Source organism: Mixophyes fleayi, chromosome 9 (genome assembly GCF_038048845.1).
Source record: "Mixophyes fleayi isolate aMixFle1 chromosome 9, aMixFle1.hap1, whole genome shotgun sequence".
Lineage (NCBI taxonomy): Eukaryota > Metazoa > Chordata > Amphibia > Anura > Limnodynastidae > Mixophyes > Mixophyes fleayi.
The window spans coordinates 109,228,065-109,300,153 of NC_134410.1; the positions used below are offsets into that span (position 1 = coordinate 109,228,065).

At 39.6% G+C, this 72,089-nt stretch overlaps 1 protein-coding gene across 1 annotated transcript; it reads right to left on the reverse strand.

Annotated features, from left to right (window-relative positions):
- Nucleotides 1–2,944: 2,944 nt before the first annotated feature.
- Nucleotides 2,945–37,363, reverse strand: MECP2 (methyl-CpG binding protein 2). Its single transcript, XM_075184855.1, has 3 exons — nucleotides 37,288–37,363; nucleotides 7,880–8,218; nucleotides 2,945–5,658 (listed from the first exon to the last, which is right to left on the reverse strand). The coding sequence occupies exons 1-3, from the start codon at nucleotides 37,317–37,319 to the stop codon at nucleotides 4,641–4,643; spliced, it is 1,389 nt and encodes a 462-aa protein (XP_075040956.1). The 5' UTR covers nucleotides 37,320–37,363; the 3' UTR covers nucleotides 2,945–4,640.
- Between the last annotated feature and the right edge of the window lie 34,726 nt (nucleotides 37,364–72,089).

Here is a 72,089-nt window from a genome sequence, read left to right on the forward strand (position 1 = left end):
TAGCTAGGAATTTTTTATTTTTTATTTCTGTATGTCATAGGGAACACACAAGGCAAGAAATTAAAGTCATCTGAATGCAACTCCCTCCCCCTTAAATATACAGTAGTGTACAAAATTATTTTTGAACATGGGATAATGTCCTGTAATCAATGTAAACGAATACAATAACAAGGAAATGATTCTCTCTCTCTCTCTCTCTCTCTCTCTCTGTGTTTAAAGCATTTAGAACTGTGTGTGTGCAGGTCCTGTGTGTTTCTAAAAGAGCCTTGCACAGCAGCTAGGTCTCACTATTAGATCTCAGGCGTCCTAGGCTGTAGCCAACATAATGCAACTATTGTCACCACCACAGCAACAAGTAACAACGCCACCGAGACCAATGGCTACTGTGATGACAGCTATAACAATAACAACAACAAAAAAAAGTTAAGCAAATTTGTATCCAATAGACAGATAACACTGGTGCCCTTCTTAGACCTGTAGTTAAACCAAATTTACTTTGTTAAATTGTGATGATTATGTCCCTTTAACACTGTATTGAGGGAGTTATACGGTTTTAATACTTGTGTTCTGACTCATTATGAAGGAATAGGTTATTGTCTACTTATTGGTGCATGTGGACAATTAATTATAAATTTAGCATGATGACAGCTTGATTTCCCTTAAATCTCCACATAAAACGGAGTTTTGAAAACATTAAATATTTAGCTACTTGACTGCGTTAACAAAACAATGGACATTTAAATTTACTTTTCATTTTCCTACCCAAGGTTACAATGGAAAAGGCCATACCTAAAAGGAAATTATGATCAAGACACATGTTAAATATAACAATAACATTTAAGAGGATTTCTGCCCTCAGATCAATTTAATTGAATGGTCTGTACAAGCCCTCTTGAAACATCATCTTATGGCAACAAACACTGCCTAGATAATATAAGGGGCTTTGTAGAACAGCAGAGAAGGAAGCCTGAAAGGAAAAGCAATGTATTTAGTAAATGCTGAAAGAAGGCATGTTCAACCCAATCATTTAAAGCCATCCAATAGGTGAAAATCCCTTTAAATATGGTTAAACTTTGCAATTGATTCTATCTGGAAAAACACAACGTTTGGAATATATTTAAGCTGCCTCTCCTTAATATGCTTTGTAAATGACAGCCTTTAGTCATAGACTGAACCGACGTAAGTTAACAGTTACAGCTGCAAACTAGAAGCATATACTAAACTACACAGAGGAATAATATTCAAACAAAATAATACATGTATTCTAAATTACTTTTTCAAGTCAAATAAAATGCAAAGTACAATCCTATTTCAGTTCACACAACATATGAAATATTTTGATGACAAGAGCAGAATCCCTGTTGAATCTTCTCTATTGCCTTTCCTGTAGATACAATACTACTGACATTATGCAAGCAGAAAGAGAGAAGGAAAATTAATATTTCCGAAGCAAAGGTTTAGCAGGTCATTACCGGTAGTTCTACTAGTGCTTAAGAATCAGAAAATGTTCATTCACTGTTTCAGGTCCACTTTAAGAGAAAGAAATGTAGTATTTAATGAAACATTTCTCTGAAAAATAAAAACACAAACATTTCCAGTACATTTCTTTTTGTAATGTAATTCGTAGTCATTCATGAGCCACATGGCTATATATTTAGAAAAGAATACTACATCTTTGCAAGGGGGACTAGTCAGACAACAGATGGGCGGGCGATATGCGACTCTCGATCTGCTATAGTGGAACTACAAAGCCAGGCTGGCAAGTCATGCTGGGAACTGTAGTTCAACCACAGCTAGAAAGACACAGGCTGTCTAAGCCCGAGTTATATTATCTCTGCCTTCGAACCATTTAAAATATCATTTAAGTAGGACAAACAATGAATGATTGATCAAAGCAGTTTGCTTTTGTGTATTTCAGTATACAGACATTTACACACGTTATTTCCTAATGAATGGATGCAAAGTCTTTCCTATGTCTCACACAGAATAATCAAACACTTGATTTACACATAACTAAAGTGCTCTCTATGAAAAAGGCATTTGAGAATGGCACTTGATTTTTTACAAAGTGCACATCTCTCGTTAAAGGAAAAACAATAAAAAAAACCAATACAAATGTGACAGTGTGGTGAAAATCCTGTTTACAGAGCAGTTGTCGGTGTCATTTCAGTCTGACAGTCTATGGAAGTGAAAAAAATATGACACTGGCAGGCTAATTCCACAGCTAGAAAAAAAAAAGCCTGTGACTGTTGCTCTGAACTGTCAAATAGGTGTTGTTAAACACAAAATACGGAAGCAGTTTTTGTAGTTCACCGATTCCTGCATGACAAGAACAAAATAGTGAGAGTGTTGAAATAAAACAACAGACGTTTCACCTGATGGTAAACAATGATCCTATGTGAATAAATTCCAAACATGAGAAGTTATTTGAAAACCTGCACAGGTTTGACAGTTCCTTGTAGTAGTAGTACAAGATGATGTGAACACGACTGACATTACACTGCTTCCCTTTGCCACAGGAACACCATTCATGCTGAGAGATTGCAAGGTGCCTTTCATTTAACACATATATAAGCATGGATTTCTCTGTAAACAAAGATTTTCTTCACTTTTGTTTTTAAAACAAAAGTAAGGTGCAGGTTAATAAGGACTTCCAGAGTATGCCATGCCATCATCATGAATACATAAGAATATATAAGAAAATTCTCATTTTTACAGTTTTTTTTTTTTTTCAATTACATTACACAAGTCATTTTGTTTCTTTTTCTTTTTTATGGTATACTGAAAAATGCTTTGGAATGAGCATGAAGAAAACATGGTCTGTCTGTTTACATAGAAATGTTGTCCTACACGTAATTTCTGAATAAACAAAATGTGAGTGTGCGGATATATATATATATATATATATATATATATATATATATATATATATATATATATATATATATATATATATGTATACATATGAATGCAACTAGTTACTAGGAGTTATGCACGTCTTTGAAGTGTAAAACCCATTGCATTCTCACAGCGTCCACACAAATATGTATCTGATACAAATCATTACAAAGGCCTTCACATTACATTTTGAAAAAGCACACACAGTAAACTCTCACATTCACTCAGTTAACAGGGGCTGAGGCTCTTACATATATTGCTAAAAACAACTTACACAAACGTCTAGGTGTCACCTAAGCAAGTGCTACTGTTGGGGATTTCTATTGTTGCAGGAGGGAGATGTGGCGCTTCAGTATACATCATTATACTAAAACAACCCCAAAGTTAGTTTCTAACAGGAAGTCCTTATGAAACTGCAAAATGAAATAACCAAAAAAACCTCACCAAACTAGAACACTTAGAGTTTCGCAGCTTCATTTGACTGTCTGCATTTAAGAAAACAAACAGAAGTCCAAATAAATGTATTTGTTTCTACAAAACCATTCCTCTGAAATAGGACATAAAAAACATAATGAGGAATACATTCACCCAGCTTCCTGGCATTTAATCTTCATCTAAATCTGTTTTAGTTTCTATGGGTGAGATAAACAGTGCAACATTGATTATTACTAGAGAAAAGCTACTTATGTTTAAATTAACTGGAAGAACATTTCAGATAATTTTCCCCTTATAACTGAACATACAGATAGATGTGTGTTTGTCTGAATAAGCACTGTCACTATAGTAAGTATGCCTGACCTGAATCGCATACTTTGCGCTTTTTGCCCCAATGAAACAATTTATTGCAGAAATCCCACCGTTGTATAAATTACAATGAAAATGTATTTGATTACGATGAGAATGTATTTTTTGTATGTAGGGGGAAAAAAATAACATAGATGGGTGCAGGCAGTATATACTCCATAAATAACTCTGAGGATTCACACTAATTGGTTTTAAATGCCATCTTTAGTTCAATATGACTAATCATGTACCCAAAGTCACACAAATAAAAAACAAAACAAAAACAAAAATAAACTATGTACATGAGACTTTGAAGGAATACATAAACTGTCATAGTCAACTAAAAAGGAAAGTGAGTGAGTGGGGGCAATGCCTATTGTGTTAGTGATTAGGTAAGGTACCCTATTAAGTCTAAAATATTTCTGTATACCCTGGCTCAGTCCATGGGACACAATCATTTGGCAATACTGTGGTCTGGATTAAGTTCAGTCCCATGATTTTATTTACCACAGGTAAAGTAACTATGCAATATGTTTGATGCTGATCTGCAACAATGTGAACCCAACTAGAGATGGCACAGGGATTTAAATGTGCTAAAGAGGAGCAAAGCTTAAGTTGGCATACCTAAAAAGTTAAAGAGACAGCCCACATTGGTCAGTAGTATGATGCAGACTAAGCCATATTCAAAGGAGCCTATTTAGTATAAAAAAAGTGCAAAGCTGCTTTTGGCTCTGTTAGAAGTCTTCACCCCTGACTGACTGTGCTCGTCGGTATTAAAAAGATCCATATTACACATTCACTCCCACCCTGAAGCTACGAAACTCCAAGCTACAGGAGGAAAAATAGACTTTTCTTTACTTCATTTATAGGGAAGCTTTGTCAGAGCCCTACCCACAAGGAAAAAAGACAACAGCTGCCTTTATTTTATTTTTTAACTGTTTTTGTTAATCTTCTTAAAGTCAGCTAACTCTCTCGGTCACCGGTGTTCTGGTATCAACAGGTTCCTCCCTGGTCGGCCTTTGTACAGATGAAGAAATAATGTCTTTTCGTTCACCTTCCCCTCTGTTTCTACACTTCTCTGCAATCTTAGGTGGCTCCTGAGCACAGCCATCACTTTCTGGTATTTTCTCATCTTTACAAATTTTGACACTTAAGTCCTGTGGTTCTTGGGCACTTATGCTGTCCTTTGAAGTCTCTGGTTCTGGGTTGGTTGTTGATGCCTTGGACTCAGAGTGGTGGTGGTGATGGTGGTGATGATGGTGGTGATGCTGTTGTTCCTTTTTCGGCAAAATGATCCTGCTTTTAGGGCTACTCTCTTTACTTTTGCTTTCTGGGCTTTTTGCAGGCTTCTGTACTTTAACGCTTTTTTCTATGATCGCGGAAGGATACTCCGGGGTCTCCGTAACGTCTAAACTCACAGTTTCCCGTGTCTTGCGTTTCTTTATTGGTAATACGGTCTCTAGGAGTGGTTTGATGGAAGACTCTTTGATTATTTTCTTCTTTGCCGCTTCTGCTGCTGCAGCGGCAGCAGCAGCAGCAGCGCTGGCACTGCCTGGCTTGCGACCCCGTTTTTTCGGTGCTGCCGGAGGATCCGTTTCAGATTTTCTTTTACGGCCTGGACGTTTGATGACAAGGACCTGTTCTGATGTTGTTGCATCAGGTTCTTCCTTATTTCCCGAAAAAGGCATTTTGACCAGAAGCTTTCCTGGAGTCTTTTCTATGACTCTTTTAACCTGAACACCCTCTAACTTGACTGCTGGCTTTGCTTTCACACTTCCTTTGGGCCGTCCTCTTCCTCTACCTGTGCCAGCAGGTTTTGGAGCTTTGGGTTTTTTCGGCTGTTTCTGCTCCCTCCGAGATGGACTTCCTCTCCCAGTTACAGTGAAATCAAAATCATTTGGATCAAGGGATGTGTCTCCTACCTTTTGGAAGTGTGCTACAAGCTCAACTTTGGACCGGAAAGCTTTACCATTTGGGCTATAAAATAAAATAAACATATATAAACATGGATATAGTTTGTAAGTGTCAGCACAGGCACAGAATACTAGTATTTAAAACTAAAAGCATTAAGCATAAATGTTAGATCTCTAATTGGAAGACAATGTTATGCTATCCTATTCATGTATCTGCTCCCCTTAGCTTTGTCCCCCCCGCTTGATTTATTTTCTCTTTCTGTACCCCACAAGCTTTTCTCAAATTTACTAAAAACTTAAAATGTTGTTTAAAAAAAAAAAGTTAGATCTAATAGGTATCGTCTGTAAAAATATATATGGAAGGAGACTGAAGGGAAAATTTCCATTTAAGAGCAACAGGCTTTATGTGGTGATCACTGCTTTGCTATGAAATGCACAGCTTTGTGGCCAAACACCTCTCCATGAATCAAAGAAACTGTAAGTCATGTACAAAATACAGTACTATATCCAATATACTCAGTAAGTGCTATGTTGTACCTACCAGGGGCGGTTCTAGATTTTTTTATTTATTTTGTTTTAGGGGCGGGGGCGGGTGGGGTTATTTAGACCTCGCCTCCTTTTTGTACTTTTATCAGTGGATTTCCTGCGGCTGAACACTATGTTCTGCAGGTCCGTGTCGGTAGGCAGAGTGTGCTGCCCGACTGCTCTGATTGTGTTTGAGCGGGAAGGAATGTCTGTTTGCTGACGCGGACCTGCAGCACATAGTGTTCAGCCGCTGGAAGAACGTCCCCTGGATCCGCTGCTGGCACCCACATATTGTTTGCTTGAATTTCCATACATAAATACAAATTGGGCTATGATATCCTTCCCCCACACTGGGATATCAGTTTCCTTTACGCTGTGACCCCACCATTTGCTCCAGAGACTTGTGGTTACGGTCCGCTGGAAAGCTTCTATAGATCTGTTTATAGTAGAGTCCTTCTACTCTTATCTGGAGCGCCTTGACGTGGCGGATGGCTTATTATAAACATGTAAATGGGTGTAACGGAGACAAGACTCCTGCATGCTGGGGGAATTTTCTGTGTCTCATTTTAATATAACCCCTTCCCTTTTCTAGTATTTGCTGTGAACTTGACAAATCGATTGAACAACTTCCATTTCTGTGTTGCAGCTTCTGTATTACAGTTCAATGAGCCAATAAATTGCTCCCGATAATATGGCTATGGCATTAGTCAATAAGTAGTAGGCTGTAATTGATAAATGTTTATTGTTTCCGTTCCATTTGCGGCTGTCAGATACACTTACACACACTGTCCAGTAGAGGTTCTAAGACGCAGTATAGAGCACCTCCCTTAGGACCACACCCCAATGTACTAATGTGTAGTAACTTGTGTGTGTAAAGGGGGGAGGGGGGGGAATTTGGTGGTGGAGAGAATGTGACTTACAAAGTTGTAAACTTACCTCAATAGAATTTAAAAGTAGGCAAATGTAACCATCATTGATTCAGGCTTTTTTTTAGAGAAGTTTTGCATCTTTTTAACCCCTACATATCACTGGCCTGTGTGGAATCATATCAATAATCCCTGCAACAATTGTGGAGCAGTGCAGGAATTAGACTTCATTTTGAGAGGCGAGATTATTAAAATGAGAAAAAGGAGTGGAGATGGTGCTTTTTTTGTGGACGTTTCTTGTTTTGCAGAGAGGCACACATCCATTTCCACTAAACTAAAAGACTTTTTGAATTTTGCACCAGCTTAGAGGTGGCAGTCTTTGTGTCTGATCCTATACCTTTAATGAGACCCTTTTTACACACTCCAAGTTTCAGACACATACAATTGCCAAGTGTAATAAAGGGCAGTCACCATCTCCCTTCAGTCCCATAATTAATTAAACCCATAAATGAGGCTAAACATAGTTTTATTTTAGGAGAAAAATTAAAGTTTATTTTGTTGAAAAGGTATGTAGTGCTAGGAGCCTGGATGTGGAAGCTTTTACCGAGATTGGAGGGAATGCCTGCACCTTAAAGTGTGCTGATCACACAGGCACAGGGACACAAACCAATTGTGTGTTGGGCTTCTTAAATGACCTACTATGTGTGATTGTTATTGTAGTTCCTAGGAATATTTTTCTATCTTCTGATTTTTAAAATATTTACACATTATAATACAAATTGATGTAACTGGCACATTTGTTAACATGGTTTCTGTTTCTTTAAAAACATTATTAATAATAATAATAATAATAATAATAAAAACACTTTATAAATCATTTTTATAGCTGCTTACTTGATCAAATATACATCATATTTTCCAGCTGAACGTCCTGACTTCCTCTGTTTGAGTTTCCTTGTCCAGCCTTCAGGAAGAGTAGGGTCATCATACATAGGTCCCCTGTCTCTTATAACAGAGCGCCTTTGTTTAGAAGAGGCAGAGGATTCAGGGACAGCAGGTGAAGTCTCTGGACTTTCAGAGGTCTCCGCTTTCCCTGCTTCTGCAGGTTCTTCAGACTGCTGCACTGACGGATGAGCTTGCTCTGGTTTTTCTTCGTCATTCTTTTTAACCTTTTTAACTTTCCTGAGTTTTGGAGGTTTGTCTTTCTGATCTAAATCTTCTGTCTTTTCCTCCCTTGGGAAAACAAAACAGAACAAGAATTATTATTAAATGCATTTTTACAGAATTATCTTTACTCCCTACTGACCAGAGGTACATGTTGCCTGATTACAGTAGGACTAATGAAATCACTATTGTCACTAGTTCCTAGTGACTTGTTATGCTAAATATTGGTTCAGCCCACACAATGGCTGCCTCCAAACTGTCCTGTGGGTGGGAACATAGAGGAAGGGGGTGGGGGGAATCTATTGGGCAGCCAGCACTGAATGCCTTCAGGGGACTGACATGTTGCGAGGTATGCTATGTGTAGGGGACAGGAAGTCCCTCATGATGCTAGGTATGATATGTGTAGGGGACAGGAAGTCCCTCATGTTGCGAGCTATGCTATGTGCAGGGGACAGGAAGTCCCTCATGTTACGAGGTATGCTATGTGCAGGGGACAGGAAGTCCCTCATGTTGCGAGGTATGCTATGTGTAGGGGACAGGAAGTCCCTCATGTTGAGAGGTATGCTATGTGTAGGGGACAGGAAGTCCCTCATGTTGAGAGGTATGCTACGTGTAGGGGACAGGAAGTCCCTCATGTTGCGAGGTATGCTACGTGTAGGGGACAGGAAGTCCCTCATGTTGAGAGGTATGCTACGTGTAGGGGACAGGAAGTCCCTCATGTTGAGAGGTATGCTACGTGTAGGGGACAGGAAGTCCCTCATGTTGAGAGGTATGCTATGTGTAGGGGACAGGAAGTCCCTCATGTTGAGAGGTATGCTATGTGTAGGGGACAGGAAGTCCCTCATGTTGAGAGGTATGCTATATGTAAGGGACAGAAAGTCCCTCATGTTGAGAGGTATGCTATGTATAGGGGACAGGAAGTCCCTCATGTTGAGAGGTATGCTATGTGTAGGGGACAGGAAGTCCCTCATGTTGAGAGGTATGCTATGTGTAGGGGACAGGAAGTCCCTCATGTTGAGAGGTATGCTATGTGCAGGGGACAGGAAGTCCCTCATGTTGAGAGGTATGCTATGTGTAGGGGACAGGAAGTCCCTCATGTTGAGAGGTATGCTATGTGTAGGGGACAGGAAGTCCCTCATGTTGAGAGGTATGCTACGTGTACGGGACAGGAAGTCTCTAAGAAAACATTGCAGGACAGAAACAAGTAAAAAGGCAAATACAGCCTGGTGCACAAGTGCAAACAGTGCCATGTTGTATTAAATTACAGCATAGGGCCTTCAACAACAATATTTAATATAATATTTGTATGACTATAATAATGCCTTTTCTAAAGCAGCAGCTAATCTAAATAGAGGTTTTTAATTACAGTAAATACATTCATACAATACACAGTATTCATGTTTGCTATAAAAAAGCATAGCCTCACACAACCAAAAAGAAAAGTGGATTTAAATCTTCACCTAAGGAATTGTGGACAGAAACAGCAATAAAACAATGTGGGGGGTTCACTGCACCCACATTCTCCCAGGGCGCAATTTCTGCTATAACAAAGCCGCTTGGAAAAATAGTGCATTTACGTCCACATGCTGAGTCACGCATTGCTTGATGCGAGAAACTCTGCACCATATGTGCTAGGTTTAGGTCCGACATACATATACCCACATACCTATACACACAACCATGTCATAAGCACAAGAAAATGTATAAATATTATATTTTGATAGCGAAAAACAGCAGATATATTATTCTTTCTTGCACGCGAATAAATGTAGCCAGAAAAAATAAAAATTATTTCAAATACGACCACACAAACTTAAAACACATGCACGATCAATGAAGAAAGCACCTATCAGCTTTAAGGTAATCAGCCGATCAGAAGTGACTAGCTAATGGTGCCGGTCATAATCATGTAGCGTGTTTCAGGAAGCGTGTTCAATACTTTTTCTCTGTGTCCTTTCACATTGTTGCACAAAACTTAATTTATAGACATCTATGGTTTGATTTCTTTGCATGTGTGGATTGCAAGGGTTGTTGCTGACATATGGTGTAAATTTCATTAAATTAGCCACATTAAATATATATTTACTGAGAAAAATGGTGATGTGTTCAATACTTATTTTACCCGCTGTATGTGTGGGATTTGTTTTGGGTGCAAATTTGTGTCGTTTATACTATGTAAACTGATGTAAGTTCAACTAAGCACAAAGTGTAGAAATCACTATTTAATAAAGTAATAAAAAGAACATAAAACCTGGTGACATATCCGTCATATTTATATAGGACTTTGATTTTTAATTCTCTGTGGATATTTTTTACTTCACCCATCAAATGGCCTTATGGGCGGCGTGAAAATGTTTTATATTCACCGTCAGTAAGGCTGGAGCCTGAAGGCTCTTTTTGATTTTTATTTGTTGACAATGGTAGTTAATGCACTATGTACTTTTTTCACATGCTTTATGTCTGCGTGTTTTTACAAAAAGCTTTGGCCGACCTTGGGGAGAAAAAGGTCCACCCAAGCTTTGCCCACTTAGGGACGTTATGTAGTAAAGTGCTACAGTGAAGGCGATCTGATGATCCTAGTTTTAAGTGGGCCTTATGCCTTCAGGGCTTCTTTTGGAGAGATCCAAAGACTCAAGCCCCCAGCACAGTCTTTGCACTGCACTGGGTTATTGGAGTACACACATTGAGCTGTAATAATAATACTAATAATAAATAACAAAGAAAAATAGCTGTTAATTCACAAAAGGTCTTTACCTAAAATGAAAATGATGCAACCAATTATTGTGGGATAGCAGAAAATGAACAGATACTATGAACCAGAGCGATGCATATTCTTGCAGTCAGATTTATGAATATCGGATTCTTAATAATCATCTGCTTTGAAGATATTGGCAGAGGCATAGACTCTTACTGGCAGATGCTGTAAGCTGTTGGCATGACAGAATTATATTTGTAAGAATATTCAGAATCCTTAACTAGGATTTGTTGCAAAACAGTCTTTAAAAATGAAAAAACATAAATCTGATAAGGCTATTTTAAAGAGACAGAACCACATGCTCACTCAAATCAGCAAGCGGCTAACTACCAAATACCACAGAAAAATAAATAATAAAAGTTCTACATAAATACTCTACACTAGCCGAAATAATGTGTATCCGATATACATTTATTTAAAGAGAATCAGTCACCAGTGCTTTAACTACTTTATTAAATAGTGCTTTGTACACTTTGGGTCCGATTCATGCTCAAATGTATATCTGTTTGCGTAGCATATCCTGCGCAATTCCGCACTGCACATGCTCAGAGATGGACATTAGGCCAATGAGCAAAATTGCAGGCAATTCATATTTGCACACAAGTGACATGACTTCCTTCAACTTGACAGGCAGAAAGAGGGAAGGAAGGGGCAGACTAAAGTAGCCCATGTACTGTAAAGGCATTTCAACACAGAAGCAGCCGATTCAAGTCCTGTGTTTGTCGTAACCACACTTGTTTTCAGCTTTATCTTTTAAAACCTCTCCAGAGCAGGTGTAAATGCCAGATGATAGTGATGACAGACACGTGATCATGTTTCAACTAAATATTACATGTAGATATACTATCTTAAAGCTTTGTATGTACGGTACACATTGATGTAACATTTATGTTATTAGTGTGAAAAAATTTACTCAAATGTTGTATTTGAAAACAACGGTTAAATTAAAATAATTGTTTTTTGAAACTATATTGTAAGGTAAATGTTTTATGCATTTTGTTGTACACACGTATGTTTGTATACTGCAGTCTGTTACGTGTGTCTACATACGGCAAGTACTGTTTAGACAGGGTGTATTTCCACCCATATTCAAATCAAACCCTATCGAGATGCCCTTGGATTTGACTACGGGGGCGGAACTACACACAAGCTACATGCTTTTTTTTGTACATCCAAGTTGAATAAGCCATTTTGTATTTAACAAATGTTCCCATATTTGCCTTGAAAAGAGCATGGAATATAACAGACTCAGCTAATAGCTGGACTCTGCTTCAGATTTGAGTGGTCAGCAAGTCACTTGGAGAGCCAAGACGGCTTTCTTCATACCTCACAGCTTGTGTTACAGTGAATTTCCTCTACTGGACATAGTGAAACCCCACATTGTTTTTTTGCTAAATACAAGGAACTATGTAATAAGCTAGTAAAATGCTAACCTAGAACCATTTGACAGGTTCTCTTTGAATTCCCAGTATGTAGGATAATTATAATAGTACACACACACCCACAGTATATATAAGTTGCGCTGAGAAATGGAATGTGATAGTTTTACAATGAAGGCAGTAGGAGAAGTTGTGGTATGGCATACAACAGTATATCATCTCACTTCAAGTGTGTGTGTGTGTATATATATATATATATATCTATCACATATACACACACACATATACACCCACCCGTATTTCTCACTCTGTACAGCCAACATTTTTTAGCAAACACTACATCTATTAAAAAGACTTCAATTTACCTGCTCAGTTCTGTGTTCTCTTACTACACCCATTTAGAATTACTATCCAAGTCTATAGAATACTGTTGGATGGCAGTCTAAAATGTGGTACCAATTTATGCTAATCTATACAGAAGTATAGATTATGATGAGTCATCAATTTGAGAACACTTCAGATTCATTCCAAAATATGTCATACATACGGTCTGGAGATTTACTGGCCTTTTTGACAGATCATTCTGAGGTCAATAGCTGATTTGTGCCCTCACAAATTGTGATGGCACAATCTGAATGTGAATTTCAATGTTTGGATATTGGTTACAATCTCTTGTACTAACCATTACAGATTTTTTTAAAAACATTTTTTACTGCTTATCCAAGGTGTGCAGTTAAGTCTCTTCTTTTCACAAATTAAACTGAAAGCAAGTGATCCTGTCAAATACGATTGGACCAGATGACTAATAGATTTGTTACCAGACATAAACCATTTAAATGAGGATGAGAGACATATGGTTGATAGATTTGATAGGCAGTAACTCCTATAAACGAAAAGTAAATCAAACGACTAGAGAATTAAAACATTTACTTTTCCTAATTGAAGTGTCAAAGTTGCCTAGATTTTACAATCTAATCAGAAAATACTTTCTACAGCAAATTTAAATTTCCCAGAGTTTCAAACCCCATCAGCGATTCTGATAAGACCTAGATTAAGGAGTTTTCCCTATGTAGGAAGTACTGCAATTATCATTTTGTGACTTATTTGTTATTCTGTCACTATGGTTATTTACAATGTGGAAACTACACAAATGTAAATTTCAAATTAACCAACATAAATATACCATTCGTAAAGGAACCCTTGATCTATTGAAATCTGAACAGATTTGTGAGGCCAAACATAGATAAGTCAACTCTATTTTCAAATTATTGACACTCTGTCCGAAATACAGAGGATTGGTAATGGTAAAAAAAAACCAAAAAACTTTGTAAATAAATCATTGTGTTAAAGAAACATATTACAAGTTTAAATACTTTTTAAGTATGAATAGAAGTTTGGTCATTACTGGTTATATCCAATGTGTCCCATCGTTCACTATATGAGTCAGCGGTTTTATACGATTGTGTCTGTATATGTCTTGTGCTCGAACTGAGAAAGCTTGGGAACCACTGGCCTTATCTCTTTTTGAGGTGAACTTCAATTTTAATGTGGTTCAATTATATCTATTAAAAGCTCTGTTTCTTGGATATTTGGTTAAAAAAAGTTTTGCATATTTCTCTTTTGGTCTGTTTATTTAAAGTCCTGCTCTGCACTTGGAAGAGATTTCCAGTAATAGATATTATATACATAGTGAATAGAAAAAGTCAGACCATTTTACACCCTTAAGGTGACCTTGCAACCAACAAAATTCAACTATACAATTTTTAGGAATGAGAGAAAATAAAAAAAACAGTTAATACCGTTTACAGGAGTGTGCACACCCCAAAACAAATACTTTGTGGAAACACGTTTTTCTTTTACTATAGCAGGGAGTCTGGGCTCTAACTGGGCCATTCCAAGACTTTGATCTTCTTTTTCTGAAGCCATTCCTTAATTGACGTAGATGTGGCTCTGGATCATTATGTTGGAAGATGAAATTCTTCTTCAGCTTTCTGACAGGGGCCAACAGGTTTCATGCTTAAATATCTTGATATTTGAAGCGATTCACTATGCCTTCTATCCTGATTAAACGCTGTTACAGCTAAAGAGAAGTAACCACTGCCATGCTTCACAGTGGGTATGTTGTTCTTTGTGTGATAACTGCGTTGTCTGTGCGTCAAATATATCTTTTAGAATTACGGACAAAATTAGGTTTAACGTTTGGTCTCATCAGACATTTTCCCACATGATTTGGGGTGATTACATGTAATTTTGTATATTTTGCAAACTTTAGATGAGCATGGATGTTCTTTTTTTGTGAGAAATGGCTTCCATCTTGCCACCCTACCCCATAGTCCAGAATATGAGAGAATGTTGTCACATGCAGGGAGTGATCTGTTATTTCCAGAAATTCCTGCAGCTCCTCTTATGTTGCCATAGGCCTCTTGGTAGCCTCCCTGATGAATTTTCTCCTTGCCCGGTCATCAACTTTGGAGGGATGTCATGATCTTGGAATGTCCCTGTTGTGCCATATATATTCCCTTGTTTCAAACTTTCTGGTGTAATGTCTTTATTTACATTCATGAAATCTCCTTGCACAATGGACCTGGCACAGCGTATACTTACAATATATTCCTCATAGCTGCTTGTCGTTTGTTAAAACTACTTGTATATTATTTGTGACCTTTGTTGCTAATGATATGTGTTCATGACATGTTTTCATCTAGTAATGACATAACACATTTGCAATTGGGTGTGTATGATAATTGGCTTGCCTATATAATCTTATGCTTTATTTTATTATTTTTATAGAACAGATGTCTTACTTGAAGAAAATAACCGACATCTTGTGGGAAAGGTATTCTCAATCTACTCTACAGGAAATAAATACACTTGAAAGACTTGGTTATATGAATACATTGGGGCATATTCAATTGTTGTTTTTCCGCGCCGCGGAAAAACTATTACCGTTAATACGGTAATAGTTAGCTGGATTTCAGCTCGCGGCTCAGGGAGCTGCAAGCTGAAATCCAGCGAGAAAATTACCGTATTAACTGTTTTTCCGCACATTTTTACCGTAATGATGGTAATAATGCGGGGACCATCGGCGTTTCCGCCGACAATTGAATATGCCCCATTGTGTTTTAGTACAAATTTACTGTTATGATAATTAAAAATTCATTTATATTTTTTTTGTGTGAAGATAACTCTATATTATTCTATATTGCCTATATATATATATATATTTGTTTTTTAAGGGAACAATTGTACAGGTGCTTGAGAATGGTTTTTGGACCAAAACACAGAACTTGTGTCTTATAAGTAAATAAAGTCCTGTTCATATATTCCTACATCCTGGATCGTGCTTCTTTTTCCTGTTTCTGGATCTCTCTTGGATCAATGTTTGTTACATTCTGTTTGTCAAAGGCTTTCCATTCATAGTTGTTGATGTTGAAAAAATAGAAAGGCAGCAAGTTCAAACTTTTATACATTTTAAATGTTTATCCAGAAGATGGCAAAAACAAAACAACCAGAAAGGTAGTTGCCAATTATCACAGGGAGAAAAACTTATATATTATTTTCTGGTCCAATTCATGGCAATCAGATTAACCTTAGATCAATCACCACACATTTGCAATATAAACTATAATTATTGGATTCCTTTCTTATCCTTGTAAGAAAAGGAATCCAATAACATTTTAAATCCACCCTGCAATCACTGCTTAGCCTGCTTCCCCTTACAGTGAAAAATCTGTACGTTGGAGGTGAACGCATAACTATTCTAGTTACAGTGGATGCCCCCATCAGAGCTGTATCCCCATCAATTGGATTTAATGTCTGTCTGAGTGATTTTAAATTAGCTCACTTATATAATTTTAAAAAAAAATTAAATACTACCATCACTATTCTTTAATTTCCAACTGCATGTCCATACTTAGTACCTCTAGTGCTTCTACCACATCAGAAAGATAGTTGGCCTTTTAAAGTAAAACAAATCTACTTACTCTGGCAAAACAACTAGTTTCAGTGTCAATCTGTATCTGGATAGTTAAAATCACTCCTAATGAGGACTAAACTTTGTTTTGCTGCTCTTCCATTTTCATCAGTAATTGAATTATATTACAAATCTGCTATGCCTGGTGACATTCAGTTGTAGCAACCCCTCGTCTATGAAATAAAAGTGAGAATCAATGAATAATGGTATTACTGAAATACAGAAGTATAAGGAACTCCTAGTCACCAATAAGACCAATAGGACAACAATATGCAATTATAAAATAGGATATTCTGTGCTGGTAAAAGTAAATACTCACTATGCAGAAAATCAATAATCGATGTTCCAATAAAAACACATAAATATAGATCAATAACCAAGGAAAACGATCAATAAACAAATAAAATTGAAAAAGACTGATTAAAAATTGTAAGAAAATCAACAATTAAAAGTCTATAACAACATAGGAGTATATACAGCTCCAAAAAGTTTAAAAAAAAACCCAGCACAAACACATTGCATATAAAATCTACTGGTTCCATTCAAAATATTCTTTCCACAGACACCCCTACTTTGCTAATAGTATGGAGACATGCAACTTCTGCTGAATGGTCAACATTATTTCCTAACACAAACTTGAGATTTTGGCAGCAACGATAGACATGCTGCTCTACTGAGGAACCAGGTAACAATAACACACCTGATTCAATTCTGCTTATTATTAAAACAAAAATTTATAGAACAGCAAAATATTGTATTGTACAGAGACTGTTTAATGATTCACATCAATGCCTGCCCCAGTCGAGCTTATGGTCTAAATTCTCTACCACATAAACTAACATTAATCTACCAGTAAGTTTTTTTGGGGACTGTGGGGGGGAAGGTGTAAAACCAGGAGGATACCCATGCAAATATTGGGAGGACATATAAGAACTCCACACAGATGCTACCCTAGTAGGAATCAACACACTATGGCCCCAGTTTTGGGAGGCAGCAATGCTAACCACTGTGCCACCGTTACTGGCTTATTTATAGTAAAAAAAAGTAGCTTAGAAAGGATGCAATTAGATATCCTTCCAACACACTTGAAAATTCCACCCATTTGTAAAGTATGCTTTTAACTATGGATAATAAAAAACATCCTTTACATTTATGTACTTTCACTATAGAATGGTCGTATGAAAACCATCAAGATGTATGATTCACCTCACAAGCTTAGAGATATTTGCTTTGTAATAACTGTGCTACATGTTCCTGTGTGTTTTTTGTTTTTTTTTTACACATCATTAGACCACAATGTTCAGTTTGGAGGGAGCCTATCAGTATATATGCCATTTGCAGTGTAAGTGGCACAGCTGTTCATTGCTCTTGTACAGAAATTTATTCACAGACTGACAACGCTGCCAAGAAAGCCTTTACAATTTTTGTTAAGCAAATTTTACTTCCACAGTCATTACTATGTATTAATGAAGCAGAAGATTAAACTAGATTTTTAAGTTTTATAATCAAATGTTACAACAAAGAGAACTCAACATTGTTTTCGGGTGTGTTCTTCTGAATCTTCTATCCAGAATTTTATATGTTTTTCAATAAACATGCCGAGACATTTTAAAGTGAAATGTCTAATGCTCAGCAGTGGAATAAATACTAATGAATGATGGCAGAACACATTCAACTTTGAATGTCATATCCAGTATTGTTATAAAGGTAAATGTATTTTCTTTACCCCTAAGCTCATCCACACATGGGAAGATTTGGTCAATCTGCATATGCACCAAATTGGCAGATCTGTTTCCGGTCTGGCCAGACAGATCTGTGAGCATCTTGAATAACTGTACATCTATTCATTCATTAGCTGAAAGCATATGACAACTTAGTCAATGAAAAGGATGCAGAATATTCTGCACTGTTATAATTGAAGTGTGATAGTAGTGAAATTAAAAATACACATATAGGTGGAATTATAAACTCCTGAAAATTATAGGTATATTAACGGAGCAGTCTGATGGCATCACTTCGATATGCAGAACTTATGCGCCAAATCCAAGATTTGATTTGGGATTTTAGCAAAATTCAGGGAAAGGGTAAACCATTATGATTCAGCAACTAAACCAGAATCCTCATAATCCAATGAATTGAGTGCACAGGAAAGAACTATCGCTTCTAGAAGCGGACGTTAAAAGGTGGCCATAAAAAAAACCCCAATATATCCCTTTGCATTTTTCACATTGTCTTGCATTATGGAATTAAAATTGGTCTATTCAAAAATTCTTAGAAATGATCAACACAAAACATAAAGCATTTTCACAAAACGCTAAAAGATTTTTCTTAATTCCAAATTGAAAAGAAAAAAAAAAATCAGACTATAATTGAGTAGTTAACCATTCTCCTCTTTTGCCAAGAACTCCTAAATAAACCCTGTTGTCTTCAGAGGTCGCATAATTCATTGATGTAAGTCCACCTGTGTACAATTAAAGTGCTTCAATTGATTTTAAATAAACAACTTTGACACAGTTCAGTCTGCTATGATAAGAGTTCGAAGTAAGGCTGGGAACACTCTACAAAATGTGTTATCTACAACTACCGTAACAATGACTGGTAAAAACAAAAACAACAACTCCCAATCAGCATGCCAATTCATGCGTACACACTATACATGTGTTAAAGGATTTACTGTCAGATCTGTGCTCTTCAGGCTGAAAATATCATGACTCTATAAACTCTACGGAGATCCTGATCGTGAGTGCATACACACTGCAGGATTGGAACGAGATTTATAGTTCTGCTGAACAATCAAATGAAACGACGACTGGAACTTTGGAATGACCATCTTTCATTGTTTAAGTATACACACTAATGCAATATTGACCCGAACGGTCGTTTATCGCTCGATTGACCCAATAGTCGGCTGAAAAACCTGTAGTGTGTACCCAGGCTGCCTAAGAGCCATTATCCGGTCAATCACACCAAAAATGACCACTCGGGTCAATATCGCTTTAGTGTGTATACTGCAACAATGAACAATTATCGTTCCAAAGCACATCGTATCTATCGTTTGATTTGATTTTTAAACCAGACTAAAGATCTTGTTGAACGCCGGAACGTCGTTCCAAATCTGCAGTGTGTATGCACTCGCGACCGAAAGTGTCCATAGATCTCCATGGAGGAGTGTGCAGCGTCATGATCTTTTCAGCAGATGATTATGAAGGATAAGGAGCACAGATCTGAAGGTAAATCTTGTATAAAAGTGTTTAGTATGTTCACATGAATCAGCATGCTGATCAGGACTGGGGTTTTTTTTTTTCAGTCGTAAAATCAGTAACTAGATCGCATCAGGAGAAATTTCCTGCAGTGTGTACCCAACCTAACTGTTCATGGGACAACAATACCCTGAGCACTCCAGAAATCTGCATTTTATAGGAAGGTGGCAAAAAGAAATTTTGCCAAACACCTCGCTTATAAGAGTGCATCAAAAAAACATGTTGAAGAATTAGGCTAAGTACACACTGAAGAATTTTCCGAAAAATATGTTATCTCAAATGATTGCACTTATGACTGAAAGTCCAAACAGTCTGACGAATCATGCATACACACGGACACGATTTACCATCAGATCTGTGCTCTTCATCTGGTCCTCTAGTCTTCAGAGAATGACAGCACAATATTCATTCATTCCTGTCATACTGATTGAAACACCTTGTTATAGCTATACACTTGTCCTAACGAATTTCGCTAGCTTCTGTGACTCAAACAAAACATTCAGTCTCGGAACAAACAAATTAATTATTCCTTCTACAGCAATCTCTACATTTATTCACCGGGACATTCATTGCTAGCATCAGCTGAAAAGAGCCAGACTCTGTAAATTCTATGGGGATCTTGAGCATGAGTGCATACACACTACATGATTGGTCGGAAAATATTAAAACAGTACAACCAACCAAATGAGCCAACAATCGATACTTTGGAACGACTTTCGACCATCATGTCACTATACACACTAACCCAACTTCCAACCAAACGGTAATATGTCGGCTAATTTGCTCGATTATTGGACGAAAACGCTCCAATGTGTACCTAGCCTTACATACCAACAGGAGGAAGATTCTTATAGGTTATAACTTCACAATCCTTAATAACAATCATAATCGAAATCTTCAATGTTTATAGAGCTATGATTCTACTAATGGACTGGCATATCTGGAGTTGTAGCCACTGGCAGCCTGGAAATGGGTTTATGTTAATTGTATTTACTTTTATATATGTAATGTTTTATCAATCTCCTATTTTTCCAGTAAACATAATGGATGAAGGGGTGTTGGATATAAGGGAATGAACAGCAGGGGTGCACAACCTAATTTATATTTAATTTACTCACAATGCCTTGGGCAGTGTCATCTCTAAATGCAGCCGCAGTCATAAGTATTGTATGCTGTAAAAGATTTAACTCATTAAGAAAATCCATAAGCCATTCAGTATTTAAAATGTAATTTCATAGATTTTTTTTTTTTTTTATCTTCAATTGTTTGCTTCAATAAGGACCCTAACGTATCTGGAACACTATGTTTATTAGCGGGATACTTAAATCATTAAGATTTTATAGCAACTTTAGATTCATTGTCACATCTTTCAAATGAACCCACCAAATAGGTTTCTATTTATTTTACCTTTCTTTTACACACTTCATAGGTTTGTGATGATAATCATCAGCACACATCTTTGCACCATCCCTCAGGATTCCACAACTTTATGCTCCTGAGGAGACCCAGATCCCCACTGGGCGACCAGGGAGGTAGGTAGCCCAGTGGGGCATCCTAACACTTTTTTATTTAACATATACTATATACATTTTAAAAATACATCTTTATTTTATATATCCACACATTTACAATCCCAGAAACGAGATTTAAACATTTCGGCGCTGCGTGCCGGTTACTAATCAAATTCACAGCACCCAAACACAGAATACATTTACACTTTCACATGGCTATAGACTTACACTCCCAGCGCCAGAACTTAACCCTTTCAGCGCCAACACATTGAATACATTTTTAAAGAAAAAAACATTTAAATTAAATTTTGAGCCCATTAGGTGCCGCAGCATCAGGTATCAATCCTCCCAATGCTGCATGTTCATCTTGCCAATGTGCGGGAACTGACAACAAGCCTATTTTATGCTGATCAAACGGGCATACACCCAACTTAGCACAACTATGAAAGCCATAGATTAAGTAGTAGTGTTTTTATTCACAACAGTCTGATAATACACATTCATATACAGAAATAAGGTACAGATTTGTCTGATCTATTTCTAAAAACAGAGAGGTAAAAAAGAAAATAAATCCCTGGTGGGTCACCACACCAATAACAGGAAATGCTTGAGGATTCACACACACACACACATATATATTATATTATATATCTATATATATTATATCTATATATATATATATTATATCTATCTATATACACACACACACTCAGCCCAAAAGTTTTGAGAATGACACAAATATTATTTTTCACAAAGTCTGCTGCCTCAGTTTTTAACTTGGCGATTTGCATATACTCCAGAATGTCATGACGAGTGCTCAGATGAATTGCAATTAATTTCAAAGTCCCTCTTTGCCATTATAATGGACTTTATCCCCAAAACAACATTTCCACTGCATTTCAGCCCTGCCACAAAAGGACCAGCTGACATCAGGTCAGTGATTCTCTCCTTAACACAGGAGAGAATGTTGACAAGGACAAGGCTGGAGATCACGGTCATGCTGATTGAGTTAGAATAACAGACTAGAAGCTTTAACAGGAGTGTGGTGTTTGAAATCATTGTTCTTCCTCTGTTAGGCATGGTTATCTACAAGGAAACACGTGCAGTCATCATTGCTTTGCACATAAAGGGCTTCACAGGCAATGATAGGGCTGCAAGTAAGATTGCACCTAAATCAACCATTTATTGGATCATCAAGAAATTCAAGGAGAGAGGTTCAATAGCTGTGAAGAAGGCTTTGTGGCGCCCAAGAACGTACAGCAAGCGCCAGGACCTTCTCCTAAAGTTGATTCAGCTGCAGGATCAGGGCACCACCAGTGCATGCAGAGCTTGCTCAGGAATGGTGGCAGGCAGGTGCGAGTGCATCTGCACGCACCATGAGGCAAAGACTTTTGGAGGATGGCCTGGTGTCAATAAGGCCAGCAAAGAAGCCACTCCTCTCCAGGAAAAACAGCAGGGACAGACTGATATTCTGTAAAATGTACAGGGATTGGACTGCTGAGGACTGCGGTAAAGTCATTTTCTCTTATGAATCCCCTTTCAGATTGTTTGGGACATCTGGAAAAGTGCTTGTCCGGAGAAGGAAAGGTGAGCGCTACCATCAGTCCTGTGTCATGCAAACAGTAAAGCATCCTGAGACCATCCATTTGTGGAGTTGCTTCTCAGCCAAGGCAGTGGGCCCACTCACGATTTTGCCTAAGAACCCACCATGAATAAATAATGGTACTAAACATCCTCCAAGAACTTCTCCCAACCATCAAAGAACAGTTTGGTCACGAACATTGCCTTTTTCCAGCATGAGCCCCTTGCCAGAATGCAAAAATGATAACTAAGTAGCTTGGGGATCAAAATATCGAAAATTTTGGGTCCATGGCCAGGAAACTCCCCAGATCTTAATCCCATTGAGAACTTGTGGTCAATCCTAAAGAAGCAGGTGAACAAACAAAAACCCACAAATTCTGACAAACTCCAAGCATTGATTAGGCAAGAATGGGCGGCCATCAGTCAGTATGTGGCACAGAAGTTGATTAACAGATGCCAGGGCGAATTGCAGAGGTCTTCAAAAAGAAAGAAAAAACACTGCAAATATTGACTCTTTGCATAAACTTAATGTAACTGGTAATAAAAGGCTTTGACACTTATGAAATGCTTGTAATTTTACTTCAGTATACCATAGCAACATCTGACAAAAAGGTCTAAAAACACTGAAGTAGCAAACTTTGTGAAAAACAATTACTTGCGTCACTCTCAAAACCTTTGGCCATGACTGTGGTGTGTGTGTGTGTTATTAATAGTAAATAAAAGTATCTCCAAATTCTCTTCTGCTCATCCCTGCACATAAACCCATTCACACACAGCAACAACTAAATACTCTCAGCCCGAAACATCTCATGTGCACTAAAACTACTCTACTGTACTATAACTACCCTGTTCTGCAAAATCTAGCGGCTTCTTTCTACAACAACACCGTTACTTCAGTCCAAGATATTTCCAGTCATCACATAGTCAGTCAGTCTCTGGCTATCCAGACCTCAACCACTGAACACCAAACTGACCCGCTACCTGCAAAAGGGCTCCCACGCTGCTGAGCGTCACTCATCTTGCTTCAATCCATACTTCCTCCAAAATAAATTCTTTCTTTCTTCTGACAACATTGCCCTCTCACATGTTAAGCAATATTTCATGTTTGTAATATCCACCTATTCTTATAACCCCCCTATGTCTTTGCCAACCTGCACCACCTCCCTCACAACCTATGACTTTCCAAAGACAAAATCAACACCATTGGACAAAATATCTCCTCAAGCCAGATCCCACATACAACTTCTACTACACTCCCAAATCCATCTTCAGTTCATTCTCCCCAGTAACCAAACACATTGTCCCTGCACTCATCTCATCCTACAACCTGCCACCTCGACCCTCCAAACGTCTCCTCTGTCTCCCACTGCACACTCACCTCTAGCTTACCTCTTCAACCTGTCTCTCTCCATGGACACTTTCCCTACTTAAAACATGCGTTAAATATTACGAATTCTAGAGAAACAACTTCTTGACCTAAGCTCTCTCTCCCAACTACCCTCCTATTTGTACACAAGTTGCTCAAGTAGTTTGGAGACAACCACCTATCTTGCTTGCTCTACTCTCATTCCCTTTTTTTACTTATTGTAATCGGGATTCTGGGTGCATTGATGAACCCCAAGGCTGGTTGTCTCTGGGGATAGAGGGCCCCACATAGGTTTTTGCAGGCCCAATTCCACTACAAGTTTGAGCCCTGTGCTGAATGGGCAGTTAGTGGTTTGCTGGTGTTGCAAATCTAAATTCATGTGTAAAAATACAGCTGATCCCATGATTTTTGTGTGTACATTTGGGTTGTAATTGTATGTGTTACTCTAAATCAAGCCCAGAGTCTCCACTATCTGTTAAGTCTGCAAGCACCTGATTAATTATCTCCTTATGTACAGCAATACAGAACATGTTGACGATTTAGAAATATACCAAGGATATACGATATAACCACTACCTTTCATGCTGTCAGTATTAAAGGACTTCTATTTTGTAGACACTAGTCATGTGCCTTAAATTAGGCATAATTAGAAAAAAAGACGACCAGTAACACCATGTGAAAACTCATTAGCAAGATTTACAAACATTACTACACAAGACTGCATAAGAGAAATCAGAGCAGGGGAAGCATTGTACGATCAATACTTGCACAGAAGAAATGCTAAATGGTACAAAGAAAATATTTCACATCAGCAATAAATAAAATTTCACCATACATAAGCACAAATGAAAACATTACTGCTGCTTATTGGAAGTGTGGGCAAACAGGAATGTTACAATATAGGGAGAGTGTAAATTGAAGTACGGTTTCCTAAACAACAAATGTAAAATTCTTTAAGAGAATTTACCATATTTCTTTAAGTGAATTGTACCTAACAAAAAGAAAAAGTGTTCTTTTAGGGAACACTGGAAGAAAAGAATTTACAGTGATCAAAGTTCTCTCACACCATCATAGACAGATATACATTTGAAAACTAGTTGCACTTTAGAAACATAACTTTATTGTCTAATTAATCTCTATGACCCACTCTCATTCAATCAAGAGGAAAAGATTAAGCTCATTCCTCCTGCGGCAATATTTTTTATTAGAGTTCAGTTAAAACAACTGATAGCCAGGGTACTATGTCACCAGAATCACTGCAATACAGCGAAAAAAAATTGCAAACAGTTTGGGGATAAAAAAAACAAAACAAAAAACACTGAAGTGCAACAGATAACACAAAATTGTATGCATGAAGTTTCCCTCCCACTAAAGAATCTTCAGATCCAGGCAATATGAGAAACCAGCAAAAAACAGTTAAGACAGTGACGTCCATAGGGGTTCATTTTGGCTATTTAAGTGAAAAAGTCAACACAAATTGACTTCTCTTCAAATAATGTTAATTTGTTCTCATATAACATATATAATATCAGAAGACAGACAGCTTTTGAAAACAATTTACATTGCCTGCTTTTACAAACTTCCAGTTTGATAATATCTCAATTAATAACATGGTGCAAACATGTTACAGCTCACACATTTAACTTATCTGCATGGAGTGTATGAAAATCATAGTTTTATAAGAGCCCATTAACATGGGTTTATAATTATATTTTTGTAGTACCTACAAGTTGCAAGCTCTGCAAATGAGGACATTGTATGCAGTAGTTCACACATAGGACAAGTCCAGGCTACAGATGAAGCATGATGTAGCCAGAAGCATCATCCTAGTGGCAATACAAAGTTGTTGAAAATCTGAGCCTATAGTTTATGCAACAGGAAACAAAGTGTAACTGTAGCAGATCTGATATCAAGAGAAGAGTCCAGCTGCCATAGTGGAAGGAACAAGCCAAGGTCACTGCTGACTTGAAGTTGAGTGACAAGCAGGGCAATGGGCCAGCATCATAGAATATGGAGTTTGGAACCCCAGCAGGTTTACTTCCTGCCATTATTTTTAACATATATAATATCATAAAACAGGCAGCTTTTACTAGCACTTTACATTTTCAGTAGTTTTTAATAAATCACCTGTAGAAGTTTGCAAGCCCTACAAATCTCTGCACACGCATCTCAATGTTGGGGAGATGGCATTCCAGTAAAAATGTTCTTTCGGCAGGATCCACAAGACCTTCCAGTGAGATAATGTATGAGAAATTGGACTTGTCTTTTCATGTTCTTCAACAAATATTGGTCCAAGGAATCCTGTAGGACAAAGTTAATAAAGGGCTGGAATGTACCGGTGGTGTTAAAGAGGCCTTACGTGCATCATTAGATATATATAGTTTACTTGGGCCTGGAATGAAGACTTCCATTCATCCCCTGGTCTAATGTAAATCAAATTGCATGCCCCCTGAAGATCCAGTTTTATAATCTTTACAATAACTCATGAATCAATGGGATGAATCATGGTCAGCTTATTTTTTAATTAGTATTCAAGTTCCAAGAAGAGTTTATTCTTGTGTGATGTGTAGTGAAATGTGTCTTCTTGACACGGTTAGGACAATTAGTGACATAGTGACCAGGCTTGCACAGTACACACACAGATTTTCAGATGTCATTGGAGCCTTTATTCAGAAGTGACAGGAACTTGAACTGAATCCATCCACTTCTACTCTGGAACCCTCTTGATTCAGAATTGGGTTTCAGAGTAGAAGTTTAGAGAATTGTTGGTGGTAGGATATGGATAACTTTTATACTTAAGGCATATGAAACATGCCCCCTTTTTCCCCTTTAAAAAATCCTTGATCAATAAGAATACTAAATATAAATGCGCCCAAACTATTTGGAGTGCAAAGATGTTATTAGTTGATAAACCTCTGTGATAATGATGGCTCTCTGCAGCGGCATTCGCAGTGGGGAATTCAGCAGCATACCCTGCCGATATACATCCGCTTTGGCAGAGCGTTGTCAAGATGGCTTCAGCTGTGGTGCAATTATTTGGATCATTATCGTATATTTGTAATGAGCTACAAAACTCTGCAGCACCAGACAGTCAAACTGACATACAAAATGCAATTGTAAAAGAGAACAATTTTACATACAAGGTTAACAAAGGAGGTGTAGACGAGAGACGGAGGGAAGAGAGAGCCTTGCTTGTAAGAGCTTACAATCTAGAGGATTAAAAAATAAATGTAATCAGTTAAATCATCCTGACTCTGATTTACAGTTGTCTTGTTCCATTAAGATGGATGTCAAAGCCATAGCTTCATCTGCAAACACGTGAAATTATCCAACCTACTTTATCTCTTTTAACAGAGCCAAGAAGACCATAGTTGGAAATGTAACTGTATACTGGTTGAAGAATGCCCAGTAATGGCAATAGTCTCATCTGAACCTTAGAGTGTTTCCTGAGAAGTTACAGGAGAGGCAGATTGGACACACAATTCTTCAATCTGTTGCTGTATGCCTGTGAATTGATCTGTATAGTTGAGGACCTGGCGGGTAAGATGCTGGATTTTGGAGAGCTTATGAAAGCGGAGTATGAGAGTGTAGGTTTTGGGTCAAAGCAATCACTTGATGGGACAGAACAGAATCTGCTCTGGGTTGCCAATTGAGTACTCTTGGTACAAGTATCTCAAAACCTAGTTCAAAGAAGAATAGAAGACAAGCAATGCACCACTGGCAGGTTCCAATCCTGACCGTAGAATGCTCATGGGAGACTTTGTAACTGCAACTGAGGATTATTATTAATTGGATGGAGCATGATTTAGTGGTAAGAAGTGAAACAAAATGAAAAGAAAACTCCACACTAACCTTAAAATGTATTTTTGGTGTTGTTTAAATAATTGTATTTCAGCATAATTTAGTAATCACCTAGGTCCTAGGTTATAGAATTCCTCCATTCCAGCAGCTCCCCCGGAAGGGCTCCAACAGTCCAGCATTACTTGTGTCTTTGCTACCGTTTGCCTTTTCAAAATAAGGCATTGTTGATACCCGTCCATCATGAACTTGATGGGAAGAGGAATTTCACATGGAGGAGAAAGGCATCAACTACATTGTTCTGTTTGAAATAAAATTACTTTAGTATCAAAGAGCAGCAATGCACTGTTTCAGGCCTCTGAGGAGTCCCACTGTATCCCATTTATCCCACTGTATGCGATTATTTTACAATAATCGCATGAACTCCAACCAAAACTAAAAAATTAAATTTTTCGGTGGAATTCCACTTTAATCCCTTCCCGATTGGGGGGGGGTATGTCAAATTTTGCTATGCATTTGTTCAAACAGACAATGTTTAAACTACTTTGTGTACCCTGATAAATGTCAGCGTTTTCTTTAAAATGGGTAGGGTTTTCTTTTGAAAGCATTGTAAAATAAGCAACATTTTATTTTTAATGCACTATAAAAAGGGGCAAACAGTCAAAATTAGCCCAAAATAAAAAGGCTTTCCTGCACTGGAGGAAATACCTCATGTTGTCACAGAATTTCTTATGCTAAGTGATGAAGTCTAAGCTAGCCCATTAAGCTAATTAAGTTAATTTTGAACAGTGATCGGCCACTTCACAGAAACCTGAGGCTGTTCATGACAGGTATGGAACTGCGCCAGTGTTGAATTCAGGAAGGGGCTGAAAGTGGGAAGTTATTTTAAAGTCATTCTCTATTCTCATCACACAGCAAAATTTACTACTTTTAGTATGGAGTGCTGAATCAGTAAAAAATAAAAAAAAAATAAAAAAAATAGCAATTTATAAATGTGACACTTTGTGATGATACTGACCCCTTTTTACATATTGGCCTAGAGAAGACAAGGAAAAGCTAAACAAAATTGGAGTGATAATATTCTAGAATGTGAAACACAAAAAAGGACAATCCTAAAGAGAAGTTAAGGCAACATTTCCATTTGACTTTCATTATAGAATATCCTCCTATGGGTCTTTCACAAAAAAGCAAATGTAGAACCACAATGCTTTTTGTGTGCACATGTGGCCTTATTGTGCACTAAGCATATTTCAATGTGTAAACCTACTTCAGTCTTTGGAAACACACCCATGAAGTCGGTTTTGCATGTTTGTGGATGCTTCAGAAAAGACACAGGTTGGAAGCAGTAAAAAACCATCACATCAAAATCCAATGTAGTCACAGTTATCAATTTAAACATTACCTTTTGTTTCCTAAAGCAAAGCTCAATTATAAGCCTTAAATTACTCATTAATGTAGGGTAACATTGGGCAGGTCTTATCTACACTAATTACTTTTAGGTGTTGAAATGTTTTATTATTATGTCCACCTATAAGTGAACACAGAAAATTAAAAAAATGCATCCCATTTATAGAGAAGGATGAAACCACCACATCTCTGGGTCCTAAGAGGTCGCTGAAAAAGTTAAGTCCTATTACAGGAAGGAAAAGGGGTGTGCCCACTGCAAAAGCAGGAAGGACCCCTCTAAATGCATCCTGTCTTTATAGAATTAAAATAAATCTGTCCCGCAAATTAAAAATCACTTTCTGGACTCTAGTGCAATCTGCACTTAGCAAGGAGTGCCCCCAATGCTCACAACTCTCCCCTTTTGAGTAGTGCAAACTGCTGCACCGCTGCAGTCATTACCATCTTGGACTCTAACACCATGTGCTTCTCCATAAAACTTTGAGTAGATGGTCAAAAACAAATCGATGCTGCAGTTTTACCCTTAATTTTTATCCACTGTGTTTTGTGTTCCATAGTGATTTTCCTCTTCATAAATAGGTCTATCTTTTGGTAACATATTAAAATTGAAGAATATCAAGTGAAATTATATGGGGAAAAGAAGAAAGGATTAAAAAAACATTTCCTATGCTTCTTAGCAATAGTGCAACATGCTAAAAGTTATCCCAAAACTCCTAATTACAAGGGTATAAAATATGCATAGTTTATGTCAGCTATATACAGCTACATTGACTTGGTGTAACTTGGATCTAACATCGGCTGACAGGAAGACACTGGAGTTATCACTGCTGACAGACAGGGAGAACCAAGACAGGTCTATATTGAATCGTGATCTTCCGTTCACTTTCAGAAATCCCCAAAGTAGTCACTATTTTGACATCAAAGGATTCCTTCCCTCTAATAAATATGGAAACACAGGTCAGGCTCCTGCACTGGGCTATAGAGAACAGTCAGTTTAGGGGGCAGATGTGTTGGTGATTTCCTCACATAGTATAGGAAAATCAGTTATAATCTAGCCTCTCTTTGATCTCCAAGTATGTAACTCCAACCAATTCTACCTTTACTATATCTGAATATTACCTGATAGCAATCTTTGAATTTCTCTATGTATGTAGCTACAGTTTGTCAGCAACTGTGTTAAACGGTTGTTCAGTGATACAGATTTGAGGACACTGTACTAGTCAGATTTGATCAATCCTAACACCCAACAATTACATCCCTTTGATAAGCTAACCAATTAACACACACACACATATATATATATATATATATAGCTTGTATATAGTGAGTGTAAACCAAGTGTTCACATAACTGCAACTGAAGTAGACCTAGACACAGTTAAATACACCCCTGTTAGCAGTAGTATTTCCTGTGATTGCAGGAGGGCTGGTGCAACGACAACAATCGAGAGCACTAATAAGCCCCTTAATGATTATGGACCCATTGCTCAAGTTGGTAGTACTTAATTAGTGTGGCTGCTAAATATATATATATATATATATATATATATATATATATATATATATATATATATATATTACTTAATTGATCATTTCATTTAGAATGCAGCACGCAAGAAGATTCCCATTGGAATTTTTGCATTTATTATTAAGACATTCTGTTTTGTTTATGATACAATGATACTTCATTACATTGTTATATTGTGTACAGAGAGGGTGTTGCAACTTTAGCATGCATATCTAGCACTGTCGAGCCACATATCTTCTCTCTCTATGCTATTATGGTGTTCAAGTATACACATTTGTTGCTCCTGAGGTAAACCTGGCACACATGCTAGGATTGTAGATATGGACGTACTGTGAAGCATATAGGCATGTAAATTAAGTTTCACACCTTAATCGTTTCCTGCTAACATTTGCAACCTTAATATGTCCTACTCTATGCCCCATAAAATAAAAACATTTTTCATGCACATACCATCTCAAATTCTCTGTACTGTAGAACCGGGCAGACAAAAAGGTCAATATAGATGTAAACTATAATGCAGCAAGGTTTTCCACACTCTACTAGGCTGAATGGTATGCAATACATCTAGTTAGTTAGTATGAAGGATTATTGAATAAGTGAAGGAACTATTGTGGCAAGGCTGGACTAGGTCTACAAATAGAAGAGTGACTAAATTACAACATGACAAAGTAACAATTGCTTCTGGCATGTAGCCAATACCAACCTGCTTAAAGTTTTCGTTTCACACAGCGAGTTAGCTAGTATCAATGTAATAAATTTCAGCTATTCTGAAACCACTAGTGAACAGAAGCAAACAATCTTGCTACAGGATAAATTTCTGATTTTTTAATACGGACACACAAATCAGTTCTGCTGGCAGTTTGTTCTTGGGCTCCATATAGGATAACGCCATGAGGAGAAAAAAAAAAATACAAATATATTGATGAATGTTACTACCCCTTCACCCCCCCATTAATCAACTAGCAGAAACATGGGGGTCCTATACCAAAAAAAACTGTGGGAGAAGCTCCCTGACTCAGGCACGTCTGCAGTGCTCACATTGTGAATTTTAAACATAATTTAGTCAGAGGCTGCCAACATAACTTGTCCAATCAGTTGCATCAAAAACCACCTCCGATACAGTTTATCATAGTAGATCATAAATAGTAAGAGTTAGCAGAGAGTTTGGATTTACCTATGGGGGTCCTGTTTTAGTTGATATTTTAAACGTTATGGTCCATTACAAATGTTTATATGCATTTTATCTGTTAGCGTTGTTAACACTTAGGTGATGATATTCTCCGATTCTATGAATGTTGAAGCCGTAGCAGAAAGGATAAGATTTTGTGGTATGACGTGTGATCAAGTGGTTACATATAAACAAGGGAATTATATGCATCCAAATTGGGTGTGTTACTGTATTTTCATCTACTGTACAGTCCATCTGCTGAAATGAAATTGGATCTGTGTACTACTGTCTATTCTCCTCTAACATTTGTTTAAACATATGTTACAATAAAGTTTTAATACTGACAATTTTTACTAAACATGGGTATTATATTCTATCAGATCAGTGTTCAACCCAGGATGTATACATCATAATCCATACTTGGAATATGGACCTGTCATTCACAGAACACCCAAATGTGAGCATTCATAGTAAATTCTGAAAAGACAATGGTCATTATCATCAAGGATCTTTTCTTTTTTAAATCACATTTTCTGCAATGCTTCCCATGGGATTTAAAACAGCAACCTAGTGGGTTTTGCTTTAAACGAAATTGTCTTTCAACAGGAAAAAGAAAAAAGAGACAAGTGAAAATAAAACAAAAACCCACACATCGAACGATAACAATTTATAGAGATCATAATTTTTACAAGGGCCAGCTATACACCATGCAATAAATGAACTAATATGGATGCAAATATTGGATCTGCGCTCCCTTTGAGTGTTTCTAACTCTTAGGGGGGAATTCAATTCCCCCTGAATTTGCACGGCGTTAAAACTATTACCGTTATTACGGTAGTTTTAACCCGGATTTCTGCTTGCAGCTCAGGGAGTTGAAAGCAAAAAGCCAGCGTTGACACTACCGTAATAAAGCTCATTTCCGTTATTACGGTAATAATGCGCAGGCCACATTACCGTTACCCGTAACGGAGCCAATTGAATTCCCCCCGTAGGGCTAGATTTACTAAACTGTGGGTTTGAAAAACTAGAGATGTTGCCTATCGTGACTAACGGGAGTGTATGATCATTTATGGACATCATTGTGTTTTGAAACGCTTTTTGTCATAAGGAGCTAATTACCTGATTTAATAATTTGGTTTTTTAATCCAAAAGAAGTTCAGAAAGACATTTGAGGTTGATTTAGGACATATTTTTCTACTTGCTATTTATAAGGCATTAGCCAATATGATGGTTGGCATTCAGTTGTTTATCATTTACATGTAAATATGTATATAAACCTGTAGCTACAGTTAAGTCTAGTTATGCTAGTTCTATTTCGAGAAGTTACACATACATTGACAGAATGGTACCATTTTATCACAACTTTTATGTGCTATGCAGAAATATTTATCAGTTCACAAAATGACATATCTGCAGACATTCCTACCTACCAATAAACGAACTACGCCTCCCCTCACCTGCTTGCTCACCGTTCACTACACACTGTACAATGCAGCCTTAGCATGAGCTTGCAAGATACCCCTCACTTCACAGAGATATCACACCTTGCAAATAGATCCAACACCTAAGCCATTCTACACTTGGCTTTCCCTGGATGGCAGTGCAGTTAACCTCCACTATGAACCTCCATGGGACAGTGTGAAAGTTCTGAGCCCATTAAGAGCTCTAAGTAGCTCCCTAATCGTAGCACTATGGGCATCTTTCTGATCACAGGAACACCCGAACACTAAGATTCTCACTAAAAAAAAAAAAACCCACTAAAAACACTCTGAACAATTCACACCACAGTGATCACAGATTTCCAGACTGGGCCTTCAACCTCTGGTTACATGGATGGTCTGGGAAAATGGTCCCAGCAGTCTGGTGTTGCAGGCTAACTAAATACGGGTTTTCAGCTGGGTTCCCTGTTCCTCTGGACCCAATCCTTAGTTGCAACCAAAGCCGCTTGGATGCACATACAGAATTCTGAAACAAGACCGCGGTCTAATTAAGGTGTAATTCTATAAAGGAAAAACAAAATGACTCTTCTACGGATAAGAATTTCAGAACCGAAAACAAAGTCACCCTGGAATAGCAAGGAGTGAATACTTGTTCTTTTCAGTCTTCTACATTGCTCTGTAGCACCCCAAATACAAATTATCTACGTTGGTGTCTTTACACAAAGCCAAGAACTCCACTTTGAAATGCCATACTAAGAGGTTAAAAACCTCCTGATTGAGGTTGCCTACTGTTTTTGACAATACATACTGATGAAAAAGTAGGCCTCCTTCTGCCGTGATCCCAATTGCCATGTTAATTATAGAGGAATTTATTTCCACCTAGTTCTTCATATTTCCAGTAACCCTCAAAGATATCTCTATTAATCTGAGACTCCTCTTATCCACCGAATAACTTCCTCCACTTCTGGAGACCTGGGGATGACCAAATCACTTACAGAAAGTATTCCAGTAATCCATTTAGTCAGTATTTATGAACAGATTGTTGTGGGTCCACCAATACAGTGAAGGATTTACAAATACTGTAATATGCACATCAGCACCAAGAGACAGGATCAATGTTTAAAAAACAAAAAACAAAACAAAAAAACTGCTGGCTATAGCAAACACATGTGATGACTCAAGGAGAGGGATTTCCACGATTCAAGCCGTCATGCTCTGCTCAAGTAGTGTAATGGGCAGCCTGTAACTCACAGTGAAGAGACCTATTTGTTGTAAAAGATTCTGGCGAAGCAAAGTCTGGCACAATCAGAATTCTGCTGGTTTGGTTTTTGATCTACTCTTTCAAAAAAGTGTCAACAGACCATGACTGGTACTGGCAGCATCCTTACAGTTTAAAACAGGTTTTTCACCTTCAGAGGACAATAATTTATGGTTTATATGTGGACTCCTGCAACTATTACCAAACACATTGTTTAATCCTTTTAGAATATATATGTATGCTGATAAAAATGACAAAGAGATGGATCTCAGAAGAACACCTGAAATAAAACAATACACTACAGGCCACAGCATAGGAATTAACTATTATAATTTATATAGAATACATATTACCTAGCGCTATACCGAGAATATGTAATCATTTACATTAGTCCCTGCCCTATAAGAGCTTACAGTCTAATTCCCTACCAAATACACACAAGTCCATGTTTTGTCAGAAGCCAATAAACTTAACTGTATGTTTTTGGACTGTGGAAGGAAATCAAAGCAGCCGGAAACTCACGTAACCACTGTGAGGACATACAAATCCCACACAGATAAGGGTTTGGTCGGAATCCATAAACCCAGCACTGTGAGGCAGCAATGCTAACCACTGTGTGCCCCAGAGGGAAGCACATGCAGTCACAAGAAATAAATAAAATCAAGTGGTTAAAAAACACCTAGCAAGTTATTACGGCAACAGTTTATGCCTAGTATGCAATAGTATAAAATTACAATGATCTTCTCAAGGTCCTCTAAATAAAAAGGTATAAAGATTTAGATTTTTTTCCCCTTAAAAGGAGAAAAAGAAATGAATTAAAAAGCCAAGATCTCTCATTGAATTGTGACACAAATGCATTACCATTTTTGCAGTTTACAAACAGTATAAATACAGAACATGTGCACCAGGAGGAACTTTATTCAGTTTACAAGGCAACTTATATATCCCCCCAAAGAAAGACAGCTTACTTCGTATCCTATTGAAACAAGCATTTTATGTAAAGTCCATTGAACAGAGGGTGGAAAAAAAAAAAAAACACAAGACTGCAGTGAAAAACATCTTTCTCGGTTTGTGCACCAGTGATTACCAGGGTATGGTATGTATACTGTATGGAATACATGACAGTCATCTTAACAACCTAGCTCTTATTATTGCACTTACTTTCACTTCACTCACTTGGAATGTCTTTTCTCTCGCCACCCCTGGCCCTATTATCCCCCCATTACCCCATAAAACTATTAAGAAAAAAAACAAAACTGGTAGACACCTTCATTACCGCTTTAATGGTACACGACCGACCTCGCTCTTGTACTGTACCTATTTATATATTATGCTTTGTTTTAGGTCTTATTTGGTCTTAGAATATCTCACTTTTGTACTGTATTATAACCGTACTCATGATCGTTCAACCTTGTAAAAATAAAATTAAACAAAAAAAAACCTCTCAATTCTGTTTTAAAGGAGGGACAAGCGGTGAAGAAAAAAAAAAATATGTCTCAGAAAAACACAAATGACTAATAAAACATTTTTTTTGATAGAGATTGACGGTTTAGTGTATACAGAACATTGCATGTTTTATCCCTTAAAACATGTTCCCATTCATTCAACAGTGTCACAGCTAATTGTTAAAATATACATGCTTTTGTTTTGCTTTTTTTATCCTTAAGTTTGATGATCACTGGAAAAATATATATATGAACATTCGAGTACTTGACAGCTGTTGTAGATTTAATTCCTAAACCTACAACCGTTCAACAAGTTGAAATGATGTAGCATTTTTATATACCAAAACGCAAAGCTGTAGACAGAAATGTAATTTACACAAGACGACGAACGTGGGACCTGACTTTTTTTTCTGATTGAAAGTTCTGAGTGCGTCTATTGAAAAGAATAGATGTGCGAGCTTACTCATCACTGCTTATTTAACACAATGCTCATCACAATGTACACACACAACAATCATGGCAAGTAGCTACATTGCAGAAAGTTTATAAATGAAGAGTACATGTTTACCTATTTGAAAACAATATCATCTAGGTGAAAACAAATACAAATTTTAAATGCACGACTTAGCAGAGGGGAATAAAGCGATGCAAAGCAAACATACATATGCAAAGTATGTAGGATGACTACTACAATTAGAGAATTATATTTCCTGTTAGAATATTGCAAACTACTAATTTATAGAACATATAAATAACTGGTCCTATTATTACTACCCAGTGCAGTTAAGCAGCACCACTTATAACAAATCACCTAACATCCCTGTACCTGACCACATATGCCCAGAGAGGGGTGTGTCCTGCAGTATATACCCCTGCCCAGGCCCCTGTATATCTGAGCATACAGGGTTTATGTATGGAGTGTCCAGGGCCTCCCCATGACGAGGAGTTCAATGACGCACTGAGCAAATGTCAACCTGGACAGGGGGGAGAGTGCCCTGTCTCAAGGATAACCACCCCCCAATTGGGACCATTAATACCCAACACCTTTGCGGGAAAACGAGGGAAACAGCAACTGACAGTGACATTTTATTCTCCCACAACCCCGCCCCCCCCCTCTCAGCTTCAGGGATTCACCACAAACATACACCGTGCAGGACCCGCCCCTCTCTCACACACACAGGGACAGAATGGCAAGCACTTGGCAAACGATGGCAGGCGAAAGAGCGGGAAAGGGAGGGGGGGAAGACACAGACCGGCCGAGACCCAGCACTCACAGTCTCTCCTCTCCGCTCGGCGCGGCGGCCATTTTCTAACGGCTCCTCCACAGGCTGAGGAGGGAAGGAGGAGGGGGTGGGCAGGGCTCGAGAGCAGCAGCGGCGGGGTGACGTCACCGCGCCGTGAGCCTACATTGCCTCCACTCGCAGTGACGTGAGGATGTTTCATTGTAGAGAGGATGTGGGCGGGGCGACGAGTTCCCGCCTTTATGCAATAGAACCCTATAGGAAAAGGGCTGTGAGCGGTTTCAAACTTTTGCGTCATGAGTCGTTGTGAGGCGGTGTGAGGGCATGTGTGACGCAGTTACTATGGGGAGAGCATGTATGAGCCCACCATGTGCCTTCATTCTCTCACTGGAACGTATTCTTTGGTGTTGTTACAAACTAAGTTCATTTATTTGTTTCCCAGGCAGTGAATATCTCAGAAATATTATTTTAATATCACTATCTAATTATGCCAAAGGGAAGGAAAACAGAAGCATTGTTGATATTAATATATGCTTGAACCAAAAAAGTGCAAATATTGACTATACTTCTATATAGAGAGTGGGCAAACCCAGAGCCGCAACTTAGAATTCTAGTGCCTGGGGCGAGAAAGACAAATGTCGCCACCCTAGCCCTCAATTTTAACCAAATTATCCCAAAATATTCCTAAATTGCGCCCCCCTTTAGCGTTGCTCCCTGTGCGGTCGGCCTTGTCGCACAGCCCTAGTTATGGCCCTGGGCAATCCTAAAATACAGGTTGATCATGACTAGGTTAAAGCGACTTATTGTTGCTAAAGGATTGCTTTATGGTGTTCTGTGTACATTAAATATAAAAGAAAAGTTGCATTAAGTATTTCTTTCATATTTAATCTTGTGGCCTCATTTAGGGGGAAATGCAATTGTGCATGAAGTGCCGTTGGGGGTGTTGTGTGATGAGGTTCCATGGGATGTTATAATAATAAAACATAACAAAAATCACTTATGGTTTATTAACTAATGCCTAGAAGTGTGCGCTGGTGCAGATCACGTGAGGCAGTGGTGGTACTATCATTTGTGCGGCAGGTGCTGTGCACCAGGGCCCACGGAGATAATGGGGCCTGCTGCATGGCAGATGCAGAGGGTCAGGGGCCTCGGTTCCCATGTCCCTGCATCGGGGCCCACAGCTCGCTAGTTCCGCCTCTGACGCGAGGATCAGGCGGGACTACACTAAATTAATTCCTTGCATTGTCCGGCGGCGCTCATTGCTGGGTACTAAGGTGCCCAAACATCACTGATTTTCCTGCATACCTTTGGGGCGCGATTGAAAATCTGTGATGTTATATTGGCGCAGAGTGCATTCCGGGAGGCACTGGCTGTCACGTATCAGGGAACTGAATCCCCCCCTTCGTGTTCAACGTAAAGATACACACTCCCAAAAAAAAAAACATACTGGTAGGTAAATTGGCTTCTGACAACATTATCCTTAATCGTTTATCCCTGTGACAATACTGTAAAGTGAAACGTGCGCAGGGTAACAATATATTTTTTCATGTCAAGACCCTCAAATGGGTGCCAGCAGCGTCTGTGTTAATATAAATGTTAAATATCAATTAGGGGAGACTTTATAGGAGGAAAATTGAACTCACTATAAGCTTTATAAACATATTGCTGATAGAAGGGAGATACTGCTGGTGACAATAAAGCTATGGCCTTTCCTATAGCAAGCCGAACATAACAAATCATTACAACTACCTATAAAAAATCATTAGCCTTAACAAAAACTAGGGATATTGGTATGATAAAACAGTAGAGGTACTTCTCTGCATCACTCATAGACTAATATATAGAACTGGCACCACTATGCCCATGGGAGCAATAATAGAAATAGTAATTAAATAGCAAGGTAACAACATTGCTATTTTTAGAGTGATAATTGCTATTCTCCCAACTGAATCTAAAGGTGATGGTGATTATATCTCTATAGGAGAAATACCATTATTATTTAAAGTATTCCATATTAGAGGGTGGTACTACCTATAATGAGTTTAGGTGTTTGAATGTTAAATCCTATATGATTGTTATGTAAATCACACCTTGTAAAGGCATAAGATTCTAATGTCTCCCCTATAAGCGATAATAGTGATACAAAAATTAGGACAAACCCTGATTGAGCTATATAAACAGCACTAATACATACAGGTGAAATACTATGATATAAAATCATATATGTGGTTATATATGAATGTCAATTACCACTATATGTAGTCTCATGGCGTATGTCTGTCGAATACGATAGAATTTGATTATACTTGTATGATAAGTGATATATAATTATAGGTCTATCATGGCCCATAAATAACTCAAAAATTTTATTGCGTATGTATTTTTCTCATTTTTTCCATTCTTCTTGGAAATGTTCTCATCTCTTAAGGGTTGTTTACATTAATAACTGTTGGGATGTACGCAACAGGGAGATGACAATTTGATTAAAGATATGAATCTGAAAGTTGTTTAGCATATGCAATTTTAATATACTTACAATCAAATATACCTGAAAAGAAAACATATATATATATATAGGTTAATATAATTACATGTACACTTTAAATGTATGCAAGTATATATAATTATAACATATTAATGTAAAGGTGGCAGACATTATATTATGGCCAATTTTAAGGGTCTGTTTCAATATTTTACGTTATAAAAATATATTAGAGCACAGATTTTCTTTTTGCAACTCACTTTGTTTATTTTAATTTTAATACTTCGCCGTCATAAGCCTACAATACGTGACAAAATCAATATATGGATATGACAATAATAATTTTTAGTAATTTTTAATACTTATAATAAAAGATAATTTTAAAGTTTAGTGGACTGGAGTGCCTTCTCTAAATAACTCTAGTCTTGTAGTAATTATGCCGAGTTTAAGACTCTTTATAATAAATATAAAATGGAGACAAAATCCCATTCCATTATACCCACCTAGAAATATTTTGCAGAGCTCTCAACAACTTAAACCATTTCTATATTGATAAGGGCTCATCAAATTCTCAAGGCTAGTTGTCTCTTATTACTTGAGCCGATCATCAAATTCTCTCAAATTCAAATTACTAGCCACAATGCAGATCAGATAAATAACTACAATCTATAATATACAAATATAAATATATCCCAAATCTGTTTGCTGGCAAATAATCTCTTTACAACTGCAAACATTGTACCAAAAACAAGCTTGCAAATTAGTAATTATAGGCATAGATAAATTCATTAAGGATCAGAAGCGCTACAGCAAGCAATCATAGCCAAAGAATAGGAAAAAGTCTTTGGTTGGTGATAACCATTTACTAACCTCATCAAAATGTAAAAAAAAAATTAAAGGTTATTTTGAATCTCTTGACTCTGTTAAATTTAGCCACAGGCCTTTCAGGTAAATGCACAAATAATAAAGAAATAACCTTTAAAAGTGACCAATGTTTTTCTAATAATTAGAATAAAATAAAATAATAATAGTAAAATAGCTATCACCGATATAGTAAACATTGTTACAAATGCACAGCAATATTTATTATTACTCCTCTTTCTTTTGTTTTGCATGTCAACCCTATTCATATGTTTTACTCTCTCAAGACTTTTATTAAGTAATATCTACAGGTAACCTAGTTCATCAAACTTTTTGAAGAATGTGTGAGATTGTTCTTCAAAAACATTCAAGACTTGCTCCATTTATACTCATCTTCATAAATTACAACAGGGAAATATTCTCTTTTCAATACTATAGTAGTTCCAAGAAATATTGCGCTCGACTTCCTTTAAATGCGGGTAAGTATTAACGTGTTGTAATGAAAAACTATTGAGAACATTTTTTCTGTTCGTTATTTATTCTACGTGGAAATTGTTTTAACATTCTTTGCCCACAGTTTATCCTGTGAATTTATGAATGAAGGCTAGTTGTCTCTTATTACTTGAGCCGATCAGCTCTGAATCGTTTATATAGTGCTTCTGATCTAAAATCAATGTAACCATTCTTGTAATAAATTTACTTTAGATTGTAAGAGATATATGATACATTTGTAATCTTTTTGGGCCATTTATTTAATTAGCATTGTTAGAAGTTGTTGGGAGCTCTGTAAAAAAATTCTAGGCATGTGTGAAGGATTGGATGTTCTTCCCTGCTTTGTAATTGTTACCTAGAACTTTAATGAAATGTGTACACCTGAATCCACCCTAACTCTTCAGGCTCTTGTTGTTATGTTAGGAATTTAAGAATGGAGTCCAGCCATCTTTGATTTGCTGAAGTTTCCTACAATCCAGTCTTTGTTTGTTGGGTTTAAAAACTAGTCTGACACTTTAGACCTTAAACAAATGTTTCTTCTGACTGCAATGTTTTATTTTAAAAGATGATTGATTCTTATGTAGTATATGCAATATATACTGAGAGTGAAGTGGTAAATAACTTGTTTGTATTGAATATACATATCTGAAAACCCTGCTAATGCATACATTTACTTGCATTATGAAACTATATATATATATATATATATATATATATATATATATATATATCTACTGTGATATTGCCTTGTTTTTAATATATTTTTTAATGTTTTTTAATATTGAATGTACTATTATCCCGCACATGTATACTTGATTAGTATCCATTCTCTCTCTCTCTCGATATGCCTATGGTGCATGGAGGGAGGCATCCTTAAGTGTCTCTATGTAAAATACATGTTTCTATTGGTGTTTGCCAAGTTGTTTAACAAATTGCTTTATTATGGCAGAACACCCAGGAACCAGCAAAAAGGCAACCTAATTTTAGCAAGAAAAATATTTGTACATTATGTACTTGAGATCGGGCACCAAATCTCACATAGGATAATTACAGCTGCTAAGACAGACAGACAGGGTGAAAATCTAAGATAAGATAATGTCATTGCTTCAAATGTAAGTGTTGAAGAAATTAAAAAGCAATGTCGAAATTAATAAAGGAGATTGAAGGCGAAAGCAACAAAAGCACAAGCACACAGCAGGACAAGAGGGAAACAATGGCGTGAAATGGACTTTATCTGCCTGGAAGTAATTTGCATCTTGATTTAAAGTTGGGAGAGGGATCACTGTTATGTAACGGATTTGTAAATCAATGTGTACAAACAGAGATTCCAAGTATTTCTGTGCATAATGCAAAAGTATAAATTCTTTGCCATACATGTCCAAAAAAATATTGCATTTGCACCCCTTGCAGAGTTATATGGATTTGCTAGGTAAAAATGTTACAGCTGGCTAAAATAAGCTCCCAACCTTCTATATAATCTCCAATCTGCATAATGCTCACAGCAACTGTAGCATTTATTACATACATTACAATCAGAGAAATGAATGTAATACTTTTAGCAAAAGGATCAGTAATATGTAAAAAAAAAATTGTCACCATTGTAAACATAAACACTGGATCATTTACAATTATTAACTACATGTTTCTTCTATGTGTGTTGGGACTACTGACATGTTTGTCGGGTTTTTGTACGAGTTCACCACCCCTCCCAGTGCTACATCATTTTCAGAAGGGAAAGCCATGATCCCATACAATAAGGAATGTTGCACCTGTGGTGATCTATAGAATAAGATGTGTAGCATCCACTTTCCATATAACATGCAGAAAAGAGAAATTGTGTTAAATTGATTTTCATCTGCATATCTAACACCTACTCCATTGTTAAATGAATACATTACGTGTCAGGAATGCAAGTATCACCTACTTGAATACCTGACTAAAAGCAATCTGTGACATCAATACCATTACAGTACTGTCGTAGGGAATAAACTAGAGGCCCCTGAAATATAACACAGCCAACAATTTAGTTAGTGCTGGCAGGGCTGCCATCAGGGTGGTACAGGTGCAAGGGGCCCTGACGGACTAGGGCACCAGCTGTTGTCTGCCCCATCACCTTTTTATTTGTTTTTTAGGTTTCTCTGACACAAGATAGAACCAGGAAAACTGGAGGGAGGAGAACAAATCTGAGTAAGGTTCTTACTCTAATGGGGATGGAGACTGGGCTATTTAATGGCGAGATGGGAGATGTTCATTTACTAGTGGGGACATAGTAGGGACATTCATTATTTAGGACAATTTATTTAATGGTGGGGGGGTATTAAATTTAATAGTGTCATGGTAGTGCTTCTTCATTTAAAGTTGGGGTGATGGGAATATTTATTAAATCCTGGGGTGGTTTGGAGCTATCAATTGATTGTGGGGCTGATTTGGGGGAAGAGGACTATTTGGGGGAAAAAGGGTGTAATTATTAAATGCGAATGCTATTAATTTAATGACTGGACTCTGGGGGAGAAATATGTGTAATTATTAAATGTGAATGACATTAATTTAATGGTGGGCTATTTAAAGGGGCGGTGTCTATTAGATGTAAATATTAATTATTTAACGTTGGGACGATTGGGGGGGGGGAATAAGTGTATTTGCTAAATATGAATACTATAAAATTTAATAGCAGTGTATGTAGGGAGGAATTAGGTCTATATATTAACTCTGAATGCTATTCAATTATTAGTTGGGCGAAATAGGTCTATTTATTAAATGTGAATGATATTAATTTTATGATGGTTTGGTTACATGGAGGGAGGCCAAATTATTAAATTTGGGTGATATGGATTTAACATCAGGACTGGCTGTGGGACGGGAGGCCTAGATTGTTCACTATTTGCTAAACTTTCATATATCATGTAAATATCGTTTTTTCAAAACAGGGGCCCAACATTTCATGATCCAGACAAGCAGCCCCTGAGTTTAAGACACCAGCAGCAACAAGTAGTAAAATCTACAAGAATCCTGATTTTGGTGGGGCAGTCCTGATTTTTAGTGACTGTCCCACCCTTGACTGCAATGATAGTTGAGAGGTTTGTCCTGCTTTAAAACTGCAATACTCGTGAAGGAGGATCTGTTAAGTGTACTTTAAATGGATGGGAGGGGATTGGCATGTGAAAGAATTTTGAGATGAGTTATCTGGGCCTGCCAAAGTAATTTGTGGAGTGGGCTGGGGGGCCCGTTTCATTTGTAATGGGTCAACAATTCTGATGGCAGCCGTGAGTGCTGGAATTGCTGTCCAGAGGCTTATCAGAGGCTCAGTATCACTGCACAATTTTGAGAGTCTCCAGGATGAAGTGATAGCTTGAAGTGGCATATCACCTCATTGTCAGTTATCCAAAAGAGGCTTAGCCATGGCATCTACAGTCTTTCCCTCTGTGCTCCGTGTGTGCCTACGTCTGTGCATGCAACACTTTCAACTCTGCTGCTCCTGAAGCATTGAAGAATGTAAAATATAGCTTTACACTCTCAACACATCATCACTTATCTTATCACAAACAACTTTACAGACAAATTAAACAAATATTTCTGCAGCATAGCAATCCCAGCGAAAAAGTAATGCAAATCTGATGCTTGAGCCTATATTTCAAGCATTCAGGCGGTACACCCTATAACATTGTCATCAGATATTGTTACCAGAGCATTAAAACCATGCGTAATTCTGGGAATAAAGCATTTTGTTCTAATTCAGTACTGTTTATATTATTTTTATTGATTTATTAAAAAAAAAAAGAAAGGTACTTGTTAACTATACTGTAACTTACCAGCACAACAACTCTTCTTACACTTTCAAATCTCCTGCAGCCTAGTTCAAGATTCGCTTAAGCGGAAGATTTGAAAACATTGGTTCAAGTGGAAACAGCGATGCTGGGGAGTTACAGTGACTCTTGCATAATTAACAAGTACCAAAATAATTTTTTTTTCCATTTACCGTATTTTTCGCTCCATAAGACGCACCTGACCATAAGACGCACCTAGTTTTCAGAGGAGGAAAACAAGAAAAAATAATTCTGAACCAAATAGTGTAATAAAATATTTAATAAACTATAACATAATAACATTTGAACCATGTAAAGTGAACAGCAGTCAACAGTGGCATTAAGAACCATATTTAATGCTCAAAGTGGAACATCATATGTATGGGGTAAATCAAGATTTAATGAGTGATAAAGTTTTTTTTTTAATGAATTGTGCCCCCTGGACCCGCTCTCCTTCCATGCAGTCCTTGCTTTCTGATCTGGCTGCAGGCTTCCCCACGGCATCATTAAGGTCCCCAACGTGCACTCTTTTTTGCAGTATTTGCTCCATAAGGAGCACACACTTTTCCCCCCACTTTTTTGGGGGGGAAAAGTGCGTCTTATGGAGCAAAAAATACGGTAAATAATAATTAAAAAACTAAACATTTTATAAAAGTTCTGTATTATATTTTAAATAATCTGGTGAAAGGCATACCTCTCAATATTTCTGTTTTGGGAGTCAGGCCAGAGTGTGCTAGCGTGCGCGTTAGGAGTGACTGTGGTCAAGCTACACAAGGGACATACCACGCCACATTGGGGGGTTGTCAAGCCCCCGAGCATTCCCAGGCCCTTTCTTGCAGCATAGAAGGGGTATCACTCAGTGGGACATATCTCCCAACTGTTGAATTGAGATAGCAGTCCTGATACTCATGACGATGGGACAGTCCCCTCAAATCGAGACAGTTGGGAGGTACGCAAAGGATTTTTTTAAAAGTGGAATTTTTTTTTTTTTTTTTTTTATAATAACATGCATTTACCTAGATAGACACTTACCTTTCCTTCTGTCGTTATTTTTCTCTTTTCTGTCTTTCTCCTGTGGTTTATATACACTGTAAGGAGTTTTTTTTAGAGTGATGTCATTCATCTATACATTGGGCGTGGAGCATGTATTCCTTTTAAATAATCTATTTGAATTTCTACAAATGTTCTAGCAAAATTCACACAAAATATTTTCCTCTATTGTTTTTTTCTGTTTACAGAACTATATGCTCACACTTGCCATATTTGCATGATAGTGTTGCCGACAGTGGCAGCAGCAGTGAAGGTGAAGGAAGCATGTTTATAGGTCACATCTGAGCCTCTTTGGGGTGCCTGACAAAGGGGTGAGATGCCATTTCAGACTCCCATCTCAGGTCATCATGTAAACTATGAAGATTGTGCAGTCACCTTAAGCCTATATTAGGCATCTGCACAGCAAACCATCACTGATTACCACTGATTAAATGTTGGCTTTGTTACATTTCTGTGCATCTGGATCATTCCTGACCACAGTAACTGTGGTGACAGGGATGTCACAGACTGCTTTCAGTTGTGTACTGAAGCAGGTCATACAGGCATTCTTGATGCCGTTTATTAATTTTCCATTGGATGAAGACTTCTATTTGCCCCCCAAAAATATTTTTTACAGCATTGCTGAGTTTCTGCATGTCATAGCTGCAGTTGATGAAACACATGTACTTGTACCTCCGGTACAAAACAAATCAATCTTTTGTAACTGTAAATACTACCATTATATCATTGTACAGGCTATATTTGCTGTCTCTCCTCATCCATATCCTGGTTTCCAAATATCCTTGAAGTATCCATCCTTGATAATGAGGCCAGATTATCAGAGCATAAAGGTAAACAGGGGTGGTTATTAGGTAAGTGAATCACATCATAACTCCACATATATTTATGTAACTTTTTGAAGTTATTGTTTCTGTGATTTACTCTTTGTTCATAGAGACCTTAGAATTGCTCCATGTATAGAATCAAAGCTTTTTCTTTCCACAGAGCTGCAGCATTAAGTATAGTGTTGGCATTATAAATCTAAACACCAAAAAAAACATTTCATCAATAGTCCCACCACAAGAAAGTACAATTGAATTGATTTAATGTACTCAATCATTTTTCCTATGCCAGGTGTCTTGAAGTTAATTTGAGCATGTCCGTAATGTATGCATTTCCAGGTTACATTTAGAAAGAAAACACAGTAACAAAACAGCAAACCATAATTCTATTTACAAATGAAACTAATTTAACACCTTCACCACAAACGTGGTAAACATTTTGCACACAATGCTCCATTTTTATTTAAAATAAAAACCTCCATATTGTGTGCCAGCAAAATAAGCTGCACATTAGAGCCTGCATATGACAAAGTATACCTAAAACAATGATGGTGAGAGAATAGCTGGAATAATGGTGGCATGTGGGGAAAAATGTATGCAATAATAATGACATGTGGGAGTGATACCTGGAAGAGTGGTAGCATGTTTGGTAACTGGAACAATGATAGCATGTGGGGTGAGAGATATCAGAAACAGTATTGGCATGTAAATGGAGGGGGTATCAGGGAAAAGTGATGGCATGTGACATGGTATACTAAGGACAGAGTAAAATACCTGGAATGCTCACACTGAATGTTAAGTGACAAAATTAAGTAGGATTTAACCACACATTGGTTATTTCTCAAAATATTTTCTGTTCTACTTGCAGGAGAGAGAGCTTACTCTCTGCAACCGTGTCTTCTCTCTCAGCTATTGCAGTGAGCCACAAATCAACAATTCAAATACAATTCAGCAAATGCTTCAACCAGATTGATCATGGAATAATCATTTGGTCTGCTCAGAGCCTGGTGCTTTGACTGATCTGGAGAAGCCTTATTTATCCCACAAAATTTGTGTTCCGTGTTTATTACAAAACAAAAGTAGAGAAAGGTGAAAATCTGTATAATTGGGGCACTCAATGATTAGACTTATATTAAAAAATTGGATAAACTATCGATTAAGTAAAATGGTTTTCAGGAGCATGCAATTAGCGTGGCTGAACGCTGACGCACGTTTTGCTACTATGCTTTATCAAGCTTTATTAACTTGCCTTGATAAAGCTTTTTAGCTAAATGTGCGTCGGCATTCAGCAATCACTCCTGAAAACCATTTTACTTGACCAATATTTTTTCGAGTCTATTACTAACAAGACTTAAATATTTTAATTCAGCCACAGTATACACTTATAAGCGTCCAAATGCAGCGTATGAATGAAGATAGTATGCATGCAAGTGACAGTGCAATAGTAGATGTAAGACTTGTTCGGGTACTATTGGAGTGATATCGTTTATCATGACACAATCCTTCAAACTTACTAATGTAGTAAGCCGTTTAGAAAATACTAAACAAGCTTAGAAAACTATTAGAAAATTAACAGGCACTAATAAAAACAAGGGAACATTAAATAACCCTATATTCTATAATTTGAGAATAGCAGTTCTATCTACAATATTACAGCTAACTAATTAAATATCTTGGTGAAAGACAAAACCGAATACAGATATCTGAAAGTCATTAACTGGCATGGAACAGATATTTCTGTTTAAATAATTGCTGCCTATATATAGTCATGGTATAGAATAGGCAAAACTGGAGTCTAACAAAACACATGGAATGATAACAGGAGTTAAAAATATTAATCTCTTCACAATCATTTATTAGAATATATTGAAGCAGCAACGTGGCTTAGTGTAACACTGCTATTTTAGTAGTCACCTCAATAAAATCATGTCAATTCATAATTACCGATTTGAAATATTCATGATGACTCCAATAAAAAAAATTTTTTTATGTTTAACATATATCAATAAAAATTGTGGTTTTTTTTAAATATAAGTCTAATCTTTGAGTGGCCAGATTATACACATTTTCTCCTTTCTCTACTTTTGTGATATACTTGAATTATAATGTGTGGGTGCACACCCCTTAATATCCCTAGAGTTGAAGTAAAATACAGCTAATTGAAAGAATTTAATAAGGGATTAATGATTTACTTGGTGCGGTGTGACTTAAATGAATGTTCCCTGTGTCATTTTTCATATGATCACTATTCAGATTGGGTTGCCTATAGTGGAGTAGGTGGAGGTTGTGTTGGAGGATCAAGGAGATCATGATCTTGAGCTTTAACCCAAATATAGCTAATTAGGGATCTATTATCCAACAGGACTTCAGTTGTAAATAAAACATTAAATTACTTGTTAAGGCATAACTAGACACTTGTGTTTATCAATTTTGCTCAAAGACACCTGCCTGATGAACAGTTATACTATGTAAAAATATGTTGTAATGCAAGGGGTGTAATAATTTTGATAATGGCTACAAAAGGCATGCTGATTAAATATCCTACTCAGATGTGTTGGGAAAAAAAAATCTTCAAATGTCTGCTGAAGATGCTACCCTCCAAATTGCTGATGAATTCCACACAGCAGAGGAGTTTCAGAAGGAGGAGGCCCTGAAAGAGCCACAAGTGGTGGTGGTGGCCCATGAAGAACCACAAGTAACGGAGGTGGCGCAGGTGGAACCGGGGCCACAAGTCAGAGAGCTGGACCCAGAGACATAAGGGGGTGGCCTAGTAGAAGCTAAAGAGTAGAGGAGGTAGCCCAGGTATAACTGGAGCCACAAGTGAAGGAGGTAGCCCAGGTGGAGCCAGAACCACAAGTGTAAGAGGGAGCGCAGGAGGAGCCAGAGCCACAAATTTACAATTGTGAGGGGTCATATCTTAGGTCAACTGTAAATTGTTCTGTAAACACAATTTACAGTTGTGTGCTACATGCAACCAAAAGGTGTCTAGGATGTGCATTCCACACAAGCCATATGTCGGGGGGCCCCCCATACCAGCCCCTTGATGTATGTGCCCACCCTGCAGGTGGCTGATCCACTCCTCCTCTTTAATCTAGCTGGTATCCCTGTTATCCTGTCCCCTGTCTCCTCTGCTCCATCTTTCACCTTCCCCTCTTGTTTCTCACAGTTTCCCCCTACATCCACATTCTTCCAGTCTTCATATGGCCAATGCAGACAGAGTCTCCGACAGTAATGTCTGCAGATCAGGTCAATGTAGTAGGATATTAATGTAATGTATGTGTGTGGCAATAATGATATGTATGTGTGATATTAGTGTTATGTGTGAAGGATATTAATGTTATGGGTGTGTCATATTAATGTAATGTATATTGGTTGTATTAATGTAATGGGTAAATAAATGGTGAGGAAGATGCTGATGTGTGTGGTGGTATTAATGTAATATATTGGGCACTGGTGGAAGTTGCAGCTGGTGGGGGCTATTTATGTAATTTGAGAGCTATTCATTTAATGTATCAGCATGTTGGGGGTTGTCTTTGTTAAACGTGGGGACTGTTAATGTATGTAATGTGGTACTAATGGGGCTATTTGTATATTGTAGTGGCTAATAATGCAATGTGATGTCTCTTTATTAAATATTGGGGCTAATAATTTAATGATGGGGCTAGTTGGGAGAAAGAGGTCTATTAATTTTGGAGCTGGTTGGGGGAGGGAGGCCGAGAGTGTTTGGCTTTCCAGGAGGTGTTTATACCTATCTCTTGTCCACTGGCTCACTACATTCCAGAACCCAGACAAGCATCTACAGATCTTAAGACAGCTTCAAGAACAGGAAGGAGAAACCAGTTTGGTCTGCCACCTTTCCTGATTCAAATGGGGCATTACTGATTTTCTCGAACTATCTGTCACTGTCAGGACTTCTTCCAGACTGGAGATATGTTCCATTTCAGGCAGCCCTCCCAATGCTCCCCTGTCAGTTTTTAATCTGCTGAAGTGACCAGTTGAGTAGAGGTCATAGTGTTGCTCTGTACTACACGATGAGAGCTTTGGGAGTCACAAGTGCACTGCTGGTTATTAGTGTGAAGACTGGAGCCCTTCTCCAGTGGACATTGCAGGTGGTAGGAACCTCTGAGGCAGGGGGCTTGGAACATGTGTCAAAGCGAAAACTGTGGGAGAGCGTATGTGACAAGGAGAATGTTGCCCACATTTCTCCCTATGTCCCATAAGAGAGAGGGATTCAAGCAATACTCTTGCACACAGTCCACTAAATTCTTTTTTGACACTTAAAACTGGACACCTTTAGCTGTATTTGTCAATATATATCAGACCCTTGGGGGAATTCAATTAGCCGCAACCATTCTGGAGACACTTGAGTCCCTTTCGGCCAGACTTGTTGCATTGTTGCCATTTAAAATAGAACTGAATCACTTAAAACCTTAATTAATAAATTCAAGGCATTTTTTAATTTGGCTTGAACAACTCTATAATTATGCCATTTTATAATAAGAACAAATATGACATGGCATTGTGACAGTAAATAATTTGCATCTTCTCACACACAGGAGAGACATGAGGCAAATCCAAAATTATGTAGAAAATGCTGTAAATATTTTATGATATTTTTTTTCCCCAATTATATTATAGAAGTAACTCTTAGTTTATTTGGTTTATAAATTTTATATTGTTGTTTTAATCTGAATGGTTTATTTCACTTATATTTAATTATTTTAACATAATAAGGTTAAATAATAACAGAAGTACACAATATACATTTTATGTAATTTGATAATTGTTCTTCAAGGGGTCGCACCAAGAAAGGAAGGAATAGGAACTGAGGGATTTTAAAAGCTGAGGCTGGATCTGTGGACTGTAGTGGTACTCTGGCATTAATAATTTGACTAAAGGAGTACACCAATCTGATGTCTCAGAGGAGGGATCGTCAGACGTGATATATCAGATGGGCGGAGGATAAGCAGTCTCTTGTGCTGCTGGCCGTTGGTGGATAACTATAACTTTTCTCCCCATGCCTGTTGCCTAGTGCATTTTTCATTGTTTTTTCTTTTCTTTGCATTCTTTCTTTCTTATTTGCTTGTTTTTCTCTTTTCCTATTCTCTCCCGTTTTGTTTTCTCCTCAGTGATATTTTTGTTCAGTGTTTGTTTCCCCTTTCTTTTATTTAACCAGTTCTTTAAGCTCTCTTCAGCCCCCCCAATCTTTTTGTGTCCCCGTTTTGTTTTTTCAACCTTCCCTGGTACCACTCATCCCCTCTTATCCCCATCCTTCTACTTCTAGTTCTTACCTTCTTTCCCCCTTCTCCTTGTGTTTCTTTCCTTTAGTATGGATCTTCTGTCTGGATATCCCTCTCGCCACCCAGCCGGATCTGGCTCACAGCTAGGCTACCCGAGAGTGCCCCGCTCGCCCTCCATTAGGGTGAGTGGGTGCACATCTTACCCTGCTTTGCGTCCTGTGGTGGAGGGTTACGGCAGACCCCATGACGTCTCGCCGTACGGCGGAAGTGATGGACGTCACTTTTGGTCCCGCGGCCATTACTCTGGTGCATCCCCGAGCGGTGAGCAGGCTCGAGGAGCGCCGGGGTGGTTGCGGAAAGGCCGCTTTCATACCGGGGGCTATATGGCGGTAGGGGGGGTGGCTCACCCCTTTGCAAATCGGGCCAGTAGGTCCTGTGGGCTATCTGTAGTAGTAGTGAAGCACCTCTTAGGTCTTATGAGTCAGTTATAGGGGCTTCTTAAGCTGGCAGCAAGTCCTCTAAGCGTGGGGAACACACATTTAGGCCCCTATACAAGGGCCAAACCCTAGCAAGCAGTCCCAACCCCTTAAAAAAAAACGTTTCTCTTCAGGCCGCATGGAGGCGGAGCCCGCGCTTCACCTGGTTCACAGGACATCATGCAGTCTCAGTTTTGTGCCAGAGGGCGGGGTCCTATCCCCCAGCGTAGTCAACACTCTTCTCGTGGCTCAGGAGCAGGTCCAGGAGCAGGTACGGGCGCCAATGGGAGAGAGTTGTCAGGGCAACGCAGATGTCGCCAGTGGCAGCTGATCACGGGCGTAGGTCTAGGTCTTGCGGCTCTAAGTCTCAGTCGGGACCTTCGGTGCCGGATGAATCTCCAGGTTGGGGAATCGCGAGCGGCATGCCTCGCCACGATCGGATTTGGAAGGTCAGTTTGAAGACTCGTAAGGCGGTTCCGTTTACCAAGGTGAGATGAATATGTATGATTTGTCGGATGTTCAAACTGTGTTGTCGGACTGTTATAGCTCTAGTATTGCATCTTCGGACTCCGGGGACTGCCCCCAGCGACTGGATAAGTGCTTTCGGAAGCATTTTGTGCCCCGCGAGGGCGATCGCAGGGTGACGTGTAGGCCCGGGCTACACAGGGGCTCCCGTCTCTTTGGGGGGGAAATGGTGTGCTATGCTAGCACGGCCATATTTCAGGGGGTCGGGATTTCTGTCCGGGACAAGTTAAAGTACTTGCACATGGTGCATGAGATGTACACGTCATCCCACCCTGGGGTTTGGCTGGCCTATGATGAGGTGTTTCGGAAAAAGTACGATGGTCACGCCTTATGCTTGCTTATCGCGACGTCAAAACTTGGTTGAAGGTAGCAGGGTTAGTGCACCTTTTCTCAGCAAGGGTCGCTGTTACCCTTTCAACCGAGCAAGTTGCCCACACGGACCATGTGGGGGAGGAGACCCAGCTAAGTCATGGGACAAGCAGAACAGAATGGGAAGAGCAGGTAGCCAGCCCTCACCAGCGCTGCGGAAGGCAGGATCACTGATTAATGTGGTAAGTCTGAGCTGATAGTTCAGTTGCTACCCAAGCAAGTATGAAGCAGAATTTTTGAGGGAGGGTTTTCTTCAGGGGTTTCGGATACCTATCGAAGGATCAGTTCTTTTGTGCAGGGTTGGGAATTTGAATCTGACAGTTTGTTCCCCAAGGTGTTGGAGGCTAAAGTTATCAAGGAAGTTGCGCTTGGGCGCATGTGTGGACCTTTTCGGAACCCTACCTTACCGGACTTCGTGGTCTCCCCGGTAGGCGTGGTTCCCAAGAAGGCCGCCGGGAATCAGCACCTCTCATTTCCTCATGGTTCTTCGGTGAATGAGTGATCCTGGAGAAGTATTGCAGGATCACTTACCAGTCTTTCGAAGCTGCCCTTGACATGGTCCATGGTTTTGGTAAAGGCGCATTGCTAGCAAAGGTCGGCAATGAGTAGGCTTTTCGTTTGCTACTGCTTCACCCTGACTCTTTTTCCTTTGTGGGTTCAGGTTGGATGATTTTTTAGATAGATGCCTCCCCATGGGATGCACGGTTTCCTGTGCATTTTTTGAGTGTTGTAGTTAATTCCTACACTGGTGTGTCTGTGCTGGCACTGGCCATCAGGAAGTCGCCCATTGGATAATTTCTTGGATGTCATCTGGCCCGGGGGTGCTGCTACCTGCAAGGAGATGTTATTCTCAGTAATGGCTCTTTTCTATTCATTGGGTGTCCCAGTCGCTAGAGAGAAAACGGAAGGTCCGACAACGTGGTTGTCGTACTTGGGCATTGAGATAGATACTGTCTTGGGTCTTTTTCGGCTTCCGCTGGACAAAGTGACTAAACTACGTGGTACGATAAAAAAGGTGCTAGGGACTGGAGGAGTTACGTTGCGGCAGGCCCAAGCTTTGTTGGGGCTGTTCAATTTCGTTTGCAGGGTGATACCTATGGGGCGGGTATTTTGTCGAAAGTTTGAGCGGGCGACGGCTGGGCATAGGCCCGCATGGTCGAATTTCTCTCTCTGTGGAAAATCGGGAGGATTTGGTAGTTTGGGACCTGTTCCTTCAAGACTTTAATGGAGTGCACTTATGGCCTGTGCCGCCGGTGTCTAGCCAAGAGATGAAGCTCTTTATGAACGCGTCTGGAGTGGTAGGCTTTGGGGTCTATTTTTCGGGGTAATAGTGCGCTGTCCCATGGCTTATGTAATGGGTGCTGTCCTGCTGGATGGCTAATTTAACACTCCTTGAGATTTTCACGATAGTAGTTGCAGTAGAACTTTGGGCAGGCAGGTTTGTCGGGAAACAAATAGTTTTCTGGTGTGACAACCTTGGCGTAGTGCAGGAGATCAATCGGCAGAGGGACACTTCACCTCCGGTGATAACACTTCTGCAGTGGCTGGTATAGGTCTGTCTGTCCTACAACGTATGCTTCCAAGCTCTGCATGTGCCTAGAGTGGAGAATGTCTTGGCGGATGCTTTGTCTAGGGGGCAAGTAGAGAGATTTGGAACGTTGGCCCCTGTGGCATCCCTAATGGGTTTACCCTGTCCCGCTTATGTATGGCTGATTGTCAAGCCGACAGAGGGTCTGGTCGAATCATCCCTTGCTCCTATGACTCGGAGGAACTATCGTGTCTGTCGGAACGAGTGGTACACTTTCCGGGGCCAGGGCCATGATGGTGAGGAAGGTCGGGACAAGTGCATGCTTACATTTGTCTGGGCAGGTTTCCAGGCTGGCAGGTCTAGAGCGGCTATGGCAGGGTCACTGGCAGGTATATCATTCTTCTCTAGGCTGCATGGGGAGGCTGATTACACCAGAAGCTTTTTGATTTCCAGGGCGCTCAGGGGTTGGGCGAGAGAGAACGCCTGTTCATTCCTGATCAGAGAATGCCCATTATCGACTTCCATTTATGTAGCTTATTGTGTCGCTCGAAACGAGTGGTGCACTTTCCGGGGCCAGGGCCATGACAGTGAGGAAGATGGGGACAAGTGCATGCTTACATTCGTCTGGGCGGGGTTCCAGGCTGGCAGGTCTAGAGCGGCTATGACTAGGTCACTGACAGGTATATCATTCTTTGTTAGGCTGTGAGGGGAGGCTGATTACACCAGAAGCTTTTTGATTTCTAGGGCGCTCAGGGGTTGGGCGAGATAACGCCTGGTCACTCCTGGTCAGAGGAGACCTATTAGCGCTTCCGTTTTTGTAGCTTATTGGATGTGATCCCAAGGGTGGTGCGAGACAGCTTTGAGGTGGCTTAATTTTGCGCGGCCTATGTCATGTTATGCTTTGGCGCTCTCCTGGTGAGCGAGCTAATTGCTTCCTCCAGGTCTGCCCCACTTTCAGGTATTCTAGTGCAATACGTGGTGTATTTGGCAGTTCTGTGTGCTGCAAAGGGAAGAAATCTAAATCGGACCAGCTGGGACGAGGGCGCTGGGTTGCAATGGTCCCGAAAGTTGGTTGCTCTGTTTGCCCGATTGCAATAATCAGTGTATTTGCTTGCCTGTGGTTGAGTGGTGCAATCCCGTGGCTGGTGCATGGCGATGGTTCCCCCCTCACTAGGTACCAATTTTCAGTGGTGTTGAAACGTACCTTGGCAGCTGTTGGTATGGACGGTTCTCAGTTTGGCACACATTCTTTCCGTATTGGGGCCATTTGAGAGACGAAGGCATGCTTTTGTTTATAGGAGATGTTTATAAGGCCGTAGCTGAGGTATACACCTACAGGTGTGGTGGTGGGCCTCGGTTCTGAAGGATCCAGGCGTGGCCCGGAAATAGCAGTGCAGTCGACGGCCAGTGGTGAGGTCACATTACGGTAGTGGGCAAACTTAACCCACCTCTCTTCGATGGAACTGGCTATGGTCTTGGTCCAAGTACTGGCCGGGCGGGTTGGCTTGTGGTTGCTTCCTCGAGCCCAGGAGGGGGGCGTGTTCTGTAGTACCCGGGGCGGCTGCAACACTTAAGGTAGATACGTGCGCACGTGGTGTGTTGGTTATCCCCAGTTTGCGGATGTCCTATGGTAAATGCTGGGGCATCCTGGTTTGCTTGGTGGATGTCGAACTGACTGCTCTCTTTATCCACCACCATACCTTACAAAATAAATTCTTTTTTTTTCGCCACATCTAAGTTGTCATTTATTTATGATTAGTGAAATGGAGTTAAGAGTTTAAGAGAAGGAAGGATGTTAGCCATTAAGCATTTTAAGCACTTTCCACCTCCTCCTTCTTCTCTTCTGTTCTGCAGCGTGACCTCCCTGCATTGTGCAGAAGAGGTCACATGATGCCAAAGTCGGCTACCACTGATCTTCCTTATTTTCTGCTTAACAAAGTAGAGATGAAGGTTGGGAGCAGCCAGCGGGAGGGGGAACAGGTGAAGGCTTGGGGAACACCTGTTGCCCACCACTGCAATATGGGCTTAATACACAAGGGAAACAAGAGTGTTTAAAAGTGTTTGTTGTTAATTGTGTAGTCACAGTACATAACCATATAATATAATACATATACAATATATGCATATAATTGCCCTTTTCCTCCTTACGTATGGGGCACAATGCATCTAACTCAGCTCCAGCTCAGGGAAATTCAGCGAGTAATTACCGTATTAACGGTAATATTTTTCGAGCGCTCCATTTTCAGCGATCACGCGTCAATTGAATACCCCCCAATATGTCACTGAATGGCTGTTTTTGCCCTTTGGAGAACTGTACTAGTTATTGGCCTCCATAACATATCATATACAAAAATTTCTCCATCTTTGCAAACAAACTGTTGCAAAATAAAAAAAAAACGTAGGCAAGGAAAGGGTATCCGAATCCGACAGTGACACAGATTCACCTTGGAAGCTGAGACAAGCTTTTAAATCAGTGGCAGGAGCTTAGGGTGATTATGTTTTTCATTGCCAACTAAAATCAGGACACCAGAGCGCTGAGGGCACAGTTTTCAATATCTGCTGCAACCTCCGGCAAATGGGTTACCCAAAGAGGGGGAACAAAGCACAACAAATATATCTGACCTGGGGGCAAGTATTACATGAGGTCACTTTGGTTCAAACCTTGCACAATAGCTTCACTTAGTAAAGGTTCATTCATGCTTTAAAAATCAGTTGAAGGATTTAGGATGGTGTCACACTTTTAAAGCCTCTGAAGTGTCTATGCCTAATTTATTATAACCTTTTTATCATTTTGCTTCAAATGAGCACTAAATATGCTCTGTGTGACTGGGTCTGCTGAAATATAGTGTATTTATTTGGGAAAGCGTTTTTATTGAGTGCATTGGAAACACTGCTGTCAGCGTTTTAAAAATCCATTGATTGATCAGAGCACTATGTGACTTTACTCATAGAAATGAATGATTTCAATTTGGAGTGTTTAGATGCCGTGCTTTAAACGTGAAGTGAAAACCACCAGTTTAACACCACCCTTACTATAACAAGTCATAGCTTAGTTTTAGCAGAGCAAATACTCTAAACATTTAAAGCAGGTTAAAGCTTAAAAAAAAGAAAAATAATAAATGGATAATTAATACTGACTTTAAACGGTTCCACTAGTTCAGCTTTGCTAACTGTGGCTGTATGTACAAACACCATCCTAGGGCAATAAAATGCTCATAACAAGGGGCATTATTAATTGTTTTCAGGTTAGTGACTTATAATATTGGAACAGATATTCAGACAAATACGACAATGTTACAACTTCTACATTGTCCCCCAATAAATTCTGTTTTTTTGGTTTTCAACAAGATACAACAAAGTACATTTTATTCTCCTCTTATCACACCACATTGTAGTTCTACTTGAAATTAAAAATATATTTATATCTGAACTGCATCCAAACAGCCTTGTGGTGTGTTAGCAATTGGCCCTAGTGAGCAATATATTTGCCCATTGAGATCATTTGAAGCAACTATTGTACTATGTAGTAAGAGACATCAGTGTTTACAAAAGTCAAATCTCATTTAAACGCACAGCTTACTTGCCCACTCCGGTCCTCATTTAGAGGTGAAGGCATTTGAACAATGAATGTTGTAGAAAAAGATGAGCGCAAAAAAAAGCACACCCAAGTGTGTGTGTGTGTGTGTGTGTGATGTCAGAGACTTCTAGATGCGCCCAACTCAGAAACGGTAGTATTTGCACCAGGTGCGCGTCAGTAGTACAAGTACAAGCGTATTCTTTTGTCTAACAATATAAATGTGGCTTGAGAGTTTTTGTGGTAAATGCTAAAGCTAGGGTTTTTGTCCAATAATCGGCTCAACCAGCTGACATACGACCGCTCGCTCAAAAGTCGGGTCAGTGTGTGTAGTGACACGATGGTCGAAAGTCTGCCCAAATGGACGATTGTCGCCTCATTTGGTTGGTCGTACCGTCAAATATTTTTGTTCTAATCTCATTTTCAGTGTGTAGTGTGTATGTTTCCGACCGATCCACAACAGTGAGTACGAAATTACAGTAATTGCTCACGGCAACATGGCTGTAAAAAAGTTGCTAACGGGCCAGCTGATCTTCCCTTTATCGTCTAAAACAAGGCTAGTGTGTATGCAGTCCACGGAGCGAGCGATCGGACGATCGATCGGAAGTAAAATCGATCGGCATAAAAAGTTGGTGAAAAATTCTGTAGTGTGTACCCAGCTTAAGTCACATTACCCTATTTGTACACAATATAATGTAATTAAGTGTCATATATACAATAGAGAATAGTGTCTTGACTATTATTAATAAAATAAAAAAACACATTTTTTTTAAAGTGTCATTAAATCCAAACACCTCCATATTCGTGGTTTCCCTCTTTAATAATGCAAGGGAAATATTCTTCCCTACAACAGAACAAATGGAAATGACAAGTAATGTGAATAAATGGCCGTGACTTGATATAATGTCGTTGAAATGCAAATTAATTCAGTCCTGTTCGCTGAAGAGGTCAATATGCAAACAGCCAATAAGAAGTGACTTGTTAGTGCTACTTACGGTCATCATCATTGCGTATTATTACACCAGGCCCCCCAGAAGCCACAAGAGATACCCCTCCTAAGAGGCATATCTGAGGATGCTTCCATATCGAAATATGTCGCACTTACATGAAAACACCTTTACTGCACTCAGCCTACGCTGGCCTGCCCCTACTCGCCCCCATTCTGTCTGTCCAGGATTAATTCAATGCAAGTCTGCCATGTGCACAAATCTAGATACGGACACATTCTGTTTGTAGTACAAAGATGTGCAAATTATACAAAAACTTTTTGGTGTACGCCATTCTTGCCAACTTTGGAGATCTCCCATCCGGAAAATCTCCAAAGCAGCAGCATCCTGGGGGTGTGACCACACGGATTGTGTCATCCTGACCAGCTCTCCTGCAAGTCCGGGACATTCCGGTAGAGTAGGCAACTATGGTATACGCCCAACTCTAAATAAGGTTCTTTGTAGTTCATTTATTTTAACTTTTGTAGATTTCTCACAATCTAATCCTCATTGGATTCTAATTAGGGTATATATAAGATATAGGTATATATATATATATATATATATATATATATATATATATATATAGTTAAAGGGTATTGGGACCACCTCAACATTTAGTGTATTATGTGGAGATTTTGTTTTCATTGCATTGGTTTCACTGCTATTCTATAACTAGCAATTTCTTTGTATATTCGTATAAAAGCAACTCTTTCTGAGCAGCGTGGTGGATGTATCTAACCTAAGATGCCAACCTTGATATATGTAAAAGATGGTGTTCATGAAGACCAGGGCATCTGCCACTTCATTATACTATGCTGGACATTTAACAAATTAATATCATGATTAATCAGCGATTGTTTTTATTAGGGAGTTACATAACATATTTTGCTGACGCCAGTTTTATTTTTGCCTTTTTTGTTGAAGTGTGAAAAGCTGATGATTTATAAGTTGATTTGCTGTTAATAGATTTGGTAATTAACAAATCGACCTGTAAATTACGAACTTGCATTTTTTATCACTATATCTGCAAATCAACCTTTTGAAGATCCCCTTTCAACAAAGTTAAATTCGGTCAGCTTGAGGCAAGGTGCCATAAATAGAAGATACGTATATACTACCATACCACCAAGTTTCCTGTACAATTGAAAATAGGTCTTCCATACAGTACTAAGTACTAGTGTGCAGAGTAACATTTTTTTTAAAGACAATAACATACCTCCTAATTTTTCAAATGGCACAAGAAAGTTCTTATCAAGTCATAGGTGAATATTTATTAAAGAGTGAAAAGCCATAGGGCAGGCAAAAACGGGTATTTTCGCTGTTGATAGGGCTTTGCCCTGTACATCAAGGGTTCACCACATAGTTGCCTTCTCTCCCGGAATGTCTGGGAGACTCACGATTTTCTGGGAGTCCTCCCGGACTCCCGGGAGAGTAGACAATTCTCCTGGATCCCAACCAACTCTGTAAATTAAACGGAGGGGGTGGGGCTTAGTGACGCTGTATATGCGTCATTGTGGCCCCGCCCCCTGTTTTTATTGGTCCAAAATAGTGATGGCCGTTTTGGGGTCGGGGCTAATGACGCGATTCTTTGAGCCCCGGTCCCACACAACCTCCTGACACCCCGACCTCCCGGGTAACAAGTTGCCTATGTTGGCAAGTATGGTTCACATCAGCAATAAAATACACGGTCGGTCTGGCGATAGTCTCCCCATACACAGCCTGGGGATGACTGACTAACTAGGATCGTGGCAGTACAAGTACTGTCTCAATCCAGAAAGGGGATGACAGACGAAAATGAATGAAACTATTCTTTATTAAAAGGCATGTTCTTTGTTCTGCAATAGTATGTAAACATTTTTTTTAATTTTTTTTTTTACTATTTCCCCCCACCTGGTCCCGTTGACACAGTAAGTTAACCCTTTCCTTTACGGGCCTGTGTCACTCAGGCAGTTGAGTATTGCTAAGCAGCTACGGCGAGATCTTAATGATAAATCATGGTGATAGATGATTTTCTATCACTAAGATAAACCAAATCAATAAAAATTAGCTTTAAGTCGGCTAAATATAACAGTTTTTATTGAAGAGTTGATATACTTATGCACCTTGACATGACAAGGCATATATTTACAAAACACAGCTTTAAATGTCACAAAGTACCAAAACAGGAGACAGGCAACAAATCCCTCAGTCTTCATCTTAATGCAACATAATCCAATAGCCAACTATGCTTGGTCCCACACCCCAAAAGAGTTTATTATATATTTTGTTTATAAAACTGAAGAAAAGAGAACATTTTTTGGCATCCTTTGTTACAACTGTTACGAGCCGTGGCTCCCCGACGGGCCACCGCGGCTCATTTCCTGTTTCCTCTGGCGTCCCGGTCGTCTCCATGATGACCGGGACGCCACTTCCGCCCTCCGCGTCCTGGTTGCCGGGGGAACAACCGGGACGCTCTGCCTTGTCTGCCGCAGCGCCCGGCCAGCGGTCCCACAGCCGGGCGCATTCGCGCAGAAGAAAGTGATGTCACTGGTTTGTTCTCTTCTTCTTTTAACCTCTTGAGGGTCTCTTTTGCGGCAGCCTTGTACACGCATTTACTGTATAATTTGGGCACGGAATTGCTGGGCTTGTCATTACACACTGTGATGATGTCATTGGGTGGAGTCTTGCTGATCATGACTCCTATTGGTTCCTCTCATTATCTAAGGCAGTGAGGACAGAGCCTCATTGCCAGTTATAGCTTCCTGTGTAGCTAGGCTCCTGTTCCTGTTTCCCTTCTCCTGTGCTGTATTCTAGTTTGGATTTCCCGTGTATGACCCCTGGCTTGTTTTTGGACCTCGTTGTATTGCCTGTGACCCCTGACCTCGGCTCGTTATCTGATATCGCTGCCTGCTGCCAGCCCCTGACCTTTGCTTGGATCTCACACTGCTGTGTGCTACTTCGCTACCCCTGGGTTCTCCCCAGTCAGTGCACATTACACGACCCTCCGTTCGTCTGCAGTCAAGTCTGTCCCCACCACTAGGGGCTGAATCATCAAAATCCATACGGGAAGTACATCATCGATTGGCATTGCTACATCGACGATGTGTTCTGCGTGTGGGCAGGCACTCAGGAACAACTACTCTTGTTCATTGAGTACGTTAACAACAATGATCTCAATATGAGATTTACTAGCCAAATCAGTACTGAGAAGGTTGAATTCCTGGACTTAGACATCTTTGTCCAGGAGGGGAGACTTGCTACTAAAACACACTTTAAGCAAGTTGATACTAACTCATTTATACCAACATCAAGTAGCCACCATAGGAATTGGTTGGCAAATATACCCAAGGGCCAATTTACTCGCCTCAGGCGGAATTGCTCCAACATTACTCAGTATGATGAGCAAGCAAAAACTCTGAAGAAAAGATTTCAGGAAAAAAATTATGATATCAAAACTATAGAGGAGGCTTGTTCTGCACTTCGAAAAACAGATAGGGAAGTTTTACTTACCCAAAAAGAACGCTGTAAAAATAGGGCTGAACAAGATGCACCGACACTTTCTTTTGTTACCCAGTATAATAGGGATCACAGGAAATTTGAAAAAATGATCAATAGGCACTGGCACATTTTGATGGGAGACAAAGACTTGATGAAGATCCTCCCCATAAAGCCTAAATTTGTGTATAAACGGGCAGTAAACGTAAAGAATAGTTTGGTACAGAGTACTATTCCACCAAATAGAGGAAATGAGAACCTTAATATCAACTCTACATGGCTTAATGAGAGGGCAACGGGGTTCTATCATTGCAACCGTTGCCAGGCCTGTAGGACAACAAACACTATAGGTACTAAACCTGTCACCACTTTTGAATCACGAACTACTGGTGAGAGTTTCAGCATCAAAGACAAACTTACCTGTGACTCTATTGGAGTTGTCTATCTCCTCCAATGTCCCTGTGGCCACCAATACGTTGGCAGGACAATCAGAAAATTTTCTATCAGAATAGGAGAACACATCAGAAATATTAGGAACCAACTTCTGACTCACAGTTTCTCCGAACATTTCTCCACACACCATCAGCATGACCCCTCACTACTAAGATTTCTGGGAATCTGTAAGGTTAATAAACTATGGCGTGGTGGAGATTACATCAAACACATTTTAAAAATTGAGACAAAATGGATCTATAATTTAAAATCATTATCACCCAATGGTCTAAACATTGACATTGATATTAACAGCTTTTTGTAAATTATCATCTATATACAACTTTGTATTTTAACTCCATAGGAGCTATCTGCCAATTGTTTTTTTATTTATTTTTATTTTTATTTACTTATTTGTATTTATTGATTTCTATTTTTATTATATATATTCTATAATATATATAATTTTTTTTTTATTTTATTATTATTTTTTCATATGTATTTTGCACTTCAACTTAAGTACTTCAGTCTAATAGCTCCACTTGTTAAATACGTTGTCTTTAACAAGGATTCTGACTACCACACTGAGTATGGATCTGAGAGACCGTCCCACATATATGTCAATCCAGCGGAGGATCCAATTGAAAGCTGCTCCTTTATGGCCGCCTCCCCTTATATATAGCAAACTGAAGACTGTTGTCTAATACATTTCCACTGTCCCTGACGAAGCCCCACGTGGGCGAAACGCGTAGGATCGTTATTGCACATTGTTTAATATATTTTTTAGCTCATGAGCAACATTTTAATATTTTTTTTCATCAATCTAGCGGTATCGTGCCTCTGCGCATGCGCAACAGCGCGGGAGAAAGCGAACCACCAGCTGTGCAGAGAGGAGGGGCGTCCGGCTGGGATTCCCCTATCGCTCTGCTACAGGACTCAGGAGAACCGTTCAGCTGCACGTGGAAACCACAACACTGGATCAGGATTGCTCTGGGGAACATTTCCAGTTTTAGGTTAGTGCCTGTTCAGCTCTTGCTGATATCACATTATGTGTATGAACTCACTGACCTTTGATCACACGCAGTGTACATTTTTCTATACTGCCAGCTTATATACTTCAGGATTGGCATATCATTGTGTACAGTTCTTTCATCAATAAGGATTTGTTGTATTTACAATACCCCAGCATTGGACTTATTGGACTTCCTGTTGCCATATGTTTGGTGAATGCAGGCATCAAGCCACTATTATTATTGTTCCTTTCCATTTTCATACAGCTATATACCATTTTTACATTTGTTCACTCTACTCAGATATTGTGGAATTGTGTTTATCGTGATCCATTTCATATGTGCCGGCACACCACTTTTTGGTTTTGACCATCTGTATAGAATAAATTAGGCTTTCAGCCATTTGACATCCACTCTACATCCTTTCTTTCATATCAAGCGCCTGGGAACCTCCTTTTGAATAGCTCTAGCGAACACCAGACTTCGGAGCAGAATCCGGGTTTTGTCATGCTGACTGGAGTGGTTCCTAACATTATAACTGGCCCAAAATAAAGACGATCCTATTTTCCACCGATGGAACCCAGTCCGGCTCAAGTCCTAGCAGGGCAGATCCAGGCCGTTTCGCAAGTGGTTCAGGACCTTTCGCTTAGACTTTCTGCTCAGGAAGAAGTCACCAAGGCCTCACAAGCAACTCTGGCACCTGCCCCTGAGCCGAAGTTAAACCTTCCGGACCGTTTCTCCAGGGATAGAACTTTGTTCCGCAATTTTAAAGAGAGCTGCAAGCTATATTTCCGTCTCAGGCCCCGTTCCTCGGGCTCGGAGCAACAGAGGGTTGGAATTATCATCTCCTTACTTCAGGGCGATCCCCAATCCTGGGCGTTCAGTCTGACTCCTGTTAATCCAGCTCTGCAGTCCGTAGACGCCTTCTTCAACGCACTTGGGGGTAAATGTATCAATATGCGGGTTCTTCAACACCCGCGTGTTCAGCCTCTTCCGCGATTAAATTTCAAGCGGCGCTGCATTGTAAAGGGAAGTTAACCCTTTACAATGCAGCGCCGCTTGAAATTTAATCACGGAAGAGGCTGAACACGCGGGTGTTGAAGAACCCGCATATTGATACATTTACCCCTTGGTCTCTTATATGATGATCCAGACAGGGTGGCCTCGGCCGAGTCACACCTAAGAGCGCTGAAACAAGGGCGGTGGACAGCGGAAGAGTATTGTGCCGAGTTCCGACGTTGGTCGGTCGACAGTCAGTGGAATGACCCCGCACTACGGAGTCAGTTCCGGCTTGGGCGCTTGGAGCAGATAAAGGACTCCTTAGTCCAGTATCCTTCATCACCTTCCCTGGAGGCCTTAATGCAATTAGTTATTAAAATTGACCGCAGGATCAAGGAAAGGAGGTCCGAGAGTGAGGCCGCCTCGCCATCCAGGTTCTCTTCAGCCTTCTACCTGGTTTCTCAGGATTTGCCAGAGCCCATGCAGTTAGGGGCTTATCGCCTGTCCCCTGAGGAAAGATCCAGGCGGCGGTCACAGGGGCTATGTCTCTACTGTGGCAATAAGGGCCATCTCTTGCGTAACTGCCCTAACAAGGCGGGAAAAGACCAAGCCTAGGAGTAAAGGAAGAGGTACGCCTAGGTCTCCAAATGGTCTCTACCAAGAATTCCGTCTAATCCCTCATCCCTCGGATCATCTATGGTAATAGATCCGTTTCCATCTCTGCTTTTCTAGACAGTGGTGCAGCTGGAAATTTTTTGAATGTGAACTTTGCCAAGACACTTGGTATTCCTTCCGTAAACTTGGACTCGGAAATCACGGTCTGCGGACTGGACGGTAGACCGTTGATTGACGGAAGGATCTCATATCAAACTCTTCCTCTGCATCTTACTGTGGGAGCTCTCTATTCTGAAGTTCTCTCGTTCTTCTTGATTCCCTGTTTCTCCGTACCATTGATCCTGGGGCATCCTTGGCTCCAACTTCACAATCCTCACATCGATTATAGCACGGGGGAAATTATACGATGGAGTAAGGCTTGTTCCTCAACCTGTCTTGTCCTTCCTCTTGGGGTTGTTCAGCCTTGTCCTGAATCTCTCCCTTTGTCTTACCATGAGTTCCACGACGTGTTCTCTAAGAAGGAAGCAGACTCTCTGCCCCCACATCGTAGCTAAAATTGCTCCATTGATCTGGTTCTGGATGCCAAGCTTTCTAAGGGAAGATTATATGCCCTGTCCATTCCTGAAACTAAGGCTATGGATGACTATGTGGAGGAAAACTTACGTAAGGGATTCATTCGACCATTTAAATCACCCGTAGGAGCGGGTTTCTTCTTTGTGGCAAAGAAAGATGGGAGCCTCCGCCCGTGCATAGACTATCGGGGTCTAAATGGGATTACCGTGAAGAATACCTACCCATTGCCACTCATCTCCATGCTCTTTGATCAGCTCAAATTAGCCACGATCTTTTCCAAGATCGATCGGCGGGGGGCATATAATTTGGTCCGGATCAAGAAGGGCGATGAGTGGAAGACGGCCTTCAACACTCATTCAGGCCATTATGAATATCGGGTCATGCCCTTCGGCCTATGTAATGCCCCCGCTGTATTCCAAGATTTTATTAACGATGTTCTACGAGAATTTCTGGGAAAGTTCGTTGTGGTATATCTCGACAACATATTGATCTATTCCCAGTCACTGGAGCAGCACCGTACTCATGTCAGAAAGGTCCTTCTCAAACTCCGCCAGCACTGCCTCTTTGCTAAACTCGAAAAATGCGAGCTTGAAGTCTTTCAGGTCACGTTCCTCGGATATGTCATCTCTCCTTGTGGCTTCTCCATGGATCCCAGTAAAGTACAGGCAGTTCTCGATTGGATCCGGCCAAGCAATCTAAAAGCCATTCAGAGATTTTTAGGATTCGCTAATTACTACAGGCGATTCATCCGGTCATTCTCTGTGTTAGTGGCTCCTATTACAGCCCTTACCCGAAAAGGGGCCGATACCGTTAATTGGTCCTCTGCTGCTTTGACGTCTTTTCAAGAGCTTAAAGAGGCCTTCATCTCCGCACCTGTTCTCCGACACCCCAATCCGGATTTACCTTTTATTATTGAAGTAGACGCCTCTGACGTCGGGGCCGGTGCCATCCTTTCTCAGAAGGATCTCAATGATCACTATCTGCACCCCTGTGCATTTTTCTCCGCAGAGACCCACTACGATGTTGGTAATAGGGAGTTGCTGACAATCAAGTGGGCATATGAAGAGTGGCGCCACTGGCTAGAGGGAGCTAATCATGTAATTACAGTATATACCGACCACGAAAATCTACAATATATTCAATCTGCTAAAATTGTGAACTCCAGACAAGCCTGGTGGGTCCTTTTCTTCTCCCGTTTCAACTTCACTATTACCTTCCGGCCCGGATCCAAGAACACTAAGGCGGACGCAGTTTTATCGCCTCTCATCCTTCCCTCACAGAAACCACTTTTATTATTTCGGCATCCAAAGTAGTCCTTGGCCTAACTCAGGATCTTGGCATGACACTACGTGGTCTTCAACATCAGCTACTCCCAGGGGTAAACTATTCGTACCTGATTATCTGAGGAGGACGGTCCTCACCGAATGTCATGATAATAAAACCTTGGGTCACCCTGGAGTATCCAAGACGTTGGAACTCCTGTCTCGTTCCGTCTGGTGGCCCTCCTTGTCAGCAGATACCAAAGAGTTTGTGTTATCCTGTGAATCCTGTGCCAGGAATAAGTCTTCTCGCAAACTTCCTGCAGGTCCTTTTATGTCGCTGTCTGTTCCAGTGAGACCCTGGACTCACATATCTATGGATTTCATCGTGAAACTACCGCGCTCATCCAGCTTTAACACCATCTGGGTGATAGTTGACAGATTTAGCAAGATGGCCCACTTCATCCCTCTTGTAGGATTGCCATGTGCTAAAACATTGGCATCTCTATTCATTTAGCACGTTTTCAAGCTCCATGGACTTCCTGTTAATATTGTCTCTGACCGCGGCTCCCAATTTGTAGCTACCTTCTGGAGAGCGTTCTGTGCCCAATTGGGAATCAAACTCTGTCTGTCGTCAGGGTATCACCCACAGTCCAACGGACAAACAGAAAGGGTCAATAAATCCCTTGAACAATTTCTCCGTTTATATGTAACCAAATGCCATAGTGATTGGGCTGCTCTGCTGCCATGGGCAGAGTTTGCCTACAACAACTCGTGCCATTCTTCTACTCTGGCATCTCCATTATTCTGTAACCTAGGATTTCATCCTCGCTCCAACTCGCTGGAAGTTACAAATCAAGCTAAACCTAGTTCTTCAATTTCTCATCTGTGCCGGATATGGAGAAAAGTTCACATTGCCCTCAAACAAGCTTCATTCAAGTCTAAGCATTATGCTGATCGGCATCGTGGACCATGTCATTTCAAGGTCGGGGACAAGGTGTGGCTGTCTACCCGCAACATTAAACTCAAGCAACCTTGTAGGAAGTTAGGTCCCAGGTTTATTGGACCATTCTCCATTATTAAACAGATTAATCCTTTGGCTTTTATGTTGAAACTTTCTCCTTCACTCAAGATTCCTAATACTTTCCATTGTTCCTTGCTGAAAGCAGTCACATGGTCGCATAAATTTAGGCCACATCAATTGCACAGACCTCGTCCTGTCTCAGTCAGAGGACACCAAGAGTTCATTGTTGAAAAAATCCTAGACTCCAAAACTGTACAAAGTCAAATCCACTTTTTGGTCCACTGGAAGGGCTACAGCCCGGAAGAACGGTCTTGGGGGCCGCAGAAGCACCTTCATGCTAACCAACTCATTAAGGACTTCTTCAAAAAGTATCCTGGGAAACCTGGAAGTCGGGGTTCCTTGACCCCTCCTCAAGGGGGGGGGGGGGTACTGTTACGAGCCGCGGCTGATTTCTGGTTTCCTATGGCGTCCCGGTCGTCTCCATGATGACCGGGACGTCACTTCCGCCCTCCGCATCCCGGTTGCCTGGGCAACAACAGGGACGCTCTGCCTTGTCTGCCGCAGCGCCCGGCCAGCGGTCCCACAGCCGAGCGCATGCGTGCAGAAGAAAGTGATGTTACTGGTTTGTTCTCTTCTTTTAACCTCTTGAGGGTCTCTTTTGCGGCAACCTTGTACACTGGCATTTACTGTATAGTTTGGACAGGGAATTGCTGGGCTTGTCATTACACACTGTGATGATGTCATTGGGTGGAGTCTCGCTGATCACGGCTCTTATTGGTTCCTCTCATTATTTAAGGCAGTGAGGACAGAGCCTCATTGCCAGTTATAGCTTCCTGTGTAGCTAGGATCCTGTTCCTGTTTCTCTGCTCCTGTGCTGTATTCTAGTTTGGATTTCCCGTGTATGACCCCTGGCTTGTTTTTGGACCTCGTTGTATTGCCTGTGACCCCTGACCTCGGCTCATTATCTGATATCACTGCCTGCTGCCGGCCCTTGACCTTTGCTTGGATCTCACACTGCTGTGTACTACTTCGCTACCCCTGGGTTCTCCCCAGTCAGTGCACATTACACGACCCTCCGTTCGTCTGCAGCCAAGTCTGTCCCCACCACTAGGGGCTCCAGCGAACACCAGACTTCGGCGCAGACTCCGGGTTTTGTTGTGCTTACTGGAGGGGTTCCTAACAACAACACTGTCACAACTATAGTTGATACAGCTGAACCAGGTCAGCTCACTGCAAACCACAACATCATGGCAGGTTTTCTTTTGTAGCAACTCTGTCGATCTTATTACACCTCAGGGTTTAAACTAATGTGCATTGCCAGATATTGCACTTTTAAAATGCATCATAGCAGTAGGTGAGAGATGTACTGCATGGTCGTGTCTCATTTCTGCGTATACAGCACTTTAGTAAGAAAACTCTTTAGTCTTTCGTAGTTTCCCAGTTTAGATGTCTGAGCTCTGTGGGTTTTTGCATTTTCATTTTGTGATGACGAATGATATGTAGAACTACTGGTTGCTTGTTTATTTAAGCCTGTAGTGCCACCTGGTGTTAAAGAAAGCAAACTAATCTCTAAGCCAACTATTTAAATACATTTCTTTCTATATTGGTCACTGTAAATCACAGGATTGCTCGATACTTTCTTCTGTACCCTAAGTTTAATCCTTTGGTGCCATTAAAAATGGATATACATTTGCGTTCTTACTTGCAGTAGTAAAATTGCACAAATTGCACAAAAACTCTATTTATGTGAATTTGTTTGTCAGATGTGTATTTTTTCTATAAACACGAAGGATGGTTCATAGGTCTCAACAATTGTTCTTCTCTGCTTTCAAGGTTCTTCACATTGTGTATTTGGAGGAGATTTGCATTGCACTGATTTCATAATACCTAATGACACCAAACTGGTTTGTGTCAGTGTCCAGTTAGTGGCGTCAAATGTCACGTGTTTTAGGGGCCTATTTATTAAAATTTTTTATGGCAAACGTCCGTTTTCGGGGGACAGTCGCATTTTAAAGTAAAGTTGAAATTCATTAATAGGGCATGGCAGCAAATATCGTAGATATGCCTTTTTCTTCTAATTCCAAACCAATCCACATATATGCCTATGGGGATTGCTATTTTGCACTATTTAATCAAAGATTTTCGGAACTTGCGCACGACGCCAGCTGAAGATGGCGGTAGCCGTTGAAGCCTATGGGGAGAACATTGTGGTAGAGGGATCTTCAGATCCCTCACCGCGATGGTGGTCACTTTGCAATAGTGACCATAGAGGACATAGGAGATGGGTCTTCGCAGGAACAGCAATTTATCGTGACTGCTGTTCCTAGTGAACATTTTTAATAAATCAATATGGAAATTATGCGATCCCTATCCAATCGCTTCCTACAGAAGGCTGCCTTGATACACAAAATAGTGCCACTACATTCAAAACATATACAATAATCATACAAGGTATCTCAGGCGCATACTGTATGGTAAACAAGATATCCGAGGTATAATCAAACACAATCCGATAGCATGTACAATGTCCAACACAAAAAGAAAAAGGACAGTCTTTCTTTTCCACATATAGCTGGATCGTAGAATATATCACCGCATGTATTATTTATTTTCTGAATATCCAACCGATTATTTCATCTGTTAATTTACTTGTCTCCAAAGCAATAATCATATATGCAAAAGTTGGAAATGGGAACAGGATTAATGTATAACAATACCAGAACTGAACAATGCATGCTAATACCAGAAAGGAGCCACTAAAAATATGTGCTTTTAATTAGTAGATCCTAATAGCACCACATGTGAAAGTAATAAAATGACAAAAAAATATTAGCCACTTATTAATGGGCTTACATTATGTGCATATTAACTCTAACGGTATTCTCTCCTTCATTAAGGATCTCCTCTAGCTTTAAAACATCTTGTATTCTCCCAGATTACATATATGAAAGAGAAAAGAGAGAGCGAGATCTGGCATAATACCTTCAGGGTAATAAATTTATTCACACCAAATGTAAAATCACACAGTACCATGTGAAACAATAAAATACACTCCTACCAGATCACTAGGATAAAAGCAGCGTTCCATACAAATGTAATAATACTCAAACAAATCAGCAGATGCACTCCTACCGCATATTTAATAAATAATTATGATATCTTTGCGATAAGGATTGAAAAGAATCATGTTTAAAAGGCAGTTAATAATAAATATGCCCTATTATGTCTATTTATTCCAG

Coding starts and splice junctions, on each gene's coding strand:
- MECP2 (XM_075184855.1), bottom strand. CDS start 37,319: ATGGCCGCCGCGCCGAGCGGAGAGGAGAGACT. Junction 8,219..37,287: donor CCGAGCGGAGAGGAGAGACT/GTGAGTGCTGGG, acceptor TGTTTTCCCAAG/GGAGGAAAAGACAGAAGATT. Junction 5,659..7,879: donor TATGATGTATATTTGATCAA/GTAAGCAGCTAT, acceptor TTTATTTTATAG/CCCAAATGGTAAAGCTTTCC.